The following is a 69,721-nucleotide window of genomic DNA, read 5'->3' on the forward strand; positions in this document are numbered from 1 at the left end:
TGTTTAAAAGATTTTGTTTCAATCTACACCAAAATCTTACAAAAACCTGGAAAAACCCACAAAAACCCACAAAAACCCGCAAAAACCCCAACCCACAAAAACCCCAACCCACAAAAACCCGGGGTGGCGAACCCTGGATCTAAGGTTCGGGTGGGTAGTAGTGCAAGAAATTTTTCTGCCACCATGCAGCTGCAGGCTCAGGTTAAGATTTGTATCAATACTTCCTGGCTTCCGGTACATAGATAAGCACATTTATTATAAGAACATGAATATCGTCGTAATAATTCTCAAAAGTCTTAAGTGCAGCCTTGTCTTAATTCTAAAACCACGTAGATAGGTAAGTGCACTCGCTTCTTAATTCTAAAACCATGTACGTGCAGTCAATGTTTTATCTTAAACCAGATAAGTGCGCAATAAAAATGATTTCCTCGAGCAAAAAGACCCAACTGCAATTGTAAAATTATACAGGGTTTATTATTAATGACAAATCATACTATAAATTGAAACCTGAAAATTTTGGCTAGTTGGGGCTAATATTGGCAAAACATTCGGAGTTAAAGAAAGAAGCAAGTGCACGTCCATACGTGGTTTTAGAATTAAGACAAGACTGAAATTGAAATTATAAAATTATGCAAATTTAGAGATAGGGTTTTCTGCTTCCAATTTTTGCTGGGGGCGACGAATTCAACAATAGGAATTTGAGATAACAAACGACCAGGGTTAGCGAAAATGCATGGGTTTTCAAAATACGAAATACAAAATGAAGATGCGTTATTATAACCTTACATTGTCAATATGTATCTGTAGGTTTTTGTCTTGAATTTTATCAAAATACAAGATGCTGTTAGATAAAATCGAATACAAGATATTATAACCCTAATTAGTAGGGTTACCACGGGTAGAGAAAATGCTGCCCGTTACCCACAGAACAAACAACCTCCCGTACCCACACGATTTGTATCAAAAAATCAAGCCAAAAATTAGGAATCGCATGGCGCTAACTAGTTTATATTCACCATTCCGTGCAATGGCCCCTTTGAAGAAAAATATTTAGAGCCACAAGCCCCTTGTTTTTCGCCTCGTGGAGGGAAAAGGAGAGATAATTAACTCAAAATGTAAACTTTGCCGCCAACATTTTTCGTCACAGGGGGCATTCAACGATATCAGAACCAAGAATTGTGCAGTGGTGTGTGTTACCAGTTGAACTTGGCGCTTGATAACCCACGTGTCTCACATTGTCCAAGCTAATGTCACCTAGCGGCAGTTGGGGCACTATGTTACATTTTTCGTTTCTAGAGGGCGTTTTTCGCTAAAGTGTCAAAACGTTGACGAACACGATAACGACGAAACACACCCTTTAGATCTGCCGAGACTTGATCAAATGAACGGGCACACCCCCTAAACTTGACACTTTACCTGTGACCTGGGCACACCCAGTAGACTTGACATTTGACCTGTGACCTTGGCACACCCACTAGATTTGACCTGTGACCTTGGCACACCCACTAGATTTGACCTGTGACCTTGGCACACCCACTAGATTTGACATTGGACCTATGACCTTGGAACACCCCCCTGGACTTGACATTTGACCTGCGACCTGCGTACAACCAATAAAGTTGACACTTTACAGAGTTGACACTCAGACCTGTGGCTTGGGCACACCCACCATACTTGACCTGTGACCTGGGCACACCCGCTACACTTGACCTATGACTTGGGCACACCCACTACACTTGACATTTGACCTGTGACCTTGGCACACCCACTAGATTTGACATTTAACCTGTGACCTGGGCACATCCACTATACTTGACCTGTGACCTCTGTGCCCCACGGTATAGTTGACACTTGACCTGTGCCTTACTAATTACCTACAAGCGCCACCTATCGGATGTTGGCTGTTTTTCAGCGCTAGAGGGCGGGCTTTTGCTTTAAGTGCCTAAACGTTCTTAAAACGTTAGAACAATGCCATACTTCAGAGTTGTGACCGAACGTTTTCCGTGATTAACCCCTAGAGTCCTGAAGAACGTTTTTCGTGGCCACCCCCTTTAGAGTCGTGACTGAACGTTTTTCGTGGCCACCCCCTTTAGAGTCGTGGCTGAACGTTTTTCGTGGCCACCCCCTTTAGAGTCGTGACTGAACGTTTTCGTGGCCACCCCCTTTAGAGTCGTGAAGACCGTTTTTCGTGGGCACCCACTTTAGAGTCGTGACTGAACGGTTTTCGTCGGCACCCCCTTTAGAGTCGTGAAGAACGTTTTTTGTGGGCACCCCCATTTAGAGTCCTGACTGAACGGTTTTCGTGGCCACCCTCATTTAGAGTCGTGACTGAACGTTTTTCGTGGCCACACCCTTTAGAGTCGTGAAGAACGTTTTCGTGGCCACCCCCTTTAGAGTCGTGAAGACCGTTTTTCGTGGGCACCCCCAAATAGAGTCGTGACTGAATGGTTTTCGTGGCCACCCCCATTTAGAGTCGTGACTAAACGGTTTTCGTGGCCACCCCCTTTAGAGTCGTGAAGAACGTTTTTCGTCGGCACCCCCTTTAGAGTCGTGAAGAACGTTTTTCGTGGGCACCCCCATTTAGAGTCGTGACTGAACGGTTTTCGTGGCCACCCCCATTTAGAGTCGTGACTAAACGTTTTTCGTGGCCACCCCCTTTAGAGTCGTGAAGAACGTTTTTCGTCGGCACCCCCTTTAGAGTCGTGAAGAACGTTTTTCGTGGGCACCCCCATTTAGAGTCGTGACTGAACGTTTTTCGTGGCCACCGCCTTTAAAGTCGTGAAGAACGTTTTTCGTGGGCACCCCCTTTAGAGTCGTGACTGAACGGTTTTCGTGGTCACACCCATAGGGTCTTGACTGACCGAATTTCGTGGTCACACCCATAGAGTCGTTACTGAACGTTTTTCGTGGCCACCCCCTTTAGAGTCGTGAAGAACGTTTTTCGTGGGCACCCCCTTTAGAGTCGTGAAGAACGTTTTTCGTCGGCACCCCCTTTAGAGTCGTGAAGAACGTTTTTCGTGGGCACCCCCATTTAGAGTCGTGACTGAACGGTTTTCGTGGCCACCCCCATTTAGAGTCGTGACTAAACGTTTTTCGTGGCCACCCCCTTTAGAGTCGTGAAGAACGTTTTTCGTCGGCACCCCCTTTAGAGTCGTGAAGAACGTTTTTCGTGGGCACCCCCATTTAGAGTCGTGACTGAACGTTTTTCGTGGCCACCGCCTTTAAAGTCGTGAAGAACGTTTTTCGTGGGCACCCCCTTTAGAGTCGTGACTGAACGGTTTTCGTGGTCACACCCATAGGGTCTTGACTGACCGAATTTCGTGGTCACACCCATAGAGTCGTTACTGAACGTTTTTCGTGGGCACCCCCTTTAGAGTCGTGAAGAACGTTTTTCGTGGCCACCCCCTTTAGAGACTTGACAACGTTTTTCGTGGTCACACCCATAGGGTCGTGACTGAACGTTTTTCGTGGGCACCCCCTTTAGAGTCGTGAAGAACGTTTTTCGTGGCCACCCCCTTTAGAGACTTGACAACGTTTTTCGTGGTCACACCCATAGAGTCGTTACTGAACGTTTTTCGTGGGCACCCCCTTTAGAGTCGTGAAGAACGTTTTTCGTGGCCACCCCCTTTAGAGACTTGACAACGTTTTTCGTGGTCACACCCATAGGGTCGTGACTGAACGTTTTTCGTAATAAAATAATAAAATCGTTGTGGATTTTTCGTGTTTGGGGCATTATTCGTGTAAATATTTTTTTAAACACGTTCGTAACACGTATTACAAAAACGACTTTCAAACGGATTCTTTATCACCAATTTTCTCGTTCATAACACATGTACAACCCGAGAATTACAACAACCCGAAACTCGTGTTTTCGAACACCAGAAATTCACGAGAATTTCTAGTGTTGTTGGTCACAGAAACCTAAATGCTGCTCTCTCCGTTGTAAAGAAAGAGGGACAATTCTTTAGTTCGAGATGAGTAATGGAGAAAGCACGATCAAGACGGATCGTTCACGTGTGCCAGAGGCACACACACAGAGTTCACCATCACCCGAATATTTGATTTTTGAAGCAGATGACATCTCGGATTATTCTGACAATAATTTATCCACGCAGTCAAATCTAAGTGATAGTGATTCTGAACAGTCTAATACGGAAAGTAGTGCAAGTGATTTAAGGGGGTGGGCACTAAAGCATAACATTACATTCTCTGCTTTAGGAGATCTGCTGGAAATTTTGAATCGACATCCTAATTTTGATTTACCGAAAGATCCTAGAACACTTTTATGCACTCCAAGATCGACTACAATTGAAAAGGTGGAGCCTGGCGAATACGTACATTTTGAGTGGATTTCATCCGTCGAAAAGTTAATTCAAGTTCCAACAGCAGACTATATTAAAATTCAAATTAATATTGACGGAATCCCCCTCTATAAAAGCAGCACAAGACAATTCTGGCCCATTTTAGCGAAAATTGTAGAATATAATCAGGTCGTTGTAATTGGAATTTATTCTGGTTTTGGAAAACCTACAAATTTTAATAATTTTTTGAGACAGTTTGTCAACGAATTCAACACCATAGAGCAATCTTCGAATTTAAAACTTAAAATATCTGCAATTGTGTGTGACGTCCCAGCAAGATCATTTATTTTGGGGACAAAGTGTCATAATGGTTATAGTTTTTGTGGAAAGTGTGACATAAAGGGTGAATATTTGGATAATAGAGTTACCTTTCCACCAGGAAATTATAATTTAAGAAATAACGAAAATTTCCGATCAAAATTAGATACAGCACATCATAATCAAGCCTCAATAATAGAATTACTACCCATTGATTTAGTAGAAGATGTGCCAGTCGATTTTATGCATCTTGTGTGCCTGGGAGTGACCAGAAAATTACTATTTTTATGGGTGAAAGGAAAAAAATGTCCAGGTCGTCTGCGTCCTCACCAAGTTGACCAATTATCCACTAATTTGCTAAAAATCAAAACCTCAATACCAAAAGAATTTTCAAGAAAACCACGTCCAATTAGAGATCTCGAACACTGGAAAGCAACTGAATACAGACAGTTTATTTTATATACTGGCCCCACAGTTTTGAAGAAAATCCTTGCTCCTCAATTTTACCAGCATTTTTTGTGTTTCCACGTAGCCATCACGATTCTTGCAAATCCTAACACTTATCTGAGTAAAAATAATTATGCACAAGAGCTACTAATATATTTCGTTAATAACTTTGGTGAATTATATGGGAAAAAGTATAACAGTCATAATCTTCATAATTTACTACATTTATCCCGGGATTGCATTCGACACGGTCCCCTTGACCAATTTAGTGCTTTCCCGTTTGAAAATAAGTTACAACAAATAAAGAGATTGGTGAGATCTCCATCTCTCCCCTTGCAACAAGTTTACCGGCGGTTAGTTGAAAGAGAAAAAATAGACCTGTCCTCTTTCAAGCAGCCAGTTTGTCAAGTATCGTTTTTCCAAGTCGACATTAATTCACCCGAGTGTTTCAAAGTGTGTAAGTTTGCAAATTTCGAATTATCCAACAAATTAGGGAACAATTTTTGCAAACTAAAAGATGGAACTATAATTAAAATTCACCATTTTGTTGGAGGATCACCTTCAGAATTATTTGGACAGAAGTTTAAAAAACGTGAAGATTTTTTTCAATCTCCTTGTCCTTCTTCTTTAATTGGTGTTCAACTTATCTCCGACTTGAGTGCAGTACGAAGATTTAATATTAATTTAATCGAATCAAAATGTGTAGTACTTCCATTTGAGACTGAATTTATATGCTATCCCTTGATTCACAGTGAAATTCAGTGAAATTAAGTGAAATTCACTTTTTACAATGCCGTACTCTATAGTTCATTTTGTTGAAACTGACGAGGTAGAAATTATCCCAATCAATTGGCTGTCAGCAAGTAAAAATAAATGTTGGTGGCCGCCGTACAAATCTTCAGAACGCCAATCGAAGGCCGTCATGAATGGGGACACGCCAAATCAGCAAGTTTGGTTATCGTTTGACGTAAAAGTTTTAGGTGGAGGCAAAATATTTGGTGAGTCTTTTTTATTGCATACATTGATAAAGTTATTTATAAGAAAGAAAAATGCTGTTTATTTGTTTGTTAAGGTTCTTATAATCAAGCAAAAAATAATGTTGGAAAAGCATTGGAAGAAACTGATCCGGAATTTGAGAGCGACTTGGAAGTAACTGGTCGAGGGCAACGACACAAGAAAACTGTTCATCTACCACCGCCCGGCGACTCCGATAGTGAAGAAGAACCGCCCAAAATGAAGCAAAATCGTTCTATTCCCACGAAGACAATACCGCCACCACCACAATATTTTAGTAAGTTAAAATCCCGCATTTTTTATATTCCATTGCACCAAAAAAGTAGTATAATAAATAATACTGTTTATCCAGGTTTAGTGGGAGAGGGCTTGCAATCAGAAAAGGAAGACGGCCACGAATCAAGTTTACCAGGACCGAGTGACCCCCCATCGCCAACTAATTCACAGCAATACCAAGGCACACTCTCTAGCGAGCAAGTTTTATCTAGCTCTCACGAATTGGAAAGCCGTTCGATTCCTCAGGCAGAGGACATTGATACAACTTTCGGCAGAGATAATGGCACGTTACCAAACGCAGGAAATTTAGGTAGGTGTGTGACAATTTATGTAATGTCTCAGTAATAAATAACTTGGGGGACCAAGACGGGTGGTCAAAACGAAAAGTTTCCAGTGGGTTTATTACCAGTGGATGATGAGTCTGACTTGAAGAAACTCGAGGATTTCGCCAAGGCATCAAGAATCACATTGGTAAAATATTTATCAAATAATATTGCGGCGTAATAATGTGGCGTAATATAAGTATTATAATATAAGTAATAATATAAGTATTTATAAGTATTATTCATGTTGCTATTTTTAACTATGCATATATTAATTGTTGCAACTTTGACAGATTACAGAACTGCAGAAAGGCATACGTGCGACCAAGGATGTAAAGATTGCTACACAGCGGATACTAGCCAAGTTGCTGACAGATAAGTATGCATCGTCATACAACTGGATTGGTTCAAGAGGACCGAAGTCACCTTTTTCAAAATCATGGATGAAGCACATTATATATGGTAAATTAGTTGTATGTGAATTAATTAAATATATAATGCGCTCCTTTAAATTAAATTCACCAATGAAATTGCTGTGTTTTCAGAGGCAATTCAAGGACTGGAAAACTTGGGCAACGCTGACGACGACGAGATTTGGGAAGCAATTAAAAATTGGCTCAAAAATTCCAACAAGCGTATTGAATCGGATAGGTAGGACAAAATGCAATATTATTTGTACGTATTTATAAAACTTTCATAATTTTTACTTTATTTAATTAGGAAAAAGTTGGAGAAGTCCAATGCAGCTCTTCCATTAAGAAATACTGGACCAGAATCAGACAATTGATTTTTTTCACAATTTTTTATTGTTATTTGGATTTAAAACTTTATGTAATGTTAATGGTCAGTAATAAATCATAATTCCCGCATCTAATTTGCAAATAAATCTCGTGTTCTGAACGTATAATTTCACTTTTTAATACGTGTTTTTTTGGGGTTATTCTCGTGATTTGGTCGCGAAACTCGTTCCTTCAACACGTGTTTAGAACGAATAAGATACGTTAAAAATCGCGACACTTGCACCCAGTTGAGCACCAAATCTATACCAGTCTCCCACGTCGCTAACACGAAAACTGGGGTCGCCAGATTCGTTAAAAATTGGTGATAATCTCGTGATTGTGCAGCCTGGGAAGTATCCCGTGCGTTTCTGAGACTTGGGATCCATTGGGGAATCTGAACAGTAGAAGGATCCTGAAGGATCCCTTATGATTACAGTATATTTCCAATAAGAAGTGATGCATATATGCATTTCATGTAAAAAATCCAATTGGAAATTTTCATACAGGAAAATGACTGCCAGGTCCCCAATGGAATTCCTAACATTAACGGGATCGGACTGGAACATGCTTGCATTATATAACTCAATATCCCATCTGAATTAATCATTTTGGATTTAGACGAAGATGCATAAAATATGAAATAAATGTATGAAATTTTATTTGATCTTGAAACTATGCATATAAAGCCAGATTCCGAATTTACGATGACCCAGTACGAGTTCTTACTTCTTGCATATGTATGTAGCATGACAATAAAAATGTAAAAAACGACAAATCCCATTCATAAATTCTGTATTTACATAGTTTTTAATCTGTTTCGAACAAATTTACAACATCAATATAATATGTTTTTATATCATTTCGATACACAAAAAACTTTTTTAAAGGTAACAAGAGTTTAGAGCTAATTAGTTCCCGTGTTAAGGAAACACCGTTTGCGCAATAATATATGTAAGGCATTTGTTTCAACTTTTTAACCTTAAATGTAGATAAAATTAGTAATGGAGGTTCGCATAAACAGAGGTGGGCAATATACATGTATATTGGATATACAAGTATATTATATACAGTCGATGGAACAAGTATTGGCAACACCCACACAAGCTAAATAAAATTGGCTATAACTTTGGCATGCATTATCAAATTAGCATGAAAATTTGTACGCATTTAGCAAATCCAATGTAGTGTTCGATTATAATCATGTTTCTGATTTAAATCTAGTAAACATAACACAATTCTGATTTTGACGTCAACGAATCTGATGCAAACCTGCAAAAAGTATTGGCAACATTTGGCCAAATTAATTACTCAAAACAATTTTCTTAACCATCTTCCACATTTCGTTACGGTAAGTTAATTAGGTGACAAAATATGAGGTTAGCTACATTGTAAGTCTACAGTTGTGTTGTCTGGAGCCAAAATGGCGCCACCATATGAGCTGTATTTGGCGCGGCGAGAAATAATCATGTCTCTTTCACAAAAAAGCTTTACTATCGAAAAATCAAAGAGAAAACATACTTTTCCATATTTACTATTGAATAGGTAGCAAAGAAATATAAAATGACAATCTCAGTTTCTACTTTTCCATGATGCGGAAGAAAAAAGTCCTCTACGCCAAAAATCTAAGGATGACTCAAGCAACGAACCACTAGAGAGCGGAAGATTTCAGCTTCCAAATCCATGTTAAATTGGAGTATCAACTGTAGGGTCAACATATCATACAATATGGTGATCAATCAAAAATTATGCCTTGGGGTTTCAGGCTCCAGAAGCCCGACCGACGCGAGAGTACCCAAAGCGAACCACCTCAATAAATCGAAATGGGCTAAATATCACCCTAAATAGAGTTCCGATCAATCAAAAAGGGCCTACTGGTCCGACATAGGCATATTTTACCTATTCGGAGCTCATTAATTGGTTCAAGTCTAGCGGATGCAATAAAAGGCTCAGAAATACTAAAACGTTCTTATGGCAGTTTAACACATAGGAGGATCGATTATAGTTTGGGGTTAAATGACCAGTTCTCGGCGTAGTTACCTGGTCACTATCGATGAAATCATGACCAGGAAGGTGTTGTCGATCATTCCAAACGATAATTTGAAATCATTTAACAAAAACCTGGCCTAGCAAAAAATTTTATATTCCAAAAATGCAGTGACCCCAAACATGTAGCAAAATTAACGATGCAAGTTTTTGGAGACCGAAAAGGTTAAGATTCTTTCGTTGGCTGCACAGTCTCCTGATGTGATTCTGATTGTCCGGGTTAAGAAAACAGAGACCGATGGGAAACCACTAGTCGAAAAACGAGCTTGTCAAAAGCTTAAAAGAACTGTGGGCAGCCATATAAAAAATCGTTATATAGGAACTTGTCGAATAAATTCCACGACCTATTTCTGCTCTTATTGGGTCGAGGGGAGGTGCCACGCAATACTAGAAGCACTTTGTCGCAGTAAAATTGGCGTTTCGTTGCTCTATGATTTTTTAAGTTAGAGGGTGCCAATACTTTTTGTGGGTTAATTTCGCAAATTTTCCATCAAATTATTCAAAAACTGCGTTAATCTAATTTTAATCAGTAAAACATGATTATAATCGAAAACTACATTAGATTTGCTAAATGCGTACAAATTTTCATGCAAATTTGATAATGCATGCCAAAGTTATAGCCAATTTTATTTAGCTTGTGTGGGTGTTGCCAATACTTGTTCCATTGACTGTACTGTATATAATATACTTTTTGTATATTGTATATTGTATATTAAAAACGTAAATTATATGTATATTGTATATTGTATCTTCGACAAAAATCTGCTCTCCAAATATACAATATACAATTTCTTCTTATGCCCGACTAAAGAGCGGATTATTTGGTTTCCCGTTTTTAAGTCGTGCTTTGTTATTGGTAAAATATTGAAACAGATTTTTTTTCCAAAAATGTCAAATTGTGAGGACCCTGACGATCACAGAATTTATCCAGTCATTTTAGATGGGACATTTTTTAAAGTTAAATCTGTTGACAACGATGGAAAAAATGTCTCAGCAAAATGCAATTTATGCAAAGCTGAAACACTTATTAGTGGATCGTTGGCTGCTACTGGAAATTTTTTACTTCACTTGAAGGTAAAATAATCTCATAATTATTCTGAAGTATGTATGTATATGTGCTTAAAAATTCGGTCGTCAATTTTCGTACTAACAAAAATTTTTAAATACCAACTGTTCGATTATTACATCAATATTTCAATAATTTTAGAGAAAACATCAGGATTCAATTGCAGATTATGAAAATCGTAAAAAGACCGAACAACCTTTAATTAAGAAAAAGAAGCAGGAGTTAAAGGAGCCAATAGCAAACACGGCTGCAAGTCAGTCCACTTTACAAAAGAAGTCGTGAAAAAACAAAGCAAGATAAGTAAGTCGGACCAGCTCGTGCTAAACTTCATCGTAAAAGGCATGCATCCTTTATCAACAATTGAGCAACCTGAATTTCAGCAATTAATAAAAGGTGATTTCCGAATAACAACCTTATTTTTTCTAATCGAAGTGTGGATTGTTCAATGTTTTGTAAATCCGCCATGGATTAATATTTATCCTTGCCCAATGAATAATGATATGTTTTGCGTTGCAGGATTGAATCCGGCTGTCAACCTTGTGTCGAGACGCACGTTAGGGAGACAAATCGACGGTCCATTTGACATTGCTAGACTGAATCTCATAGCGAAACTTAAGCTTAAGATTTAGAGTTTGTTGAAGGTGATGAGCAAGAACCAATCGGCAAATCAGTCAGAATCAAGTGGAAAAATGAAGTATGTGTTGCAAAAATAATCGCAATTGGTGAGTATAAAATTTAATTGTGCTCATGAGTATTAGTCGCATATTAGCTATTACTGATTTTTAAAATACTCAATACGTTTTCAGGCAAGAAAAGGGCGATGAGAAAGGAGGAAAGCCGACTAGCTATTGTTGCTGCTAACGAGTCTTTTGCTGAAAAGGAAGCACCACCGGAAACTATCTTGGGATATAAAAGGTCCCATTTAATTTCGCGTTCGCAAGATGATGGGATTTTCGACCCAGACCAGGTAATAATCATGAATGAAAATTTCATTATGAAATGAAATAAATCACTTGATTAGATGCATTGCCATCGACTTCCAAATTTATAGCTCGTTTATATTTACTTCTAGTTTATTCCTGCAAAAATAAACCGAGCGGATACTGCAGTGGCAGTTTCCACTTCTATTGCAAAAACTACAGATTTTGAATTTACATTGGGGCTGGTGCCGGTTGGAGTCGCCGAGTTACCCGACGGAGTCGACCGAATTGAAATTGATGGCGGGATTGAAGAACCTCAGGTGTCGTGAGATTGTTTCACGTGAAATTATTTTTAGTTATTTCATGCAATTTTCCTGTGCCTGGTCTGCAGAGTGTTCCAGCGACAAATGAAAACTTTGAGCTAAACAAGGACAACATAATCGCAAATTTACAAGCCGAATTGTACGAGGAAAAGAAAAACAATCGGAAACTTAGAAGTAAAGTACTATGTACTATGACATTTAGCTATTAATTTAGAGATTATTATTTAACTTATTATTTTAATTTTTAACAAATATTATGTAGGGATGATGAGAAAAATCAGTCCAGCGACAGACACACAATTTGTGGAAGCTGAGAAGATCGAAATCAAACCCGGGATCTTTGTTAAAAAATCGTTTCTGGAATTGGCTAAACTTAGCTGTGTCTCCCGACCAAGTTCTTCTTCCGCAAATTGATCTTTGAAGGTGAGATTTTTACTCTCGAAGAAATTGCCAACTCGTCCTTGACTGGTAAGCCATCTCCAGCTTTTCGGAACAATGTTCGAAGATGTATCGACCCTATCCGATTTAAAGCATTTAAGGGTGAGCTTGATATTCATCATATTATTGATTTAAAAAACATGAAAAAAACATGAACGAAAATGTACTGTTTTTTATAGATTACACAACGGAAATTTTCGGTCTGAAGCCAAATACTGTTGAGTGGTTAACTTTTGAAAAGAAGCTTCACAATATTCCTGGGGATGCCAGAAAGAAGATGAATCGCCTCACAGGTCTGGCTGGAAATTCAACGATCACGTCGCAGGAATTCAGTCGTCCGAAGTCCGATGATTCAGAAACGAGAGTTGAGGAGTATCTCAACTTGGTAGGGGACAATTAAGAACAGTATAAAATTTATTAGTTGGATTCTTGTATAAATAAATACATTGAATTTTTAATAGTTGATATTTTGTTTTTGTTCCGGGATTTATTTTAAAATATCCAATGGGAATTTTGATGGTTTTCATATAGTATATTTTCATACTGGATAGTGTTTCCCGATATCATATATGACGAAATGAAATTTTCATGCTAAATTCCCAATATGAATCAATGGGTTCGTATTTGAGAAAAGTGATGGGGAATCCTTCCCCTTTTCCCAACACTGTTTCCCATTGGGCTCTCCCTAATGGAAACAGTGGGAACGAATTGCACGGGATGGAACCGCTTATAAGCGACCTTGCATTAAGCATGTCACCAATTTCTGTAGGTTTTAGTTAAATAATTCTTTCCTTTTAAAGTTTATTAATAAATATTTGTACATGTAATAGAATGTATGACGCATTTTACATATTTAGGAAGTCCTTACCTTTGGGTGGACAAATTTTACCACGTGCTTTATGCACGGTCGATAAGTATTAAAGTTATTTATACATATTTAATGTATGTATATACTGAATGTTAATACATACTTTCAAGGACGATTTCTTGGTCATTCAGTAAATATTAGTCCATTCTCGCAACCAGATACATATTTACATCTCATGATGAACTGTATGGAAAACTATGTATGTAGTTAACGGCCAACTATCACATACATTATCTGACTGTTATCATCCGTCAAACTGAGGACATTCACACATTTCAACTACTTGGTCAGATATAAGGTACATAAGATTTTATAACGTAATTAATAGCAATTAGAATATTACATACACTTAAAACATCGCTGTTAATTTAACAGTTAAATTTTAACTCCAAATCATAACAAATACAGATATTTGCTGCAACTTATATATGTAACTACATATATATTACTCCTATAATTTCATACATATAAACTGACAAATTTTAGGATGGCAAAAACCGAACGTGTGGATACCGATAGCGGAATAAATTTGTGCCAAAAAGTCATCTCGAGGAGAGAAATAAGATCGCGTAAAATTAAGAAAAAATACAGAACTTTGTTATTTCCTCGTCCTGTGTAAGACTTTATCAATTACTCCGCAACAAAAGTTTATTTTTTTAACTTAAAAAAATCTAATTAGCTAATTAAACGGGTACATATGTATGTAGATCCTTCCATGAGAATATGGACCTTTATGACCCAAAGGTTTCCACATTTGAAGAAACATCGCGCCCAAACGCAAATAACTCCAGTAAGTCACCATTTTTGCGACGAATCGCGAAGAAAGTAAATTTTGCAATGGTCCAGACAAAGAAAAAGTACGGAAATCTTACATAATTATTCAATCAAAATTTTGCACCTGAAATCATGCTGCAGGTTTTTATAGTTAAAAAATAATTCAAAATTTCAGATCTAGCCCTCATCCTGGCCAAACGCAATTAAACGAAGGGAACCTTCAAATTGGAAATGCAGACGCGGATAACGTCCAAATTCCCCGCAAAAAAGAACCCGTTACGTTATCAAGTTGGTTAAACTTAAGGCCTCGCGTGTCCAAGTCGTACGACGAATCGGAATCTCCTAATTCCCCAGAAGAAAGTACGAGCCTCAAAACGCCCCTTAAAAACCATAAACCTTCTTCAAGTTCCCCTCAATTCAACCGGAAGCCCCGTGGTGGTCCCTATACCTGTAACTTCCCTTCCTGTCTTACGTCCTTCAGGCATACTTTGCTCCTTCGGAGGCACCTAATTTCGTCTCACCTCCCAAAAAATAAACCTGCCGGAAAGAAGAAATACTTCTGCACGGTGACGCCCACCTGCGAAAAGTCTTTTGTGAAACTGACCAGTTTAAACACGCACTACAAACACCATTGGGCCGTGAAACCATACTTGTGCCAAGAAGAGGATTGTGGGGCGGGCTACGCGACAGCAAAAGAGTTGAGAATTCACGCAATTAAACATTGCGACGAGAGGCGCTTCCAGTGTAAAACTTGTCACTGTAAATTCAAACGGGTCACTGCATTGAATAAGCACTACAAGGAGAAGACAAGTCTTAAATTGAAGTGTGACCTGTGCCAGGAAAGATTTTGTTTTCCCATGAGGTAAGAAATTTAGTAGAAATATGTAAGAGAAATTATTGCAACGTAAAATAGTTTGTCCCATTTTTTCGGTTCATGCGGGTTTGCTACATTTCTTGCACTGCAAAGCTAAATAGTAAAGTAAGTAGGGTTTGTTAATCCGATAAGTAAGACTGGATTTTCCGGCCATTTCCTATAACATGGAACCGACGGATCTGTTATTGCCGGATCGGATCGGGTCCATGGTGACATGCGCATGCGTACAAACTTGCGAAACACTGAGGCCGATTTTGTTATTTTGAGTCACAAATTTTTCAGTCATGCACATATTTACATATTTGTTTCATACTAACAAACCTGGCGTATGCAAAAAGTTAAAAAATAATACATAAATAGATATGTATATTTACATATGCACATCAATATTTATGCATATAAGTGGAGGATTTTATTTACGCAATTTTTGATTTTTGTTACTTTTCTATATAAAAAAATCCGACCTTGAATTCTACAAATTGATGAAATTTAGATTGGCGAGAGTATACAAATTTGCACTGATCTGAAAATATGTTTCAAATGAAACATATTTGAAACTGAATGAATGAAATGAATGAAACCTTCATTTGTTTGGTTATATAGCTTTGACCAATAATTAGCTAAATTTGTCATTTCTTATTGTAAGATATGGAACCCATATGAAGAAACACGAAATGGACGAGAAGAACAAAGAGCTTTTTCAATGTGACATCTGCTCTGAAAAAATCCCTCGGGTCGATAAGCAAAAACACGTCCGTACCCACCACGCCCAAGATGCACGACCGTTCAAGTGCAAGTTTTGCAGTAAGGATTTCCCAAGCAAGCGTGACCAAGAAATGCACGTGATATTGCACACGAAGGAACTGCCCTACACGTGTGAAACCTGTGGGAAAGGATTCACCCAGAAGAGCAATATGAATACGCATCAAAAGGTGAGTATATGTTCAGATCCTTCAGATCTGATGTGATAGGATGTATGTATGCAGTCCTTCTGAAGTTTAAATTAAGAAGAATGATTTGAAACCACGGTTAACAAGTTCCGCTTTAAACTACTCTATTGTTCTATTTATGTAGTAGTGCTATAAATATAATCTCGATCACTCAATGGATTTAAACCTATGAATGTACATACATACCGCCAAATTCAAACATATATGTCTTAAATAAATAGTTTTAGATCAAGGTTAGGAAAAACTCTGTCAAAGAGTTTTTACCGGGTGTTGCCTGGTAAAACCTTAACTAGATTGCACTCTATTTGCAAGTTAAGAAAACGTCCCAGAGAACCTAATTGTGGTTGAATAGCTGCCCCATTTGGCCAAATTTGTTCCTGCGTTACATATGTATGCACCCATATTTCTGAATACAGCTTATTTTAAACCCCTATTGCCTTACTGATATTTTAAATTTCTGTTCATATCCGAAATTAATTTCGTTTCTATTGAATTTCACACAAAATATATGTAACTAATTTCTAAACATTTTTCGTCATACCCACAGGTCCACAAAGTAGCTGAAGGCATGCTCCAATGTCCCACTTGCTTAATGAAGTTTAAAAATTCCGCCGCCTTGGATCACCACTCCCTCATGTGTGGCAAGGATGACGACTACTTCACAACTGAACTTCCTGTCAAATCAGGAAAAAATCCAAACCCCCAAGCAAAAACTGATGTGATCCATCGGTGTAAAATTTGCCCAAAGGTTTGCAAAGGGAGGAAGGATTACATTCGTGATCACGTTATTCGAGATCATCTCAAGGTCAAAGTTTATCAATGTAAATTATGCGATATGAAATTTTCGCACCGAACCGAATTGCAAATGCATACAAGAACGCACACAGGTGAAAAACCTTTCACGTGCACCATTTGTGGGAAGGGATTCACCCAATCGATCCATTATAAAGGACATTTGACTGTCCATTCGGAAGAGAAAAAGTTTAAGGTTAGTTTTTAGATTAATTTTGCATTACTGTTTCTGATTACACACATATTTGTAAAAATTTTGCAAAGGGTCCCTTTCCCAAACTAAGGTATAACTTTTGCTTTACTGATATTGTATGCTGTACAGTATATTTTATTTAAGCAGGCAAACATATGTATGTAGAATTTTTTAATCCGACTTAAAACCGGCTTATTGCAGTCTCAAATCCGATTTATATAAAATGGTTAAATCCAGTTTTGAAAAAATCAATAACCGGTTTGGCGAAAATTTGTCAAAATCAGAAAATAGAAACCCGATTTTACCAAAGTTTGCCTAAATCAGCAAAATTGAAAAAGGATGCAACCTTTGGAACGCTGATGCAAATGTGACATCAGCATTTCAAAGGTCAAGGGATTCAAAATACATAGATGTAGTTTTCATATGTATCTCGCCTCTCATGTGTGTCCAAACCATATTGTGTGCAGGAGGAGATCACGAAGGGGAAGAGAGGATAGGAATGAGGAGCACAGAATGATGCCTACGTCATCATGATCATGAGGGCGTAGTTTGTGCATATGTAGCGTAAGTAAAGGTAGTGATCAAGTAGGCGTGGCTTATGTGATCACGTATATATAGAGTAAGCAGAGAGAGAAGAGAAGAAAGTGTAGTTTTAGATTCAGGATCAGCAGGTTAGATTTAGTGATCATCAAGATCAAGTTCAAGGTTTAAATCTTCGGAAACTTAATAATAAGTTCCTGTCTAGATAATTAGTTAAAATTAAAATAATAGCATTAGCTCTCCCACGTATTCATAATACGAGCATTTCTGTAAAGTCAATATTTTTCAGTCGGTATTGATGTAAATAAATTTATTCATTATTCTTGTAAAAAAGTGAGTTTCTACTACAAATTTCTTGCACAACGTCACAAAGAAAAGGGGCATCCGCGAAAGTGGATGTGAATCAGGACACGCAATCCCATAATCGAATAGGGAGCGCACATTCCCACGCACACGCAAGAAAAACCGTACCCTTGCACTGAATGCGACATGGAATTTTCACATCTTGGACGGCTAAAACGTCACACGGACCGAGAACACTTGAAACGTTTCCCATTTTCATGTGAGGTTTCTGGATGTGGGAAATCATTCTCGAGCCGACATGAAGTTAAGCTTCATAATATTCATGCTCACTCGGACGCGAGACCATTTCCCTGCGACGTGTGCAATACGGCTTACAAGATAAATGGAAAATTAATGGAGCATCAAAGAAGCAAATCCCACCTGCTCAAGGTGGAAGAAAGCTTGAAGAAAAGCAGTACCTCAAAGATGAAAAATTCCATTAAAGCTTACTTCATGAAGACGACAGCAACACAGAAGTGAAATAAATACATTTAAAAATTCACTAAATTTTCAGGATTTAAGTATGATGATAAATCAATTCATAAAGTTTTAAGGTAACAACGCAAATTTTCATGTTCGCTTCGTGTGTAACATAATTTAAAAAATGCGAACCTAGGATTCATATATGTGCATACAAATAAGTACTGCCCGTTGAGATGTGAAAAGTTCAAGTTCGCCAATAATTTTCATGTCAAAATGATTTTATAACTTTTTATAATGTTGCTAACGATGCGAACTCGTTATAATTCATTGAATCCAGCTTTTTCGTTCTAAACAAAAGCTTCTAGAAGTTCTTAAGTGTCATTCCTAATCTGCTTAAATCACTAATCCAGGCATTCAAATAGATACTTGGTGATATTTTTCATGAAGATTGTGTACATATTCTTCTTTTGTTAAATTTGATTTGATAAACATACATACATAAATAAATAAATTGATCTGTAACATACTATGCGGAAAACAATAGCGTTCTTTTAGTTTAGTTTATTACATCATCTCAACACGTACATATAATCATGCTCAAACTTGTTCCGTACTATCAAAAATATCTATACAATTAAATACTTAAGGCTTCACACCACAAAAGCAATTCTTCGACCCGGGACCTCGAGTAACTTCTGCGGAACAAGCCATTCCTGGCTTCGCTGCGGGTCCCTTGTAGCACAAGCCGTAACAAAAAGAGTCGTCCAAACATTTAGCTGTGGCCTGATTACAAATCAAAGAAAATACGTTATACATTTGCATTCTAGATTAAAATAATTTAACGCATGCACTGTGAGTCACAAACTCTGTGTCCGTCAGAAACAGCCAAGTGGTGTAAAGTAAAAGAAAAAAAGGGTTTGTGGGGTATCACGTTACAAAAAATACTTTGAATGGGAGCAATAAATCTGGTTTAACAGTTCTTTGTCACAGAGGTCACTTAAAAGAATCTGTGTCTGAAGGGGACTACCTTTCATGCGAATCATCATATTTACAGATACATATGTACGACCAGATTTTAGAAATCACTGTATCGAATTCTGCAGTAATCGACAAAAACTCTATGCATATTGAACATATTTTGTATAATTTATTTTTCATAACCCTACAGAAAATTTGTGTCGCTAATATTCTGCAGAACCGTATGTGCATAATTCTGCATAGGTTTCTACAGAAAACGCTCTTCTACAAAATATTGGGCCAAGTTTTCTGCAGGAAAACTGTTACAATTTTTCCTCTTGTAAACTTCTTACCTGGAATTTTCCATCCATACAGTTGCAAACCGTGGGGTATGGGACACCAAACAATGAACCCATCATACATTCGACACCCCCTTGACACACACTGGTTCCACACTCCTTCGTACTGACGCATCGGTCCAGCAACTTGTTTGCCCTGAAGTCGCAGAAGCATCGATTTTCGTCATTGACTATACAGACGTAGGCATTTAAATTGTCATTGACGACCGTATGACGTCTCCCGCACTGGGCCCCGCACGGGTCGGTTTTTTTAGATAGACCGCAGTTCGTGGAAAATTTCTCCTGAAATAGTTGCATGCATTAAATATAAATAGGGCAATAATTAGATGTCAAAAGTGAATTTCAGCCGCAGGTAGATATTCTATTCTATCAAAGTTTTCCCTTACCGCCGTAATCCCATCATAGTTGTTGTCTTTATTTGCACAAACGCAAATTCCGTCTTGTCCACACTCCCCGTAATTTGGCGCATCTCCACAAATGCTTTCCTCGCCACAGTCTTCGGTTCCTGTGCACGGCACAAACATTGCATTTCCAGGGGGTCTAGTATCTCGATTGAACCATGGGTGGAACGGGTATCCGTGGGGATACTAAATAAGGCACAATTTCAATGCTTTTAGTACATACATAAATTTTTATACGTAAATTTTTTTGCAAGAGAATTTTTACAAATTTTCAAATATGCAAAGAAAATAAGACATGGTCTTAATTGACAATTGGGGAGCTTTAACCACTTTTGTGACCCTTGACCCCCACTCTTCCGTATGCGGTTCAACATACATATTAAAAGCCAATTGTAACAAGGTATGCCTATATATGTATACATATGTATGCATGCATGTCACATGTGTGGCTTATGTTTTTCTTAAGGTTCCCATGGATGACGCGTTGGCGCGTAATCTCACTCTGCCCCAATCCAATGTCTTCAAATGCAATTTCTAAAATCGAATCAACTCCATGAGTTTTGAGATAAATGAAACTTTTGATATTTTAATCTAAAGCTAATTTTTGGTACTACAAACAAATCGATTTGAAAAAATTAAAAATTCATTTTCGAGGAAATTTATTGTGAAAAATTGGCAAACGAATTTTTTAATTTTTTTCAAATCGAGTTGTTTGTAGTACCAAAAATTAGCTTCAGATTAAAATATCAAAAGTTGCATGTACCTCAAAACTCATGGAGTTGATTCGATTTTAGAAATTGCATTTGAAGACATTGGATTGGGGCAGAGTGAAATTACGCGCCAACGCGTCATCCATGGGAACCTTAAGACTATGAGGTGCTACGTATCCTCCCCATGGTAAACACAATACAAAATAGGGGGAATAAATGAGATTAAATAAGCAGGGATACTTCTTTTTAAGTGAACCCTCCCCCTGAAATTATTACCTGAAACCATGGGTTTTGTGCTTGTTGGCCCCATCCAGCCAGACCCTGCTGTCCTTGAAGGTACGAGTAGTATAGCTGCAGCAACTGATCGTAATTGTTGACCTGACCCGACGAGGCGCCCCAGGCTCCAAAGTTATTTTGTGGTTTTGGTCTGTATTGATTTTGATATGGTGGGCGTGCCCAGGCCTGATTATTTTGATATGGTGGTGGGCGAGACCATGCTTGCTGATTATTTTGATATGGTGGTGGGCGAGACCATGCTTGCTGATTATTTTGATATGGTGGGAATTGCCAGCCTCCCCACCATTGTCGGGCTGAACGGGAATTTGTTTGGTTCAAGGAGGAAATCCATCCTACCTAGAAATATATTTAAGATATGTATAGTATTTGTGCGTGTCACCTCATTTGCATAAATCTTACAATGACTAAAGTAGACCTAAATATTTACCATGTTTACTGCCTCTTCGAGGCCACCCTTTAGCTGCGAAGTATTATCGACTCTTACGGTAAATTTGTCCCCACCTGTAATACAACAGATTTGGTTTTTCTTGAAATTTCGAAACTTAAAAACATCCTGGATTTACTTTCTTTACGTAATTCTTCATAATCTTGGTCGTCCAATTTTCCTAACTCGCAATTGATAATTTTCAAATAAGCAGATAAACTTATCCCGACCGGAATTAAAATCTGAAATAATCGAAAATTAGCCTCTACTCAACTAGTCACAGGTAAAAATGAAGTCCAAAAATTGTTTCTACATACCAAGAGATAGTTCATTCTGAAACTGTGAAAACACTTCTTCTCACCACAAAAACTATGACACTGACAGAAAAACTATGGATTGATCATTAACGAGAAAAGAAAAAGGAGTTTTATGTATCGCTCTAAATTGTTCTCCTATTTTATTCATATAACATAAATACCCTCACATTCAACGGGTAAAACTGGTTTATGAATTTTATTGTCATTTATGCATGGCTTTATTTATAAGAACGTTTAGTTCATCGTGCTGAAAAAATTAGGTTTATTACTTAGATACCGGTTTAATTCTATAATCAAATTTTGAGGCTGATAGATACGAGATACGATATTCGTACTTATAGATTAGTATGTTTGTAGATAAATAAGTACACGGTTTTGTTTTATGCATATCAAGAATTACTTATCATGTCTTTGACTTGACGCAGGACACGATGACTTCGCCTAAATCGGCAGCATTAACACATTTTTTTGGCACCCCCTGGTAACCTCTGGGTAAATGTGGCGACATTAGAGTTAACATGGAAAGAATTGGACGCTTTAACCTCTAGCCCCTATCTAATACACCTGTTCGCTTTCATTGATTTGAGTGAGTATGATGGTGAGTGATAGTAAATGAAAATGAATTTCCTGTATTTGAATGACAATGATCGAAAAATTCCGCATCTAAATTAATCTAACTAGTAGATTAAGTAACATCAATTTTATCAGATCAATTGTAATCTGGAAATTTTTCTGTAACAGAACAGGTATTCATTTCGAGTTCACAATAGTAGTAACGTTCGCAAAAAATAAAATTCGCAAGTTCGCAAAAAAATTAGGCTTGAAAACTGATGTTATAACTTGCGCATCTAGTATTTAATTCGCAAAATATTTTTCACAAATTTTGCAATGAGAAAAGTTCATAAGTCTCTGTTAGTTACCGAATTTAGGCCTTTTGGGTTTTTGAAACGTCTTATTTGGTCAATTTCAGATGCAAAATTTCGATAACTAATGGAAATTAACGTATTTTCCCATTTCAAAATTCGAGACATTTGTGTATCAAATTTTCAGTAATTTGTCATTTGTCTTTTGTCATTTGTCTGTCATGTGTCGAAGTGTCTTTAAATTCTTGGATGTTTCACAAAATTCGCAATTTAGAAAAAGTTGTGTTGCGATGGGAACATGCGAAGTGGTAATGAATACCCTAAGATAAATGATTTCGTTTCACTCAAAATTTAGCAGCTCATGAACGGATTATTAATATCTTAGAATTATAATTTTGTTTTTAAATTGTGCAGACATATCCCACGTTTTCTTCCTCCTTTGTCTTCTATTCCTGGTGACTATCCTTAATCCATAAGGAATTCATGGATTTCATGGACAAGTATTTAGATTGATAGCTTGGATTAGCTCCTACATATATATGTATAAACATATATTTTGAACCAGATCGAAATAATGTTTTATTGATCTGTTTTTCTCATTTCCTCAGATTAAGGACAAAATAAATGAAAAATTACATGAAATGCATAGGTTAGCCATAATTGGCACCAGCAGTGCTCTTAATGACAAAACATTATTTATGGTATAAAATTACATCCTGACATGCCACTGCATTTCTCATTAATATAAATACATATTTATCTAAATTCCTCTAGGAATAACCAACTTCAAGAAAATTAGAAATAAGCTTACTTGAGCTAGTAATAAGTCGCACAAGCGAACTGTTTTTTGACGATTTACATACATGAAAACACAAATTTAACTGTACATAATTTTTTAACCGATCTGCATACAAGTACAAATTTACTTCAATTTGATTTCTCTAAGAGTTTAACATCTATCCCAAAACTTTGAATATGACGACAATTGTGACTTCATTTGTCATCATATTTCTTCATTTTATATCTCAATATTCAAACTCACTGGAAATTCATGTTCAAAATAGTTTCATGATAGATCATTTTATCGCTCAGATTACCAAGTGCGAAGTCCTCCTTGCACACCACGGTCTACATTCCGAAGACTTCCAACCTATCTCAATTCGCCCCTTGTACCTCAACAATATCCCGCTTCGAATCCCTTTCAATGCTGATTATGAGATGGGGAGATACCAATTAAAACTAAGGCTCACGTTCATTCGGAATTTTGCCTGCTTGTATCTCGTTCAACTAACGATTCCACCAGCACTTTCGGAAATCTTGGACATTTACACTCGCACCCGGGAAGAATTAATATTTCATTTCTGTTCTATTTGCGCCACTCATTTTTTCCGCCAATCGTACAAAGGCGCGCTAAAATCTGAGCCGACGTCCACATCCGTATATCTGATCTGGATCCGAGGCACATTTAGAAATATTAGTGAGACGGACAATCTTCCATCTTTCGCTTCACAGCTGGCTAATTTTAAACGATTCGCCTTAATTCAAATCTCGTTAAGCGGCCGGAAATCTAGAATGGCTTTCTACGTTTGTTACACCTGCAATCATCCAAACGACGGAACTGTACCTATCGTGCAGCAAATCGGCTTGAATAAAATCCTTGACCCCGCCATGTTTGACAATATGGTGCACAACGCTCCAACATCTGCAGTTTGGATGGTCCATGTGCCAAAGTTATATGTGCAATTTTCCGGACGTCTTAAACGTAACTTTTCAGAAATAAATGTAAATCTTTTCTCAATTCTTTTAGAGCGGATGAACAACAGTGAATTTTACATCTGTCAAATTGACGGGCTAGATCCCGCCTGTAGTTACACCGTTCCACGTTTCGATTTCCACCTTGAAATAAAATTAGGCTCGCTGGAATCTGACAATTTCGCTAGCGCGAGTTACGACTGGGTTTCCGCATTCCAGGACAGCTGGTCTTTTCTCAGCTGTTTTTCCCAGCCCAGGATTAGTTTTCATTTATACGTGAAACCACTACAAATCCCAGTTTGGGCGGGATTTTTCATTAGCGCGGTAGTATTAATTGTAGCTTCCAAACTCTATTTTGTCAAATATACCTCTTTTTCTCCAGGACTTTTTATTTTTGCGGTAATATTTAATCAACACCACGTCCCGAGTAGTATTTCAAATCGACACATTTGTCGTTTAATCTACACAATATGGACTTTTGTCTGCATCACGGTAACGGATCATTACCTTGCCGTTGCGATATCTGATTTAACTGCACCCTTGCCGTCCTTCAGTCCAACCAAATTTTCACATTTGACGAAACTCATTGCAAATCCGAACACCGATGGAATCAGCGTTTTCCAGAAAACCTATAATTATTGGAGACATGACGTCGAAGCTATGAAAACTGTACGTAATGACAAATATGCCGTGAGGAATTTTGACGTGGACAACGATTTCAGTATTTATTCTTATCTCGGGTCTACTTCATTGAATCCTGCTTTCCCACAAAGTTATTCGGCGTTCATTTTTATCAGAAATTTTATTGCGAATACTTACTTCTTTTTATATATGAATCCGAAAGCACCTCGGAGAAATTTTAGTGAAAAAGAAATCGCTCTAATTAATCTGCATAACCCTCAACATGAAGCCGTACCAGGGAAATATTATACCGACTCAGCTGGTGGAGTCGAGTCGGCTGTCGAGGATGAACTAACCAGCTGTGCAAGATGCGCCTTGATGGAAAAAGCAGTAAAATGTGGGTAGAAGCGACACATCTAAAAAGGTTTTATCCCTTGAAGAAGGTTACCCTATCGGGGGAAGATGTAGGGCGGGAACATTTCGGATGGAAATTCGAACCTCCGGGATTAAGTAGCCTTCCAGTTACGATGCGATCCTTAATGGCTGCAGGGATACCAAAACTTCTTCAAACTTATCAGACCGAGTTGGACTACAAGGAAAGAAGGAACTTTACAAGGATGAAATTAGAGATGGCAAGAACACCGTATACTTCGCAACTTTCTGGTAGCATTCAAACAATTTTTATACTCTGGTGTGGACTTTTAGGAGTGACAGTTTTGACGTATTTTTCTGAAAGAGTTTGGTCCAGGTGGGTATTAAACATCAATTGTGGGGCAGAAATCGGGCGCAATACAGAATAGGTAATTCGTTAAAGTCTGTATTTAATTTAATTTAACTACAAAACATTTGCAAACATTGTTGGCACCTGAGTTTCCTTAATATTTACGACATACATAGGTATGTACATATTATTATGTAAAATAAAAGTATTATTTGGACATTAATAAGTAAATTTTTTCAACGCTCACATCTTACTGCTCTCTGAAAAAATTATCATTATAATGTTTTTGACAAATAAATATTTGAGATGCATCGAATTGTGAAAAATTCGACTTGTCCGTCTATATTATCCAAATAAATAAGTAAATAAATGCACCGTGCATTTATTGCATAATAAATATATACTTAATAATGATAATGAATCTTGGAGGAAATTTTAATACAGATAATTTGTGTTGTGTTATAAAATTGTGGTCTATCAGTGATGCAAACAAATATGTCGAATTTCGCAGATTAAATATTCATGAAACGTATGTATTGCTTTCATTTATTCAATAATGTTCTTTTTGATGAGAGAATTTCAAAAGTGGGTACATATTTGTATTTATGAATATGTATAAATATCTATTCCTTACCAATTGTCTCATATGCAAACCAAGAAATTTATATATGTATCAGCATGCACATAACGATCCACACTTACTTTAATTGCATCCTTGTTTATGTATGTATGCTACTCGCTGCTTTACGTATGTACATATGTGGTTAATTAACCAAAGAGTCCCACGGATTCATTAAAAGTTCCGGAATTCGACGCATGAAGGCCCGCTCTATGCCTACATGGGGCCCTTGAAGAAAATGGTCCGGCTTTATCCCCCATTCTCCTAGGTTGACAAAGCTACGGATAAAATTATGACAAGCGTCAATAGTTCCTTCACATCCAGAGTTATTGATCGCTTGCAGTTTTGCTAAGTTGCTTATCGCTACTTCCGGTTTGTTGCAACATTCGTTCTGAATCCGACTTCGCTGTTCTTCATGCATAATGGATTTATTTTTGATTAATTTTAAATTTTCGCGTGACAGTGAAGGATTTGTATTTGCTTTCTTTTGAAGTTGTAGTAAATGCTGGTGCATTTTGTCAACCTGATTTTCCGACATGTTAAGAGGGAGACCTTGATGGAGTTCACTAACTTGCGTGACATTAGCTAACTGAGAGAGGAGCTATAAAATTGAAAAAAAATAATAAACCGAAAATTAGATTTGTTTTAATTAACAAATAAACACTTCTTCAGAAGTATGCACTCTAAATACTTGGAGACAAATCATCACCGGCGGAGGTACTATTGTGTTCTATTTTTGGGATGTGATTACGCAAAGGCTTTGTCACCAAACGAAAACAAATTAAAAAATCCTATAGACCTGACGTCGTTATTAAAACATTCGAAGTTCGCTCCAAACATCTTAAATATATTCAGATAATAAAAATATTTGCTCTTTTAATAAAGGCGTCAGATTTTGGGATGATCTTTGGCTCATTTTCGCTGGTAACAAAATTTCGCCTTAATCATTACTAAAAAATAGACCACCTCCGCATGTGACAATTTGTCTCCTAGTTTTTTAGAGTGCGAACACTTGCCTGTGGAAAAATGAGCTTCCCCTTTTCCTCTCCATTTACCACTTTCAAATATTTTTCCAACAATCCGGCATAGTATTCTTGTGCTGCATTAATTCTGGGTCGGTCATCAAACTGCGTACAACCGTCATTGCCGCAGTCTGAGAATAAAGCGATGGGAAGGAGCAGCATGATCGTTGCTTCGTCGGGGGCAAGGCTTCGAATTTTTTCGTAGACCCGGACAATCATTTCAGACACCCCATCAGGACATAAACTAGCACATTCGTCCAGCTACATATGTACATAATGAAATATTTATGTATAATGATGGGAATGATTAATTTCTTAATCTGCGCACTCTTAGAAATCCAGTATTAAAATCATACCATTCGGTATTCACATAGATATTTATGACCATTAAAGTGGTATTGATAAGTTATACGATTTGGTAATCAACAGATTAGTACTGAAGCTTTATAATATCGGTAGAAAATTTTAATAGCTGACATAATTTTAACACCAAGTGGTAGCTGCTTTAATACTGAGAAATCAAACCAGATTTCTGACAGTGTAATTGAATGCAATAAATTATTAATTTGAAACAACTTTACGTACATAAACTTCTGGATATTTATCTGGAAAATTTCCATCCACTGAATTAACCAACTTCTTCACACAGTCGTAAGTAACGGTACCTCGCAGCATGAACAATTGCATGACTGACCCACGCAACAAGTTTGTTTGGTCGTGTAAAGAAAGTTTTTCAAATTCTGGAATCATCCTTGCGAAGTATACGAGTCTGTTCGAAATATGTGGAAAAGGTTTTGTACAACATTAATTAAAAAATAGAAATACATAAAAATAAAAATTTCCAATACCTCCGAATTGCCGTGGAAATTACACCAATTAGTAAAATACGGAGTTTATTAATGCTCAAAACTTGATTTCTCCCCCGAGACGGAAAATTGTACGAAATTGCGTCACACGCGAGTTTATAGTATTTTGATATATTTTCGATTTTTCTGCCATCTTCTTCGCTGAGTTTTTGCTCATTTGAACTTTTAATTGGTTCTTGCTCATTCGAATCTTCGCTTTGTTCAGCATTTAATTTTGCATTCTTTAATTTTTGCAACTTTGCAAAATCGCCCAATACCCAGGCAGGATCCATACCGATTTTTACGCATTTGAAAAAACGACACGTTTTACACTTCTTTCTCGTTACTTTGTCAATTTTACAGGTTCCCTTAAATTTGCAATCATCCTTAAAATGGTTAGTAGACAAATCATCATTGATATTCTTGAGAACAAAGTGGCGAAAGAAAGATTTGCAACAATTACAGGACATCCCCCCAAAATTGTGAGATCTCGCTTTCTCTCCGCAAACATGACAGGGCTGAAAATATTTACAATCTCCATATTAATCCAACTTCATACATAAATATTAACTAAATTCTTATCAATAATTAATGTCTTATAAACAATTAAGTACCTCATTTTCCTCACGAACTGGTCGCCTACCCAGCTTCTTTATCTTTTCAGGGACTTTACCTGCTTGTTTTTTAGAATCCTTCATAGATTTTGCACCTATTTTTCGTTTGCTTTTTCTCACATTTTCTTCCTCCATTGTAAAAATGTATTAATTTGTCCTCATTGTTTGCAAGTAATATACAAAATTGTGATATAGGTTTTGCTAAGATTTTTGCATATGAGTAGAACAAGTTAACTTTAAGAAAAATTCGTATGTATGCTTGAATGGCTAAAAGATGCAAATATTCACATATGTTCGTTTGTCAGGCAGTTAATCGCAATAATACGTACATAGTCTCAACTTAAAAAGTGATAGTAAAGTAGACGACTATATTAGATTGGTTTTAAGGATTTTCAAATTTATTCTTATTTCATTGAAAAGCCAGTTAAATTTCAAAATTGGCCACGAAAGAGAAAGCTCCATAGAAAATACGCACGAAATTAATGTACAAAGTGTATCATTCCCGGGTCAGAAATTTTTTAGTGACCCTGACACTTATAGAGGGCTCAGAACAGACCTTTTCCTCAATTTTAATCAATATTTGGTGGTGAAGTTGTCTGCGGTTCGAAAATTCCAACGTTAAACCTAACGTGCAAATGAAGTAAGAAAAACGGATTTTAATCCAGTTTTTCACGAATTTCGCTGTAAATGCTACTGTGGACGCCTTCACAAAGCTCGGTGGCTTTTCACCCGATATGGACTAGTTGAGGGGGTGCTCCAGTTTCATCAGGACGTTTATCAAATATTTCTTAAAACTATCTCCTCTCCGTAATCAAGGAAATTGGGCTGTTTTTGCTCAATTCCGCCGATTCCCACCAAAACCATGAATGGAGCCTGATAAGATAACATTTTGACCTCTATTTTGTAATCAGCTAACCCTTAGACTATTTGACATAAAATGTGTTATGTTTTTTGTTGAAATATGTTCCTGTCCTAAAGAAATTATCATCGGTAAACGGGTTAGTTTTTTTGGTTTTATCACCGTACCGTTTGGGGAGAGAGGTCGATTTTTTTACCCTAGCTTAGGCCTTGGAAATCTGTAGCATGTGGCGCTATCTAATCTAAAAGACCTTCATCTTAGGGTCACTTTTCAGTGCTAATCTGATCTCTAAAGTTGAAAGGTCATTTGTGTTGCCAAAGTCTCCGGCGTCAAATAGAGATTTTGTGCCATTCTGGTATTTAAAGCTTCGGGCATCACTGTAGTCGTTCTTGGCCTTGGACCACCGAAACCTTTATTCCAAAGATAGACACTGTCTCTAGGATTACTTTAATAGTTTGGGCAACCAGATCGTAGTTGTACTTGGACTGCTACACTACATCAAACATCGTGCATTTTTTTCTCGTGCAAAAAGTGCAAAATTATTGCCGCGCGCGTGTAGCTAAGCTTCTCTTACTTTTGACCTAGTGATGTCAAGCAAAAGCGGTCAACACCAATGATAGGCACTGAATGTATGAACAAATCGCAATTGACCTTTTAATTTTATGTTGACCGGTTCAAAAACTACGTTCTACTATCACTTCTTATGGTAAGACTATGTACATACATATGTAAGTATGTGTCCAGTTAATATTGTGAAGTCTACTACACAATGTATGGTAAAAGATACACATTCCCATTTGCTTTATATGTATGTATAACTGTGGACTGACCTTGATGATTGACAATTAATGGTCATCATTGTACAACAGTAAATTGTTTATTACATATATCGGTAAAACTCTTCATCTAATGCATATGCAAGTGTAGAGTGCATGATGTTACTAAACTTTATTGGTTTTAATTTAATGTTATCTGAATTTAGGGAACAATACTATACCAATGACACTACATATTAAATGTGTATGTACATACACATACATATGCATGTATGCCTGCAGCGAGATAATATATAATCCGAAATGTTGGAATAAATACACACCTTGTAGATACATACCTTCTGAAATTTTATAATGCTGGATAACTAATTTTTTTACGTGTATGTGCGGATTTTAATTAATTCTTGTGCAACTTTATAAATACACAAATAGGGGAAACTTCGTCGATTCAATTGCATAATACATACATACATATGTATACGCATGTGTGTAGCTATATACATATGCACATATAGATATATTCGTTATGAAAGCTCATATTTACAAAATAAAGTTTAATTCTGGTACATATTTATTTAAGTACACACATATGTACATACATAAATACATATACTTTTAACGAGTTTCGAAATTTTAATTAAAAAGTTGTCCCTAATAAAGTAATTACTCTCTCGGAATAAATTTAAGCTTGACATCGGACGAAACCTTGTACCCCACAATATCTTTTTCCATCTTCTCCGGTACTGGCGTTCCTTGGGCTGGTCGAATTACGAAATTTCTCACGATATATGCTAAAGCTACTTTTGTCTCCACAAGGGCAAATCGCATCCCTATAAAATTCGTAGGAAACCAAATTTATGTGTATATAAATGATCCACAAATTTACATATCTTTAAAACGTTTCTCCGTACCGATACAACTTCTTGGTCCGATTCCAAACGGCATGTACGCGTAGGTATTCCTTTTCGCCTTATTCTCTTTGTTGAATCGGGTCGGATCAAATTTGTACGGATTTGGGAAATACTGTTCGTCTTTGTGAAACGCGTCGGTTGGGAGGGCGACGACCGTGCCTTTCGGAATTATTCTGGGTTTTCCTCCATTTCCTGGAAGCATGTAGTCTTTAGTGCATATTCTGTCCAGCCTGGCTACGGCGGGATGACGTCGAAGCACCTCTGGAAAGAAGACCATGTCGTGAAAAACTACGAAATTCCCGTTCTTTCAATTTTCATGTAAAGATGGGACTCATCCGCAAAATTGCAAAAATTAGCACAATTTCAATTATTTCTCGGCTTTGGGAATTTGTATACAAATTCTGGACGACGAATTTTTAGAGTAGGTCGTTCTAAATTTTTTAAACTAATCATACACTCCAGATTTTGACTTATTTTTGAAAGAGATTTCAAGTTAAAGAAGCCTCCAGAAAAATTATATCTCATCTAAATATGTAAGTACTTTAATCTAAAACTTGTTTTGTACGTACATACATACCTGAGAGAAACATGTCGAGATATTCCAGCTCATTGATTCCTTCATAGGAAATACTGTCGTCACAATTTGGCATAGCTTTTTCCACCTCACGGTAAAGCTCTTCTTGGATGTCCGCATGGGTCGCGAGAACGTAACAAGCGACCGATAAATTGTTCGCGATTGTGTCAAAACCTGCCGCAATGAAGGCGAAAGCTTGCGGAATTGCGACGTCGTCACTCCATTTAATATTGCTCTTTTTATCTCCGGATTTATCATTCATAGCATCGACCAAAATCTGGACAAAATCGTTCCCTTTGACGCCACTCTCTTGCCTTGTTTTCAGCGAGGATGAAATCAAGCCCCAGAAAAAGTTGGTCGGTTCAGGATCAAATACTTTCAGATTTAATAACTTTGCCAATTTCGGCAGTTTTTGGCAAATCGCTATTTTAATTTTTGCGCTGACAGAAATAATAAAAATTCGTTCTGCCATCGGTACAATTTTGTCGTTTTCATGGAAAGAGTTGACATTCAGGCCGAACGCGGCGGATGTGATGACTTGCATGGAATATTTTCGCATGGCGTCGACCAGTGGGAGGTCAAAGTGAGGGGGTGCAGTCGCACTGATTTTCTTGGTTTTGATGAAACCAGTCAAATTATTTGCACTCCTAAGATTAAGGAATTTAAATTGTTTGCATTCCAAATACTTCAGTATACTGATATTATAAAATCTATTTTAAAATTTAGATAGTACTTTTCAAAATGTGAAAACATTTGGCGAATCCGTCCCGATGTAAATGTCGGACTGAGGAAGGTTCTCATATTCTTCCAAGGTTGTCCATCCAGCCCAAATAAACCGTTTTTAAACAATTTATCATCTGCAAATGCTCTGCGGTCCGTAAAGTTATCGAAATCCTAAAATTTTGAAAATCAAAAATTATGTATGAAATGAGCCTAAAATTTTGAAAATCTCTTGCGTAATTACAGCTCAGTATTATAGTTTTATCATGTCGATATCAAATTATACCGGTCCCTTAAGATTTTAATACCAAGCGGTATAGCACCTTTAATACCTAGGAATTAATACCTGTCTGACTTTACTAGAGTTCTAACAACGTACTAAATATATTTTAATTTAGGTACTTACTTTAATAAAAATATCTCTCGCAATATCCAAATCCCTCAAAATAATGATCGGACTTCCCAACTCCATGACGACCCCGTACGATTCTTTGCGACGTTCCAACTCCTTGTAGTACTCGAGATCTGAATCACTCACATTTCCTTTTCCAGTAAAAACATCCCAACCTGAAATAGTTTCTTCCAGGATGGGAAATCCCTGCTTTTTCCAGTAGTTTAATTTACGCCCGCTATAAATCTTGGCGAAATGGAGGAGCAGCCAAACAGTGGCGATGAAGAGGGCTACCGAAATTAGCCACATTTTTACTGTAATTGGAATATTCTTGAATATATGTAAAGTTGGTGAGAAACTGATCCATCCGAAATATCGAACAGGGTTTAAATACTACCAGAGTGAGTAAATTTAATAAGCATATTATAAAAAATCATATCATGCAAGGCATATGTACATGATGAGAGTTGGTTTTATGCATGGTGAAGATTAAAGTAATTTATTCGGCCATCCCAACATGCATGTGTACTTACTTATTTGCGTATATATTCCTAATTCACGTGGTGATGATGTGGTTCCAGTTTTTTTGCTATTAAGCACAATCATCTCCATTTTTTTGGTTACATGGGTCATCGGGTAGAACTTGTTCTGTGAATGAATTCCCATAGAAGGTTTCTACTATGATGCATACATGCATATTTTTAGTATGCATGATCATTATCTTGGACGTGATTGGGTAATTGTTGCCCTGAATTTTGCAATTTTATCCCAATTTTCTGTCCTCCCAGGTGAATTAAGTCAATTACTATGAATCATCAGTTTGCCGGATACGTATCCGGATATGTATCCTATTGAGTTGTATGCATCATATTTATGTCTGCATTACTTTTAAATTAAAGCGTTCACATTTTTGTTGTATGAAATATTCAAACAAATATTTATATTAAATCGATTTGTGGGCATTACTTCTGATAATTCATTTAAATATTGGTGCATCTCGGGAACGCTATAGTTCTAATAAGATTTAATTAAACGACAAATATATTGATGCATACCTGCAGAAATTTATGACAGGTAAAATGTATTAACTGAGTATTTCCACTACCTGCATAAGTATGTATGTTTACATTCGTATTTTTGTTCAGGAGTGTGTACATGGGACATGGGAGTATGTGCATGATGGGTATCTACATACATACACATTTATGAACATAAATATTCAGGTACATGCTATATAACTGAAGCTTATGTAGATTTGAAGTGGTTGTTGTATTTTCCTTTTCGTAGAGTTATGTGACAGATTCAAAGATCGGGGACTAAGTAATGTATGTATTACTTATAAGTACAGAAATACATATGTATCGGAAATATTGTGCTATGAAATATCTTTAGAATATTTAAAGAATCGAATTTGTCTCAAATTTACATTGTTCATCGATATGGCAATTGATTTTGTTTGTCGTCCTATCTTGACCAGTGTTTATTGATTCATCATTACTTTGTATCAATGTCACGAGTTACGGGTTTATTCCTTTGATGGGTCATCTGATCTGGGTGGAATCGACACACAGAGTAACAGGTTTAATTAATTTAGCTTGATATTGATCACGAATTTATGTATATGTATATCACTCCAATCTCTTAATTATGATGTAAAGTTAAGACTGGACCTTGCTCAAATTAATTAATTGTCGGCAAAGTTTTGGAGACTGGATAAGCACAAGTCTAAGCAAGGACAAATTATGGACTATGTACATATGTATACGATAACTAATTTTTATGCTACGAGTACTTGGCCAGTTTTATTTATAAGAGGAGTCCAAGGTTAAATTTCAGTTGTATTTTTATTTTTGTTGCACAGATAAATTTATTTGAACATAAATCCAGCATATCTCTTAGTTTCAAGTTGCAAATTCTTAAGGCCTTATATTGAAGTCAGGGTATAATCTACGTTATATTTGTAACAACTATTTATCATAATTAATTTTCTACGAAAAAATGAAACCACTTACTGCTATTGCAAGAAGTAAATTATATCGTTGCAACGTCCATTGAGTTCTTAAATATGTAGATGGTTTTGTATTATTTTTCTCATAACCTAATTACATATATTCAAAATTAACTGTTTCGTAGCATAAAGACCCATCAAGAACATTCTAACCTAAATACATGCTGCCTAACAGTGGCACAAGAACGACACTTCTAATAAACCAAACCGCTACCTCTTGACTCAATAATTCGAGAAGAAAAATTCCAATCATACCACCAGCAGCAATGGCGGCCTGATAAAAAATAACTTTAACATGTGAATCTAATGGAATAGGTCGATACCCTGGTTGACTAAAGGATATGTTGCCCTGCTTTATAACCTTGTCAGTCGCATACTCATTTCTCCTATTGTACCACACCTCATAAAAACCCGCTTCTTGCACCCATCTTTCCACCTGGGCCACTACCCGGACAAATCTGTATCTGAAAACTAGCCACAATTCAATCTCAATGGCCTCCCCAGCCCCTAGAATAAAACACCTAAGCTTTCCTCCTGAAGTAAAAGTACCCTGAATACTTTTGCCATGCAGGATGGACTTCGCAAAAAAGAATCCCTTCTTATCCGCCAAAGCTGCAACATACTCCTCTCCCCAAGGCGTGAAATTCCCCAAAATAAAAAAATGTTTGTCAATCATCAGTGTAAAGTTATTTTTAATGCCGACCTTTGACTCAATACTCTGTGAATTAAATTTAAAAAACAACCTCTCAATATTACTCTGCACGATTAGTTTGTAGCCGCCCCGGATAAGTAAATCTGCCAAATTTTTATTTTCTTGAAGGATCGGGAAAGAAAGAAAGTTGCTCGTAACAACGCTAACGTAGTGGTTGATTAAAATCCCAAAAAGTAGCATAGTTCCCACCATAATTTTTAGATTGGATATTCTTTTACCCGCAAATTGCGCCCCACCGCCCATTAAATAAATCCATGTTTGGATAAACACCATAGGAAAATTCCAGTAATTTTTGTCTCGAAGTAGCAAAAGTGCCACAGTCGAAAATATGAAAATCATTGCTATCCAGACGGATGATTGAAGCGGCTTTACTAGAATAAACCAATTAGGGGGAAAGAAATGAACCAGTCTTACACAATAGACTGGTACATAATTTCCCACTGGGGATATGATCACCCGTGTGCCTGGGTTAATAAAAGACAAAATTCTTTTCTCTGGCAGCATCCTCCCTTTTCCTTCGAGTTCGTTGTAAATTTGAAGATGATTCGCGACACGAGGTTCATCAATAAGCATTTTATTTACTTTTCCCATGAGAATGGAAAAAATTGGACAAACAAACCAGCAATTGAAATAGTTAGTAATGTTTTCCCCAAGACAGCTAGAGGGGCAAGAATGGTCGAGTAGGAACGAAAAAATTGTGCCATTGTTTCTACAATTAGGTAATGTGTAAAAATGAAAGACATTGATCTCGTGTTCAGAGTTTGTTTGAATTTGTTGCAATTTGTTGTCATTACAATTCGCCTGATAGACGGTCCATACTATTCGAAAATATATATTGTGACCTGTGTTCAACGGCGTTCCTGTGACGAAGTTATCCAACAAGGGGTAGGGCATTGTGTCGAAGGCCTGCCAACCTGGGTAGACAAATATGAATTTCAAGGCTTGTCATCTTACATACATATGTAAGTCGGATAAATTCTCCGTATTACTTATGTATATACGCTGTAAGAAATTTTATCGCTGAATTATCGCCAACCGATGACCACTTATCCATGACTCCACCAAATTTTGATCATACGCTCGTTTGTGTAAGTAAGACCTTGGTCATTTATGGAAATATACCGCCACTAGCTCAGTTCTAACACAGTATCACACCACCACGAACACGGAGTAAACCGGGTCCACCAAAGCTAACTTTATCACCCGAATTCTTAGAGCTTACATGCAAAATGACTCAAAACCTTACCGGGTTCATCATCAAGTACGATTGTCCAAGAATCCTCAGGATACAGATTTGCTACTTGTCGGGTCATTTCCCCCAATTCGGCCAGAGATTGTAACTTCGCCAAAATATGAACTGGACATGGTGTGACATACCTTGACCTGGTTAATGCAGGCGAGGCAAAATCGTGATCGCCAACCTCGTCATCATTAATCAAGAAGGGTACCAAACGTTGTACTATCAATTGTGGGAAGTTGGTTCCGTCACATACTATTTCCCAAGGATCAAGGGAAAAATTGGATGGTCTCAAACCCCACCAACTCCTCAAGATGCAGACGTCGTCGAGACGCAAACAAGGGTTAACGATTCTTCTCAGCTCATCTTCCCTCATTATGTTAGCGTTCGGTTTTCGAGTCATAAGGAGAACAATTAGAAGTTGGATGAGCAGATACATCTTAAGGAATTTCTTTAAGTCTAAATATTATGTACAAGAGGTGAGGTAGAAGTTGGCATTATATGGGTTGTAAAAACTATTGTTCTCATTAAATCCTTTAATAGGTTCGAGCCCAATTATTCTGTTTTTTGACGACCCCGTTTGATTTGGCTATGTTGCAAATTACATCTATCACTAAATATTTATGAAGCTTATTTCCTACCAAGTAAAAGAGTTTTATCGATCAGAAAGAATTAAACCTACAGATACATATAATATGATTGATTTGGGTCGTACCTGTGCAAGTGAAAATGCCTTCATTCAACTTCACTCATTTTCACCTCGAGTCAAGTTGCCCTTCACTCCCCTCACTCGCGTGAAGGAAGGCTGAGTGAGGCTTCACTCACTGACAAATCCCATTCTCACTCCTTCATTCCCTTCACTCCCTTCGCTTGCTCATTCCCCTCACTCAGCTGTTTTCTTCACTCTTTCTTTCATTCAATTAAGTGCCTCGTGTCATCATGATTTAAATATTTTGGCGCTATCTAGTGGGGCAATGTGAGACTAGGCTGGGGCAATATGAGACTAGGCTGGGGCAATTTAAGACTTGTCTTGGATAATGTAAGACGAGCCTGAGGCAACGAGAGAATTTCCTGGGGTGACATGAGACTCACTATTTTCATATGGCCACAGTGATTTTAGTATGTAAACTAACTAGCGTATAAGCCCGTCTCCCGCCGGGCGCGAGCTTATTTTATTTTCATGAAAATTGAGTGGAATTTTGGAAAACTCCAGCCAATTAAATACATTAATCAATATCTATTTTGACATCTTTCCATCCTTTTATGTTGAAGTTTAAAATGAGTTTTTAAACGGTTTTGAGGACTTGATTTCTAATAAAAACTATACAGTTTTATTTATACTCGACCAAGCTTTCTACAACGAATGTTGTCTTCATCAGGGTCACAAATATGTATTGCTTTCTGACAGAACACTACTTCAAAAACTTTTGACTAAATTACAATAGTTTCCCTAGGAAATTTTATGGATTTTTTATTAGAGGAAGAATAGTTGGTAACCAAATAGGGTTTATTTTCCTCCCATCCTTGATGTTCATGCTAGATGGATTTTTCTTAATATACAATGCTTCTTTAATTTTTCGATGATAAAATTAATCAATATAATAATTATAATTAATCAATATAACATTAATCAATATAATAAGCTCAAATTCTGTCACCGACGGAAGTCAAAGGAATTTGTAAAGATCGTGAAATTGATGGTTTGAGTTGATAATGGAAGTGGTTGGCATGAAAATTCAAATATTTATGAAATCTCAACAATGCTCAAAGAATGGATCTATGGAAAATTATCATATTGTTATACCCGATTTAAATTGTGTTAACAAAGACACGTTTGACGTGTTCGACATATGTGACATTTGACTTGGTCTACGCAGTCACTGGTGTGTGGCATGTCAAAGCGCGTGTGATATTACATTCGCGCTCAGATTTCAAAATCTGTTCCAGTAGAAGATTTGAGTAATTCATCGGAGGCCTCATTCCCTAATTAAGGGAATGGAAAGGGAACGGATTCCATTCCTTAAATCTACGTAGTCTGTACATGAAGGGAATGGAATGTGTATAACATGGGCAGCCGATGGGAACATCGAATAACCGCGGGAACATTTTCCCTCGTCCCTGTCCCCACCCTTCCGCGGCTACTGTGTTTTTTGTCTGTCGTTAGGAGAGCAGCATGTTCCTTATGTAAAGCTGCAGTGAGAGCTGGAAAGGAGTCTTGACAAAATATAAAATAGCGGGAAGGGGAATCCGTTCCCTTTCCATTCCCTTCATACAAAGACGCCACTACTTAAGCATATCCGACGGGAAGATGGAAGGAACGGAACCGTTCACCATCGTTTGACGACTTCACTGCGGCTCCAGCCTGCACACCCCCAACAGAGTGATAGCCACATCCCAATGCGGCAAAATCACACAGAGGTAGTGGCCATGTAGGTGCGCGACCCCACAAACAGATCACACCCGAAACTGAGGGTGCAGCCACTTTAGATATGCAAACTCCCCAGCTAATGTCCGGCACTCCTGTCATTTCTTCTATCATATAGTCCACACATGATGGGAACGGAATCCATTCCCCTTCCCTTTCCTTTGAGATTTTACTACTTCCCCTGAAGTGTTTCCAAGGGGAATGGAAGAGAATTCCATTCCCTTATGTATCGGCTAAGTAAATATCTTGCAATTTAAACAATCCAATAGTAATATGGTCCACCAGGAGTCTTGAAAAAATATGAAATGACTGATTTCATTTAGGTGATTGGCGTGGGGTCAGGCACCTAAATGAAATCAATAGATCACACCCAATACTGGGGGTGTAACCACTTTCGATAAGCAAACTCCTGAGCTAATATCTTGCATCCCATATTCCTTTCAGCATAACGATAACTGTATAGTCCACATATGAAGGGAACGGAATTCCATTCCCTTTCCCTTCCATTGATCTGAAGATTTCCCTACTTCGCCTGAAGTATATCCAAGGGGAATGGAAGAGGAAGGGAATTCCATTCCCTTATGTGTAGCCTAAGTAATCTATCTTTAAATCCTATATGAATATGGTCTACCCATGAATGGATGGGAATCCGTTATCCTTCCCGTCCTCCGTTCGTAGCGGAATTTAAGTCACTGATTTGGGAACGGGACTGAATGGGCCTAAACGGAACGGAATATTCCTTAAATATCCGGAACAAAAGAACTAATGTCCCTTCGGAAGTGACTTCACCAACATTTCACACCTAGCATTGGGATAATAGGCAAATATAAATGATAATGTCTGGCATACCCCTTCCACCCAGAGCGATAACCATATCCCAGGGGGGCACACCCTCGCTTCCCCCCCAGCAGAGAGATAACCATCTCCCAAGGGGGCACCCCTCCCACTCCCCAGCAGAGCGATAACCATATCCCAGGGGGCACACCCTCCCATTCCCCCCAGCAGAGCGATAACCATATCCCAGGGGGGCACACCCTCCCATTCCCCCAGCAGAGCGATAACCGCACTTAATAATTTTTGTTAACTTCCCTTCGAGATTAGCTAACCAGCAAATCCTGGATAACTGACTTATCGACTTTCCTACCGCTTGCACCAACGCAGCTGATATGCAAATCACTTTCTCCACTTTCACTTCCGTTTCGGAAAATAACTTTCACTTCCGTTGCAGAAAGACATTTCCAGCTTATAATATAGATTATATTCCTTCACTCTTCTTCCCCGAAGATGAAAAAGTGCAGGACATGAAGGGCCTTCATCTCCTTCACCCTTCATTCCACTCATTTCTCGTCTCAGCCTCCCTCACTCACCTTCACTCACTCGATCAAATTTTTCAACTCCTTCACTCAGCTTCACTCTCCTTCACTCCCTCATCGTGAATGAAGCCTCAATTTACCTCAATTGAGTGAAGCTGCACAGGTATGATTTGGGTTAAGCGTGTACCACTTTCATATAAATATGTATTATACATACATTGAAGTCATATGGTAAAATGACACCAAATTTTAAACTTGACCCATGTGCCGATAGACATGGAAATATTTTACAAGATTGATAGAACTGTATAGTAATCACGACAGGCATGAAAATATTCTCCCTCAAATTAGGATTAACTCATAAACTAATTCAAGAATAGTCTTAAAAATAACTATTTTTCATTCCGCACTTTCAAGATCGACTTTTTTTGTCCTTCGCTCGTCTTTCAAACTAAATTTGGACTGATTGCAAGTCTGAAAAAAAATCAAGACCCCAAACATTCGAATTTAGGTACAACTTATTTAAGGCAAATAAATGCATAATTGAATCTTCGCCATAATTTTACCAGTGAGCTCCACGAACACTTATAGAAATCCGCGGCATCTTCACAAGCCGTCGCGTTGTCGTACCTCTTCGCAAATTTGAAAGTTCCTTTACTCGTGACTATTAATACGATTACTATAAATTATTCTATTCATCATTAGCTGTTTTTCATATGTATGAACTTAATAATACCCACAGTTTAACCCGCAATAATATCTTTTTGTCGCAATTTCCCTGTAACTCTTCCATCCGGCGGGGGTAGTCACATCAAATGAATCCTGCGTCACGAAATCAGCCATTCCGTAATCCAACTCGGCATCCGTGCCAGGTTTGATGTATTCAAAGGCGCGATATGTGCAGGTGATGAAGCACTAATGCACATAAAAAAACATTTACATGAGCGCTAAGATTTCTGTCATCGGACGCTGTGCATATGTGACTTCCCCGTGATAATGTTTCTTATCTACTGGTGTTAAAATTAATATCAGTCAGTGACAATTTGCCCCATGCGGGCAAAAGTTATCACCATCCGGTTAAAAACATTATCACCATTTGGTGAACTCACATATGCACACCGCACGATGACGATTAACACTGGGTCTTTATGTAAGTGTCTATTACATAAGTAGAAATTTATTATATACACTATACATACCAGGAATGAGGCCATAATTTTCTCCTTTGCACACAAATCAGCCGCATTTTTTACATAAGGCGACAAAGTTTTAAATCCTTCGTGACATTTTAACCCGTCCTCCATATTGCTGAGATAGCGGAAATGATACTCTTCGACGCTGTCACTAAAAACGGTTGCCAATAAAGGCAATGCTAAACACAGCATGATTACACGATTAATAAAATTGACCATGATAAATATCTAATTGGCAAACTTCGTCGATTAATGTGAATACTCTATGTAGTGGAGTGAAAATGCGAGATATGGAAAAGAATTCCACACAAAATAGCAAGAACAGGATGTCCTTCCTTGGCTAATAGGCTATTGTTCCCGGTTTAATTAGTACTTACTTCACCACCATAAATTTGCAGAATAATGCAAGGAAAATTACAAATCTCTTGCGGTTAATTATAAGTACATACAAAATATTTTTGTGTCCATAGATTACAAGTATTTAAAAAATTCACAGGGTGAAGAAAATCGATCATTAACCTGGTCAAACGCGTTTAAAGTTTAATAAGTAGCCATGTAATTAGATCAGTGTCAAGTACACATTCCACAAAAGTTTAATTAGATTGATAAGTACTTGTTTTCATATATGAAAACACGAATCTGCATATATGTATACATACATATTCGTGTATATCTACATATGTACATATACCGGACATGTTTCACTATTTTGAGTTGTCTTGTAAACTCATGAGCGTGTATGAATTTCTCATTTGTACATACATATTTGCACACTAAAAATAATTTTTTCAAAATAGTTCGCCACCCAATTTTAGCAGAAAATCGCTTCTAGTACACTGTGCCATTTAGAAGATAAATATAATATTTTAGTTACTATTAAAGACATAGTGGAAATAAGTATAAATATACAGGCTGCCACAAGGTTATTTAATATTTAGCTTAAGTGTTATGCTCTGTTGTAGTTGTAAAAGTTAAGACAAACGTGAGATCATTCAACATAGTCAACAAAGTCATTAAAATATATTATTTTGCACAACTGCAATAAGTACCAAAGTAATTAAGTTTTCTTAAATGACAAATTTCTTAAGTGATTCGTTAAACCAAACCTTATCCTTGTGCAATTTTATATTTCGTGGAATGCCTAACCCATAGCTGTTATTATTCTTTAAGTTGTTTACCAACTAGCGTTGGACATATCACTATTTAAGTAAATGTTCTGTTTCGCATCGATCAAGAGTTACGTACCATTACACACACAAATAAATACATAAAATTGCAAACAACCTATCAACTTTCTTCTCTAGTTTAAAGTTTTGCAAGCCAGTTTACTATGTGATGTATCGCAATTCTATATATATAGCCGTGGCTACTTTATTTAATACTTAATTTAATCTGAAATAGAGTCGTCGAAAACTTTATATTGCTTCATTTACTCAAACTTGCATATGTAGACTGCTATATCTGTAAATACTTTATGTTCGTTCTGGGTGAAAGTCCTTGGCAAGGTTTATTTAAAGTTGGGGAACCAATATGTAAGACTGAAATATATTGAGGAAATTCCCGCAGCACTTGATAACACGAGGTAAGTTTTGTAAAATAATTTATCAAACTTTGGCAAATTAAAAAGACGCCCTTGATCTGAGTAAGTTTACAAAAAATTGCAAGCTAATTTTCCTTCCAAATATTTGTAACATTTTTTAAAACGTTGTAAATTTAGAGAATTTACGAGTTTTCAATGTTACCAAGTGTTAATTGCATAATTATTTGTTTGAATAGTTCTGCATCTGTAATCCTAAAATGAATCCGGAAACGTCACGATTTTTTAAAATTCCCTCAACTTACACTAAATTAATAAGCATAGCACTAACCGCTGCCTCCATCACGCATGGATTTTCAATTTCTTGTATTAACCAGAAGACGCGGATTTGTTCAAGAAACAAGTTGCATTTGTTCCTCGCGTGTGCTTCTATTTTATCAGAAATTTTGAGGGTTGCCATTTACCTGGAATGGTTTCATGGCCACGTTTTTTGCCCAAAAGATTCTAATTCTGTCGAGACTTCGATGTGGAAACAAATCATGATGTTTTACTTTGTCGAGGCTGTCACTATTATTACCGTTATTAAAGGGATCCTTTTATGGAGACAAGACGAGATGGAAACATTGACCAAGGCATGTTTCGATTTCGAGTTATTGATCAACGTTATGGCAAGTAAGGCAACATTTACATAAATAAATGTGTTTGAAAACAGCGCTTGTATTTAGGACGAGTTTGCATTGCTATTTTGAAATTTTGCAATTGAAAGTTAAACACTGCAAAAAAGTGTTTTTTTAGAGCTATTTTGACCTGAAGGAAATGCAACTAGAAACTATTTACATACTTCCCGACGCTATAGGTCATATGCCGCGTCGCTAGATGGCGCATATTTCTTGTACTTTCCCACAGTTTTTGGCATCTTGTATGAAGTCCTTTTTCTTAGGTGAAGGGAAAGTAACCATAAAGTGATCATGTTAAAAGATCACCATGGTTACGGCGAAGCCTAGGTATGCATTCAGCTGCAACTTTGAGAAACTCCCACTGAGATTTCTCCCCAACCGTTCGTTGTACGGAAAACATGTTGAAACAAAATAGTTAGAGAATTCGGTTCTACAGTGACATTTTTCTTATTTTTTCCAAATTCTAATTCCTTCAGGTAGAAAGTCCGATGGGTAAAGTTGCAAATCGATTTCTTGGCATCAAGGAAGTATTTCCCACCGGGGGCTTGCCATTTTTACTATTCTCCTGGATAATACGCACATTTTAAGCCTTTATTCAACTTAATCGGATGAAAACTCAAGGGATTAGAGCTTTTTGAAATATTGTCATTAAGCAACCTATTTACGTATATATACAGGTGTTAGGTTACTGGTTGCTAACGTATGCTAATAATGAGGGTATTCATTATTTCTTCGTATCCGTAGTATCATAAAATAGTTTACGAAGAAAAAACAAGGGGTCAGGTTTAGTAAAAATCGTAAGCGTAGTAACGTGATTTTCGATGAGAAAATCTTACGACGCTTACAAAATCTCGTAAGCGTCGTAAGTATTTTACGATACGAAGAATACTAAGGATACGAAGAAATAATGAATACCCTCAATGTCAGGTTTATTTTTTATTAGCATTACTATTTCAACATATGTAACATTCCTTAAAATTCTGAAAAATTAAGCATTGATCAAATTCCATGAAATACAATGTTACTGATCCACCCACTCGGGATTAAATTAGTATGCCACGCATTCACCCATGGGAAAGTTCACAACGTTTAAGAATTGATATTATGATTTTATACATTTAAGTTCACACTTCACTAAAAATAATTAAATAAATAAATTTTAAAAAACAAACTTAGGTGAAGGACGCGCTTAAAATATTAAAACAAGAAGCATTACAAAATGTTACAATATCGTTTAATATTTTGTAACTTTTCTTCACCGTGGGCCCAACTAACAGGGAAAAAAATACTTTCAGGCATTTTGTGTAAACGAAATACGTAATTTTTATATAATAAACTTGCTAGATTTGAATTATTATCTTTCAATAAATAGTGACTTTGCACATGTGGTATAGAGAAAATTTGCCAACGTCTGACTCATTTTAATAACTATCCCTGAAGCAGATAGACTTATCGTTTTAATTGTCGCTCTTTTAGTTGCATTTAGTGTTAATTATCGCTGTGAAAATGAAATAGGTAGTTGGGCCCACGGTGAAGTAAAAGTTACTAAATATTAAACGATATTGTAACATTTTGTAATGCTTCTTGTTTTAATATTTTAAGCGCGTCCTTCACCTAAGTTTGTTTTTTAAAATTTATTTTTAGCTTCTTCCATTCCAGTGCACGAAGTGTATAAAAGCACTACTTGTGGTAGCTCGGAAATGATTTTGTATAAAGCTTAGCGAGATTTATTTTTTTGCGAACGATGCCAACTCGTCGTACTCCTAACTGTAGGTATGATATCCAATTTTTGTAGGGTCTCCAAACTATGTGAGTCTCAAATCTGTCGTGATAGTTTTTATCTTTCTGGGAACATCTCTCGGAATTCCATTCATGGGCCTGGTCCTTTCTCTCTGGATGCCATGCATGCCTCCCCTATTCACGATGGGGATGAGATCTTGCGAATCGTGGGGTGGAAATGGAGGATTATCCTTAACAATTAAAATTATCCTGGGGCTGTTTGAATCGTATAATTTCTCAGCAATTTGTGGCCCACTGATCTATGCCATGCTGGGATTTCTCTACTATCCAACATTACTGTTGGAGGCTTGGCTAAAATTGTTGCAAAGGTACCTATATTCCGCACTTCTGTATTTAATATGGAGATGGCCTATTATATGCCCTCTGATTTTGACCAAATTGGTGTAAATCGATCATAAATGAAATTAGTAAGAAATTTGCAAACGACATGATCTCCACATTCGGAAGGTTAAGCAGAGATATTTGCATCCGAAGAGAAGAAAACTTGCAGTAAATTTGAAAAGCATAAAATTTGACAATTTTATGGCGCGCGTTTTCTCTTTTTAGGATGCAAATATCTCCGCCAAACCAGTGCATTGAAAGATTGCGTCTTTTGCTAATTTCATATTACATAAATTCTGTTACTGATTGACACTAATTTCGTCAAAATCTGAGAGCATACGCTGGGAGGCCTCCCTTGTGAATAGCTAAATTTAACTTCATTTTATAAGTACTGCTCAAATTTTATTGCCATTCCAAGAGAAATTCTGAACCTGCCATCCATCGCAGTTCAATATCGTCTCGCCCAAAGTTTCTCAAACTTGACCAATTTCGTGCTACGGACGCCAATCATGTCCATGATCCTGGGATGGGCGATGATGGCCGAAGTTACGACGCTGTACGTCTTCATGACTGCACAAAACTTACCGTACGCCGTTGTCGTGTACATGGGAGCCATGGCGACGAACATGTTCATCCTGATTCAAGTCGTCTTTCGTGCCTTGTCCGTCCCATACTTGACATCCAGAAAGTTTGCTAGGTGCCAAGGTCAACCGAGGGGGAAGTGGTTGTCGAAATTCTTGAGGTCATGTTCCCCCCTCAAAGTATCTGTGGGAGATGGAAACTTCTTTGATAGACTGACATCGCTGGTAATTTCCAACATGTGTTTGGACATGTTGATTACTCTACTGCTGACAGAGGCTTAAGAAAAATTAAAGAAGAATAGCAAAATTACTCATCTACATATGTAACTCGGTAATACTTATTCTGGATATAATTATTAAATATTATAACTTTAATCATGGATTTAATTTTCATATGCAAAAGTTGTTAATAAAGATGCAAGTAAATCTAAATTTAATTAATTAATTACTCATAAGCTATTTATCCGTACACATTATAGAATTTTGTAATGAGCATAGTCATGACAATATCTTATTTCGCATCGCAACTCATTTATCAAACTTGTGAAACGTGAAGGGATTTCGAATCAAAATACGATTTCGCAAATCTGTACAAATAGAATAATCTTGTGAAATGAAAACATGCACAGTTGCGAATAGTTGCGATATATGATAAATTTACGAAAAAATGCTATGGTGTTCCACCAAAAGTTTTACGAAATCTGGAAAATTTCGCAAAACTTTGAAAGTTATGTATTATGCAGTTCGCATGCGCTCAATGACTGAAGTTTACAAAGCAAAATGGCATACGAGAACTTTGTTTAAACGGTACTGGATTTATTTTAATTACGAATTAAGCTAAACTTTTCACAGGCAAAACTTCTTTGGACGCCAATCTAATTTATTTTTTGCATGATTTATGTAGATACTTATTAATAAAACCAATTTGGGAAAATACATAATGTGTCCGTCTACAATCCAAGTGCAGCAGCGACATCGATTCGTCCATGACCTTAATGATAAAAAGTTTATTAGAACACCAATTCAGAAAATGATAATCTAAATAATATTTTAAAAATTGACTCGTGGTGCATGGTTCTCACCAAAAGCATTATTCGGGAAATCTCCAGCTCCCGGAAGTCCGCAGCCTCTGTCGGCCGTGGTGAGCTGGGGCGTGGCACCGCTAGTCGTAAGGGCGGCGTAAACCTCGTCGTAACCCCAGGTCGGGTTGGCCGAGAGGAGCAGGGCGATAGCTCCGGCCGTGTGCGGGCAAGCCTGGCATTAAAATATCGACATTTTGACCAAATTCGTTATATGGTTTATTTCAAAACATGTCCCTAAGAGATCAGACACATACATCAATCATGTCCCAAAACTCGAGATGTTTCAAAATTTCTCAAAATTAAGACTGTTTCTTTAGTATTTTGTGGAAAACAGGATGTTTGCGGTTCCTTGCTTCTCAAATTTTGGAATTTTCGTTATACCAGATAATACATATATACATATTTTTGTCTTTTTTGTAAAAAAAACTCAGAAATTGGTAAAAAATATTTCATCTTTTACAGATTAAAATTATGATTGGTTATCCGGTGTAATATCGTACTCAATAAAGTTTCATGTTTCATATTGAAGACTTATGGTCACAGTGAGGTTAACGCATAAGTTATGCATTAACCTCAAGAATGCTATGCGGCATAGCGTTCTCAATATTTAGTGGTAATAATATGCTAATCTCACCATTGAAGTTCCTGAATAGGTCACATAATTATCGGCACTCGTCCCACATGAGACGACTCTAGTTCCTGGCGCGGAAACATCCGGTTTCAAGAGCCCCGTGGAACTCGGGCCTCGTGAGGATGGATTCGACGGGGGAATGGCGACTGCATCTTGTTCATCCGTATTTCCCACGGCAATCAGATTCGGCTGATCGCCGGGTGAGCCTGCCGTTCGACAATTTGGACCAGAATTTCCAATTGCAAAAACCGGAATAATTCCCGCCGCGCGCCAAGCAGAAATTTGCGGATTAAAAAAAGTGCTTCCTCCCCTACCGCCCCAAGAATTTGAGACGATATGCGGTTTCGGGTTGGCCGTTAGCACGAATTCGGCGCAAGTCGTCATGGACGCCTCGCCTCCATCTCCTTGATGATTAAGTCCCCGGCAGGCAATCCATTTCGCCCCAGGAGCAACGCCGACGCCATTCGTGGTCCCGAGAACAGTTCCTGCGCAATGGGATCCGTGTCCATCGACGTCTGTGGGGCCTGGAGTGTTGTAGTGCGGGTCGGCCCAGGCACCTGGATATAGAGTTTCGATTGGTAAAAACGAAATTGGCAAAAGAAGTGGGAAAAGGCAATTTTACCACCCGTCCAAAATAGGCGGGTGTGAAATAGGAAAAATTGAGAAAATGAGGAAAATATTGCTTTCGGGAAACAACTTTGAAATAAACCTCTTAAAGCTTAAGACTTTCAAAATTTGATTATTTTGTAATCTTTATCATTCAAATTCTGGGAAAAATAAGTTGGTAATAATTTGTATCTTTTTAAGTATCTAATGTTTTCAATTGACATGAGTTCATATTTGGAGAAATTTGGAAAAACGATCAAAACTGTTCAAAAGTGAGCGTATTATACATAAAAATGTTCAGAAGTTCATGAAAATGACAACTATGAAGTCTAATTCCGGAAATATTGATTACTAAACAATGTGTTTAAAACAAGTTAGCTGTCCCCACGACTAAATAAATACATAGCCCGCCATATTTTCCCATTTTGGCCGGTAAAAACTTCTTTCCACCTGAAAAATAGTTGTGACTGGGGAAAATAAAACCCATATTTACCTGCATATCCCTCCTTAAGTGCGACATGATCAACGTTCACACCAGTGTCAATGATAGCGACGACGATGCCCTCTCCTCGCGTGCGGTTCCAGGCTTCGGGGGCCCTGATTTTGTTAACGCCCCATTGGTTAAGGCCCTGCCTGAGCGGGGCGGCTGGTCCGTGGCTGATCGTAGGAAATGCAGAAAAAGTGTGCTGTTTCCGAAGGGTAAAGTCCCCCGGGGTGGCTTCAAGAAGCGACAACTTTTCAGGGGTGAGACCCTTAACCAGAATTATGTTGGAGGACCAAAATTGTTTCGTTTCAAGGCCGAGGGAGTTAGCGACGGAGACGTAGGGCGCCTGCGCAGCGGATGTGAGTCCTTGAAGTGAAGCGACCAGTGCGGTCACCTTGGCGTCGCCGGAGAGCGAACGGAGCGCTGGGTTGGCCTCGACCTGCGCCATGATTTGGGGTAGCTGGAGAATCGCGGTTGTCTCGCCATTCTGCACGGCGGTGGCGAGGTTGATGTCGACCCGGCCGGCGAAAGCGAGCGCGATGGTGGCAGCGAGAAGGATGAACAGCTTCATGGTCGTGATGGCAGGTGAGGCTATTAATTCAAATTGATGATCAAAGTGCTGAGAGTTTTGGTCCTTTTATATGCGACCAGTCTATTCTATCATAATAAGTGAAGGGAATTTCCAGTTTTGATAAGGTAAAATTTACATAATTCGATAAAGTCCTTCAGCATTTCCAGTGGCGAGATGTGTTATGTTATTGCACAATGGGCAAATTTGTTATTTGCGGAAATCCAGTGTATGTATGTACTTATGTACATATGCACATGTACGTACATACATATGTATTTAGTTTGCAATACATAAATGTATAATATTTAGTTACATAACTTACTTCAAATTGAGATAAGCATGTCACCCCATTTTCTCACTATAAATATATATTGCTCAATCACTAGTCTTTATCTGTAAAATATTGTGTGGGTTAGTATTGATACATATGTGTCGAAATCCTTATTTCTATTGCATATACATATTAAACTTTCTGTGAGCATTGTATTTTCTGCAGAAAGCATTCGCATCGCGAAAATGCGCAGAAATTCATTTTCGACGTAAAGGAGAAAAGTCCACTCTATATCTCCATATTATTCAAATACATACACATGTGGGTGGTAACAGTGTTGCCGATGATTTCCAGATGAGATGGCCGCAAATACAGTATAATTAGTCTCCAAATCGTGGAAAATGGAGATTTTAAGCATGTTTGGACTGCCAGATAAATACTGGAAGCAATGATATAAATTCCCACGAAATGAAAAAATTGAAAATTTTTCAGCCACCTTGTTTTCAACTCATTTGTGGCTCTTGTACAATTTGGTCTCATATTAAAATTAAAATTTTAGTTCTATTTGAAACTTGCACAATTTCATCCAAAATTTAGCTGGGAGTCCAAAAATGCTTAAAAATTCAATTTTGCACACGTATTTAGGTGACTAGTTATACCGAATTGGAAGGCAACTCATCTTCAACTCATTTAGAACTCATCGGCAACACGAGTGGTGGTAACTACATATCATACATACCAACTTTTAGTATTAAATGGAAAGTCCTTATGTAGTACATGCATAGACCAGGACATTTATTGAAAACTTTCTTTCAAACCTGGCTTACAAATTCATTCGAAGCAGTGGCCAAATATTGGTCGAAAACTATTGAAGGAATTATTTTCAGTGATATTTGACCAAATTAAGACAACTTTAATTAGCTAAAGTTATTAAGCACAATGTCGTGAGGAGATTCAGAATGCCAATTCGTGTCAATGCTCAATTTGCGAATGTATGTAAGTGTACTCTGAATGAGTGCACTTTAAACAGCAAAATACCGTATGAAAACTTTATGCAAAAGGTTCAGTACGGGCGACGAGATTTAGTGTAGTTACGAACATTAAAAAATTGAGTTTGGTTTGGATAGATGCCGATAGGATTTATTTTTTTGATGATTCACATACTTATAAAACGAATTTGGAAAGAGATGTGTGTATAATCGGACTGTCTACAGTCCAAGTGCGGCAGCAACATCGATTCGCCCGTAACCTAAATGATAAAAATTTAATTAGAAAACAAATTTTACGAATGGTAATCTAATATTTTAAAAATTGACTCATTCTCACCAAAAGCGTTGTTCGGGAAGTCGTCAGCCGTCGGAAGTCCGCAGCCTCTATCGGCCGTGGTGAGCTGGGGCGTGGCTGGGGTCGTCGTAAGGGCGGCGTAAACCTCGTCGTAACCCCAGGTCGGGTTGGCCGAGAGGAGCAGGGCGATAGCTCCGGCCACGTGGGGGCAAGCCTGGCATTAAAATATGAACCACGTTAACCTCATTTTGACCAAATTCGGTATATGACGTATTTCTAAATATTTCCCTACTTAGGAGACCAGATACGTCAATCACGTACCAAAAACTCGAGATTTTTCAAAATTTCTCAAAATTATCTAAGAGGGTTCCTTTAGTATTTTGTGGAAAAGATCATGTTTATGGTACTCTGTCAAATTTTGGAATTGTCGTTATACTAGACAGTATAACGACAATTCAAAAGTCCATTTTTGTCTTTTTCCTAACAAAACTTCGAAATTGGTAAAAAATATTTCATCCTTTACAGATTAAAATTGTAATTGGTTGCTATTTATCAGGTGTGGTTATGTATGAAATCCATATCGTACTCAAGGAAGTTTTATCTTGAAGAATTATGGTCACAGCGAGGTTAACACATACTATTCTCAATAAATAAGTGGTAATAATATGTATCTATGTAAATCTCACCATCGAAGTTCCTGAACTGGTCACATAATTATCGGCACCCAACCCACATGAGACGACTCTAGTTCCTGGCGCCGAAACTTCCGGCTTCAAGAGCCCCGTGGAACTCGGGCCTCGCGAGGATGGATTCGCCGGAGGAATGGCGACCGCATCTTGGTCGTCCGTATTTCCCACGGAAATCAGATTCGGCTGATCCCCAGGTGAGCCTGCCGTTCGACAATTTGGACCAGAATTTCCAATTGCAAAAACGGGAATAATTCCCGCCGCGCGCCAAGCAGAAACTTGCGTATTGAACCAAGGTCTTCCTCCCCCACTGCCCCAAGAATTCGAAACAATATGCGGTCTCGGGTTGGCCGTTAGCATGAATTGGGCACAAGTAGTGAGAGCTGCCTCAGTCCCTCCGAAAGTATTAAGGCCTCGGCAGGCAATCCATTTCGCGGCTGGGGCGACACCAACGCCATTCGCGGTCCCGAGAACAGTCCCAGCGCAATGGGACCCGTGTCCCTGGACGTCCGTTGGCCCCGGGGTGTTGAGGTAAGGGTCTGCCCAGGCACCTGGGGATAGGGTTTCAATTTGTAAAACCAAGTTCAAAAGGGCAACGGGAAAAAGCAATTTTAACAGCCGCCAAAAATATGTAGGTGGGATCGTGGAAAAATACTGGTTTGGGGCAGTCCGAAGCAACTTCTTTAAACCTAAGATTTTCCTAATTCGTAATCATGTGGGAACATAGCGACAGCAATCAAAATTGATAAAAACTGTCCGCATTACTATCTAAATGTTCAGAAGTTCAGGGAGCATATGAAGTGTAGTTCCGAACATATTTATTATTAAAAAAGGTGGCTCACCGCATAACTAAATAAGGATCTACATTATCCCGCCATATTTTCCCATTTTTCCCACTTTTTCCCATCCCAAATAGTTTTGACCAGGAAAAACGAAACCCTATTTACCTGCATATCCCGCCGTGAGCGCGACATGATCAACGTTCACACCAGTGTCTATGATAGCGACAATGATGCCCTCTCCTCGCGTGATGTTCCAGGCTTCGGGGGCCCTTATTTTGTTAACGCCCCATTGGTTAAGGCCCTGCCTGAGCGGGGCGGCCGGTCCGTGGTTGATCGTTGGGAATAGGGACACAGTGTTTTGTTTCCGAAGGGTAAAGTCACCCGGGGTGACTTCAAGAAGGGCCAGCTTTTCAGGGGTGAGACCCTCGACCAAAATTATGTTGGAAGACCAAAATTGTTTCGTTTCAAGGCCGAGGGAGCTTGCGACGGCGACGTAGGGCGCTTGCGCAGCAGAGGTGAGTCCTTCAAGGGAGGCGACAAGCGCGGTCACCTTGGCGTCGCCGGAGAGCGAACGGAGCGCTGGGTTGGCCTCGACTTGCGCCATGATTTGGGGCAGCTCGAGAATCGCGGTTGTCTCGCCATTCTGCACGGCGGTGGCGAGGTTGATGTCGACCCGACCGGCGAAAGCGAGCGCGATGGTGGCAGCGAGAAGGATGAACAGCTTCATGGTCGTGTTGGGAGGTGGACTAATAATTCAGGAAAGTGATGATCCAATTGTTCAGAGTTGTGGTCCTTTTATATGCGACCAGTCTATCTGTTTTAAGTATGAGCAAAAGGAATTTTCCGTTCTGATAAAGTAAAATTTACATAATTCGGGAAAGCCCTTCAGCATTTTCCGGAGTTCCCGTAAGTCAGTGGGTGAAGGTGGTTAGATAAGCGGATTGCAGTCTTTTGGGGCGATTTCTCATGGTTCAATATTTATACAACATGCAGAAGAGGTAGAAGCTTGCTAATTCATTTGATATGTTTAGAATTTCCCAAGATTTGGGAGGACGTACATGTATGGGTATATTAATACACTGATAATTTACAGGACAAGGCTAATCCATTGGGGAAATATGCTTGGTTATCGCACAATGGGCAAATTTGTTATTTACGGAAATCCAATGTAGATATGCGTAGTTTGGTATAAACTATAATGGTTATAAAACCTATTACAAAGATAAGTACTTCACCCGTTTTCCAGCTATATTCAGCTGAATTACTCATATTTATGTTTATTGGATTATGTGGGTTGATACATATGTATAATTGAAATCCAGATATTTTCATGCATGAATTAACTTGACTTTGTGCATTTTATTGTTTTACGGAAAGCATTTGCATGACGAGGGTTGTCATAGCTTCATTGGCGACGTAAGGGAAAAAAATCCGAGCATGGTAAAGTAAGCGACAAGACCTCGTAGAATACAAACATACACGTTGACACGAATTTATTCAATAGAGAATGCATAAATTATTCATTCAGTATGCAGTAAATCCTTGTACAATGAGTGGTCAATTTTTTCAAAAGTTTTAAATTGATGCACATTAAGCAAATATTTATTCATTTCATACTCATGACGAATGACTGAATTATTTGATTCATTGTTGATTTTTTAATCTATCAGTATGCTTAATACATGGAGTACCTATATCGAGAACTACATCAAGCAAATTTGAGATAAAATGAGTAAAGAAAATTAACAATGAACAAATATTTATTTTAAAATTTTTAATAAAGGACTGGATGATTAATTTTTTCCAATTTTTAATTGAACGAATTTTGAATGAGAAAATATTTTTGAACAGGTATGGGTACAATGTTTTTAGTCAACTTAGCACTTAACCTTATCCTCAAAATTGCACCTTAGCCAATACTTATCAAACAAAAGGTTGTTAGGACATTGATTCACCGTTGTTACACCTTCGTCACAAGTTATGAATTTCGAACAATCTCCAACCTTGGGATATATCCCTCTAATCTTTTCAACACAATTAGCACTACAATCCACCAATTCTTGCTCTTTGCAAATCAAATCGATCGGGTCAAACATTTCACCGCTTGCGCAATTAACCTCAAATATCTCTTCCGACAGGCAGACCACGTACTGACTGCAGTTATTCGGATGTGGATAAATTCTGCCATCTTCTCCAGAACAATTCACCTGAAAGGGGACTTCCTTCCGGGGTAGGTCGATGTGCCAAATTTCGTTCTTAAATCCGGTTAATAACGGTGTGTTTACCAACCCTCCGAAAAGATAGATGCGATTTAGTTTGTTTACGTAAACCCCACCCATCCCGGTGTAATAGTAGGTAGCATTACCTGACAAAAAAATAAATAAATTTTTGTCTTATTAGGGGTATTTAGAATATTTTAAGCATATGTAGGTACATATATCGGGGAAACCATTAATTTGACGAATTCTGCATTTAGTTTACCATGATCATTTCAATTGCGGATATTCATTGCGAGTTGGGAAGGTCGAAAAACATTTTGGAAAATTTTAGAAAATTCATTTCCGAACTTGGGCATCTCCAAGAATAGTATTTAGTTTGCAATTTTCATAATTGTGTCCGCATGAACATGCGCATGTTCATGCGATCTGGTAATGAATACTCCCAATATTTCTGCATTCATTTTTGACGTCGTTAAAAAGTGTACAAAATCCCAAAGTATTAGTAAGTTTTAATAAGTCGTTTCAGATTAGTGAGCACCCAATTTCGTAAATTTTAATCTATATTTCTGTGGCGACGAAATACCAGTAAAGATTTAAGCACCCCCTACGTATATTCTTACCAGGATACATTTTAACTTCGATAAAATGAATATCCGACAGCCTTTCCAGATCATATTTTATTATAAAATTTCCAGGGTACTGCTGCCCTCCAATTATGTACATGGTGGAGTCCTCGTCCCAAATTAATCTCGGAGTTTCTGGCAGATATGGAAATGTTTTTTCCACAATCGCAGTTCCATCCGATAGATTGTCTCGCAACATTGCTGTCCGAGTTGGGTTATGATTTGAAGTGCACAATAGCCACAAGTCATCCTTATACCTATGTACACAGAAATACAATATTCAAAGTTGCATCTTATTTTAATGACTATTTTTTTAATCATTCAACAAACAGTATTTTGTTTTAATGATTTTTTTTGGTTTGCTAAGATTGTAATTTTTATCTTTATTGGTTCTAATAAAAATGCATACGACAGTTGTACTAAAATGTAAAAAACGGAAGCACTAATATAATTTAAAGAAAACAAGTTAAAACAAGCTCATTAGGGAACATTCACATATTACTTCATCAAAAAGATGTGTAGGTGGTTTTTGGGATCGCCTATCTTACTCGTCTTAAACTTAACCTGAGTATGATATGGAAGGTGTGGGCGGTGTCAAAATTGGTATTTTTATGACGTAATATATGTACGTATTTCTCTTAGCGTATGTATTTCATTAATGATATCTATCGAACACTCGTACACTCTAAATAAAAATGTGCACAAGTTACTTAAGACTGAATAAAATAGAGGATGACGAAACAATTTTGTAAAATTTGCCCCAATTTGATCACCTATTTTACTCAACCTTAAGTCAATTTTTCACATTTTTATTTAGAGTGTCCAAATAAATATTTCCTTTACCTAATCCCATCCACGCGTGTACAGTTATGCCCCAACTCTCCAACAATTGTGGATTCATAACTCTCCAAATCAAACTTAACGATTGACGAGTGATCCAGAAATGTATTCCCGAATAAAAGCACCGCGCTGTTATTGACCTTGACTGCATTATTCATTTCTAACGGTAATTCCCCAATATTCGTTACTTGTGTCGTATTGGGATTAAATTTATACACAATCCGGCTCCTTGCTGATCGGGTGGCTCCATTAAAATGGTAAATATCCCTATAGCATCCGTTATCGTGGTGCCCCCGTATAACCCTGTGGGAAGTCTTGCCGCCAAAGTTAAACTTTCTGCGGAAATGTTATACTTATAAATTTGATCGTAGTAATTGAAACACCCGCCGCATGGGTAGTCGTAGAAATACCCGCCAAATAAGTAAATCGAATCTGTCCCGTCGAAAGATGCTGCAGGACCGCGGCGTCTATTTGGAAATCGAGCCGGCGATAATTCGGCGACCAGGCCATCGTTTGAATTCCCCAGACACATTGGGACAAGGTCGATAAATGTGAGAATGAAGGCGACAAAAAAATAATTCAGGGACATTTTTGCCGCGAAAATTTAATACTTTAAATTGATCAGTAATTACTATTAATTGTACTAATTTATCAATGGCCAACCACGCACTGATGATCTTCATTCACAAGTAAGCATTATTTAAGTACGAGCGTATCCGCTGCTTAAAAGCGTTAAGGCGCCGTCCATAAATTACGTAACGCTTGCTAGCATGGGCAAGATAGGATTTTTTCCCTATCCTGCTCATGTCAGCCAGCGTTACGTAATTTATGGACGGCGCCTAATTGAAATTTAATCTGAAACATCGATAAGAACAAATTTGTAAAGCATGTTCATCATTACGACATGCGAAACACCTCAGATGTTTTGTCAGGTATAAATATGATTCATAGATAAATCAGGTTGAATCAAAATTAACTTCAGTCTTGATTTGTTGTGTGCAAACTTATTTGTTGATTTGCCATACGAAACGTATGAACCGATTAATGAAACATTATTATTCCATTAAAATGCTAATGTACATCATTATCATCTGTGTACTTATTTACGGTGTGGTAACAGTATTTCCCAATTATGTCACTCATTACTTGAACAAACTTATCAATCGATTGAGAAGCAACTTTTAAATTGAATAACGATGACAAAGCTTAAGAGAGAAACAACAGGATATGTACATACTTATGTAGAGGATAAATGCCAGTTTTGTCGAGAATTTGTAGTATATTTACATAACTCACAGCTTTTATGCATTACATATATACGATCCAATCGAAAAGGCACTTTATTAAGAACAATTATCTAATTACCTATGTCAAGTTATATGTGAGTGGTTAATTGATTTCTTCATTGGACAAAATCATCCAAAATATTTGTTAAAATAGACATACATACATACATACATACATACATACATACATACATATACAATGAGATCTTGTTTTTTCATGATCGAACTATTTTGATTTCAACTTTAAATATATCCTCGAGATACATAAACGAAAATTGAGATTGACCAAGGTATGAAAAAGGTATTTAATGTAATACTTCCATTTAATTTTTTTGTAAAAAATATATAACAAGAGAATAAATGCTACATTCCATTAAATAATAATTAATGCAAAACATGTCTTCGGGCTACATATACATGTTTTGGTGGTTCATAAAAATTTGTATAAAATTTAAATTACAAAACATTTTCACCTTTTCAGGAACAATGTATTTATTTTATAAATACAATAGTCGTGCACATTTTCATGCTTGTGAGGATATAAGGTGCAGCTTCAACAAGTGTGCAGCTTCATCGTTGCCCATATCAGTGTCTAAAATGTTTCTTTACAAATCAAAGTGATTAAAGTTGAGATGGTTTGAAGAATTAATATAATAAGGCATTCAGTAAGTAGTTGTATAAGTAGTTATATTCACTATAACAAAACAAAAAAATACACAATTGCATTTTTCTGGAAATACGGAGAAGTAAGAGTCAGAAATATTAATAAAATAATATACATTAGAATTAAATACTTGCTTGGTTTTTGAAGATATATAATTTATTAGTCCGAATTTTGAAAATTCACTTGTAAAGAAGCATTTCGACAAATCAAAAATAATGAGAAAATATAAAAATTAAAAATAGTAATAAGCGTTAATACATATATATTGACATTTATTTCTGCAGAATTGCAGGCAAATTATTCTCAATTCAATTTATTTTTATTATTCTTCATCACCATGTTCATGCTACTGGCACTACTACTACTTATGACATCATGTGGTGATGTGGTGATGATGTGGTGACTAAATTGAAAGCACCGAGCTTGACTGCTGCTGTAATTCGCATTCATGGAGGTGTAATAGTATCACTTAATTAGCTGCATGACCAACAGAAGGATTACCTCGATAGCTGGAGCTTCTATCCCTATATGCATACTAAAATTGCTAAAGACCTACATCTACCTCGTAATTAAATATTAGTAGAAGGGATTCACCTGAACAAAATCGAAAAAATCTTGCGTTTCTATCCAGAGAACTAAAACCTGGGAATTTTACTTTAATTGTGATTTTAATTTCATAGGATCATTTACATATTTAAATGCTGGATTTCTTATATATGAAGACATGTGTGTTTTTATAGGCTTTAAAAATGTTTCGGACACGTTGTAAAATATATGTTATCAAAATATTTTAAGGAAACAAGTAATGTATAATGTAATTGGAGTCGTTGCGTAGGTATTTGAAAGATTTAAGTGAATGGACAATTGATTTAATGAATCCTCATATTAATTATAAATATATACCCTACTTTCGTATATCAGTTGCACCCCAATTCTACCATCAAGTAGGGCAAAATTACAATTCATACATAATTGCATTTTGTACATGTTCTGCTAATCCTTCGTGTAATAGCTTAGGAGGAAACGGATTCCCAGCATGTCCTACCTGTTGTTGATTCGCAGTTGAATTATCTATCAGGAGCAGCTACTAGGACTTGAAACTGTGAAATTAAATAATACCTAAAAGTTTAAGAGCACAAGAGCATAATAGTATATAATTGTATATAAGAGTTGAATTTATTTACCTTTATTTTACGCAAAACATTAATCTCGTAAACTAATTTATGTATTTCCCATCACGTAGAAAACTAAAATCTTGAACCGACCTGAATTTCTCCAAATTTTCGCGAAAGTTGTCACTTGCACTTGTCTGCTTTTTTCTCGTTCTCCGCCGGGATAAGAAGGACAGGTAGCAGGTGTCGGTCTTGTTCAACGACAGTTGACCAATCTGCACACTGAACTCGAGAGGTTTCCACCAAGTGGGGGAGTCGTTTTTTTCCAGCTGAGGATCTAAAATCAAAAGAAATAATACAAAATACAACATCCCATTTTTGTAGATGGGAAACCTCGCTCGTTGTGAATATTACAGAGCGTTTTCTACTGTTGAATGTTTAAACTTCATCACAATTAATATTTAAGAAAAATAAATGGCAAGTTACTTTAGTAACCCGTTCTCCTAAGATAACTAAATTGTGGTCACTTCCAATCAGTGGCAGGGAGTTGACCATTGTAGGTTGGCCATTTTGTGTGTGGCAAATATTTGAAAAGTAAAAAAGAAACTTAATTAACACGCTGTTTGGGAAAGTAACTTGGACGGTGCTAAGCATTTTTGACGAATATTTCATGAAATTTATAAAGGTTTTTAATGAACACAGCGATCGTTTAGTCCAGAAAATGGTATGTAAGTACATGTGTACATGTGTTAAGACATGTGCATACAGAATTGGCAAGGACCGGATTTTTTTACCGATGTCAATAAACTGGACATGGGAAACCACTCACAACGAACTGGATAGGATGAAAAGTTTTATAAGATATGTCAAATATTTTATTTTGTGGAAACTTTGCTGAAGACAAAGCGTGCGAATTACAGGACAGTTATGAACTACGTACTTTACATTTATGTATGTATGTATATATATAATTGTTCACTCAATGTGCGCTTAATTATTAGAAATATGAAAATCATAACCATTTCTATTAAAGTCTATCGTAACTATTTTTACTAAGAATACAATTAATTAATAGAAATTTCATGAAGTACAAAATCTAGAAATCTAGGGAGCCTGTTGAATCGAATATGGTCCAGATATCAAAACCACCTCCAAAGCATTGATCGTTTCGAACAGCTATATGCACACTCTTCCATACGGGGTATTACCACACGCAAACCCCTCACAGCATTCATGACGTCTCTCACATTCTTCATACTTTTTCTTGCAAAAGCTTCGTCCCTATAAATGCAGATAACACCATAATTTAAGATTATGCATGTACCATTCACTCTTAAAAATAATGCTACCCTTTTAATAAGTTAACAAACTCCTCAATTCTATGTATACGAAATAACTTATACTAAATAAATCCAGATTAACGTTAACTTAATAAAGAGTAACGTTTACTCTAGATTTATTTAGTATAGTTTACGCATTAAATTTTTAAAACGGTGACCTTATTTTTAAAATTGTACTCTATTAATACACAATTTAATAGAAAAATCCGTTATTTACGCCTGTCCAGAGGTAGTCACCATAACTGCCAAGGAATTCCCGATGTAAGGTGTGGAGGCCGTCGACAACGTGTATCACGAGCATGATCAGGATGACCAGGCTTACTTGGGATGATGTCATCTCGTCCTATTTTTTGATCTAATTATAATATTATGCATAATTTCAAAAAAGAATGTATCAAAAAAAGAATCAATATTTTGTGTTACGTAAATATTTGTGTTGAAGACGGGGCTCAGTTCATGTGTGAGGAATGAACTCGATAGAGGAGGGAATTTAAATTATGAACAATGCATACGCAGGTATGAATTGACCTTTGCGTTGAAGGTTTGTTTACATTTTATTACAATTTGTTCGCATCACATTATGTAATACATTAATTTCTACTGTAACCCTTGTTATTTTCCCAAAGTTCGTAATGTTAGCCTGATTAAATTGAAAATTTGCGAATGTTTACCTAAATAAATGCATGATCAAGATATTCATTTATTTAGTGCAAAACAAATTTTTAACTATTTACTCAAGTTTGAGACAACCTAATATATAAATATGTATAGTATGTATGTAGGTGGCATCTATATTTCGTCTGCTTGTTAGTAAGGGACGAACCCCTTTAAAAGTTCGATAAGGCAGTCCGTCTGCCTGTCTGTTCATCCGTACGATAACTCACAATATAATCCCAAATATTGTATCTACTAATTTCAAAAAATTCCCCGAAAATCATTTGAAGTTTTCTAGAAACATACATTTCAAAATATGTCGTTTGTTCTGTCAGTGACTTGTGCCGTTAAGTGTGGACATGCGTACACATAAATATGTATTTACATACATATATACATACATACTTACCTACATATATTCATATATATTACAAACACAATTTTAATAAAATAATATTTCTTTCTGGACAACTATTCAATTACGAATTTATCTACTATGTGAATTATAAGTATATCAAATACTCATCAGTCATATCTATATGTACCTCATACTTACACACATCATCAAACACGAAGTTAAACACGAAGTCACTCTCATGAAAATCATCAAGTGGCTACCCATCTCTGGTCACGCTTTCACTCCGAATCTGCGATCAATGCAGCATGTATGTATCATACCCATTTCCGAATACCCGTTTTCCCGAGTCATAGATGTGCAAAAAAGAAGAAACGGAGAAGCATGTGATAACATTGTAAGCTTTACATGGACTCATCATCTGCTTTTCATCCTTTCCCAATATAAATATTATTGGTTTAAACAAATTCGCAACATTCCTGACTAAAATAGAATTCCTGTCTTCCCCTTCATTATGTAATTACACTAATTACATACTAAATATAATTTACTAAATCTCTTCGAGTTGTGTCAATACCTCGGTGTTACATTACGATAACACACATACATATGTATATAGATAACTTCAAACACACATACATAAAACATACATACATACATAAAACGCTCATTTTAAAGTATCATGACTTAAAAATTGTTGCAAAAATTTCGCAATGTTTTCCTGCCTACCAGCACGAGAGACAGCTCCGGACCTTCATATCGAGTGCGCCGACCCAGTCAAAATTTATAAACCTGGCGAAACAATTACTTGTGCAGTTGTGCTGACAAATAGAAACAAATTTATCGACTTCAAAAGTAAGGTTTGAATTATTTTTTTTAAAGACGAAGTATTTGCATTCTTTTGTAATCTATTTTTATATAACACTTAAGCAAAACACATTTGTAAATACTCATTAAGAATTTGCATTGATAGCAGAAAATCAAAGTTCGCAAAAAAGGCTTAAAAATTCATTTCTAAACTTTAGCATTTCCAAAGATTAAAATTCTCCGCAATTTTTAACGATACGAACTCGTAATAATGAATGCATTCATTAAGCCATGACACATGCAAATTGGTACATATTTATTTAATAGAAAAAAATTGGAAATTATTACTATTTCAGACATTAAAATTCGAATGCATGGAAAAGCAAAAACCTGTTGGAGTCAAGGTCGTCATTCGAATTCTGAAACAGAATCTTATCTCGAAGAGGAAGTATTTCTCCTCGGAAACGGTACGCAATATTTTTTCTATGCGAAGCATTTGCTTGTCTACACTCTTAGAAATCCAGTATTTACATAATACCAAGCGGTGTTCATACACATAGGACTCCTAAATTATCAAAACATTATTGCACCATAATCCCCATTATTACCGTGCCGGTAGAGTCCGATGCATATGTCGGTACCCCGGCCTGTAATAATTTAATACCAGTTTTCTAAGAGTGTATGTATGTATCCATCCAAATATAAATAATAAAGAGTTAAATTATTTTCTCTCCATTTAAGACATTCACACAATCACGCAACCCTCCGGAATATTTCGATACCCTTTCTCATACACATTACCCCTCGGAATTCCATCTTCCTGTTACGAGCAAGACCTTGGCAGTATTTCATACCAGGTGAAAGCCATCATGACGAGATCACTTTGCGCAAGCAATCCCGAAGCCAAAAAATATTTTCTGGTTGACGGTTCCCTTACGAATCTTCCCTACGAGATGAGCTTTCCTGTCCAATTGGAAAAAGTAAAGCGTGTCACCAACTTCTTGCGGTGTGGCATAGACGAGATATTTTTCCTCCTGGAAATAAATCGGAGCGGAATTGTTCCCGGGGATTCCATAAATTTCCAACTGACCATAGAAAATAATTCGAGATTGGAATTACGTCAAAATCTTAAACTGATTCAAATCATGAAATTTTACGCGAACGGATTGTCGAAACGGGAAGATACGGAAATTTTAGAGATGAAGGGACACAGAATTCCACGAGGAGAAAGTCAAGCGTGGAATGGTTCACTGCAGATTCCAAGAAATGCGCTGTTAACGGGATTCGAGAGAAGTAACCTTATCAATGTCCGCCATATGTTGAAGGTATCGTGAGACTTGTTACTTTATGGAGAAGTTATAAATATACATGCCTTAAGTATGTACCTAATTAAATTTACTTAATGCAGGCCGAAATCAAGGCACCATTCCTGTGCGGAAACGTCAGCTCGACGCTTGAGATACCCTTGACCATTGGAAGTTCTAGTGGAAAATATGTGCGCGGTTCAGCCTATGAATAATTTTTTTATGTGGCTATGTACCGAGCTGGCCTGATGTTGGGTGAAAATATCAAAATATCCGGGCCAAAATCTCGCCCCCCCCCCCAATACCCAACCCTCCAAATATCCATGAATCCATTGATGTTCTAGATATGTACGCATTAAAATATTACACTCCAATATCCAAATATTCGTATCCAACAGATATGTAGTTGTGCCCTCCAAAATCCAAATATCCATATTTATAACAAAATCTCGCCCCCAATATCTGTCGAGCTCTTTATATTTATCTAGCCGTGAAGCTGAAGGGAAGACTGGGAAAAATTAACCATCTGCCTACAAAGGTTACGAACATTGACGTCTTGCATGCAGATATTCTGCGATCAAATATGGAAGTCAACCTACAATTAGGTTGGCTAAAATTGCCAGAAAATTACAAATATATTTACACATGTATGTACAACTATTTATGTATATAGATACATAACGAACTTTACAAATTGCCTACCTGCATGTGCAAAAAATATAAATATTATTTAAATATTGCGTCACTTTGACAACTTTTCTCCATTTGCCATTTTGTATTTACTTTGTATCTTGCAAATACATAAAATAAAATATATTCTTTGTGAAATAAAGTTAATTTTAACAAAATATGCATTTATTTTTTTCAGAAAACTGTTCAATTGTTTACAAGCTTCTTAGGCGAATTGCATATTTAATACAAAAAATTCGAAGTCCGCGATATTTGTATATATGTGTACATAGTAGGATGTAACTATAGTTACAAAATACCGGAGCAAATATCGGATAGTATGGCCACTTTCATGGGAAGAAAGCATCTATTTAATGCTTACCCATCTCTGGTCACGCTTTTACTCCGAATCTGCGATCGATACAACGTCACATCCGTTTCCGGATACCCGTGTCCCGGAATTCGGATGAGCAAAAAAGGAGAAACGGAGAAGCATGTGATAACAATATTACTCACTTTGCTTTAACTTTACAACGTACCATCTGCTTTTCAGCCTAAATACCCCACATGTTAGTGTTTCACAGGAATTCGCAACGTCTCTCACCCAATAACACATTTAAATCTTGCCTTAAATTAAATTACATAATTCCTGACAAAACATAATTTTATAGACTCTTTCTGGTTTATGTACATTAAATCCATCTTCATTATATGCATACATACATACAACTTTAAATAAAATTTTCATTTTAAAGAATCGTAACCTGAAAATTATTTTTTAAAATTTCACAATGTTTTCCTGCCTGCCAATATCAGAAACAACCCCCGATCTTAGCATCGAGTGGGACGACCCAATAAAAATCTATAAGCCTGGTGAAACAATTAATTGCACAGTTGTGATGACAAACAAAAACAAGTTTATCGAGTTCAAAAGTAAGGTTTGGATTATTTTTAAAAATTCAATACTTATTCATGTGTTTGCATTTTTAGTGTGTAATAAATTTTATTGCGATAAATATTTTGGGGGTATTCCCTACGAGTTTACATCTTTAGTAAAGTTAGCAAAAAACAAGGAGGGTATTCATTATTTTTTCGTATCCTTAGTATGCTTTTTATCGTGAAATAAGTTTACGACACGGTTACGTGATTTTGTAAGCGCTGTAAGATTTTGTCATCGAAAATGGCGTTACAAAGGTTACGAGTTTTACGAAGTTTGACTCCCTGTTTTCCCTTCGTACATTATTTTGCGACACTGTGGACACAAAGAAATAGTGAGTACCCTCAACGTTCACAAGTTCATTTGTTATGTGAACTGGTAATGAATATCCTAATTTAATAATGTTACAAATTGATATGTATTACATATCAATGCATACATTATTACATTATTATTAATATATTATTACGTATATATCATATTATGTATCATACGTATATAAAAATGTACACATCTTACCGGCAAAATTTGGAAATCTTTTCAGATCTTAAGGTCCGAATTTATGGAAAAGGCAAAACCAGTTGGCATCAAGGTCGGGTCATGTATTCCGAAAAAGAAACTTATTTCCTACAGGAAATATTTCTCGTCGGCAACGGTACGTAATTTTATACAAATTATTCCATGAAAAAATTTGTCAACACTCTTAGAAATCCAGTATTAAAATAATATCAAGCGGCATTCATATATTTAACTCTATCAAGGTAATAACGTGTAGCTCCGCATTAAGGGTTTACTCTTTCAGTAAAAAAAATTACGGATCGGTATAATTGTAATGCCACGCGGTAGCAACTTTAACCCCGAGAAATCAATTCCTGCTTGACTATACTAGATTTCTAAGAGTGTGACAAGTATTAAAAAATATGAAACTAATTTTCGCACGATTTCAGACACCGACACAATCAGTCAACCCTTCGGAATATTTCGGTATCATTTCTCATACACGTTACCCGTCGGAATTCCAACTTCCTGCTATCACGAATATGGCAGCATTTCATACCACGTGAAAGCCATCATGACGAGATCAATTTGCACGTGTAATCCCAAAATCAAAAAGCCTTTTCTAGTCAATGGTTCCACTACGTATCTTCCCAACGAAGTGAGCATTCCTGCACACGTGCAAAAAATAAAACATTTCCCCAGCTTCTTGAGATGTGGCATGGACAAGATATTTTTCCTCCTGGAAACAAATTTTAGCGGAATGGTTCCCGGAGATTTCATAAATTTCCAACTTACCGTCGAAAACAATTCCGTGTTCGAATTACACCAAAATGTCACGTTGGTACAAATCATGAAATTTAAAGCGAATGGGTCCTCAAGACGGGAACATTCAGAAGTTATGAAGATGAAGGGGGATATAATCCCACAACGAGAAAAGCAAGTGTGGACCGGTTCGCTGCAAATTCCGAGAAAGGTCTTGTTAACGGGACTGGATGGAAGTAAGCTTATCAATGTCCGTCATGTGTTAAAGGTATGAAAAAAGTTTATAGATGCATACTTTTTGGGGGAAGTTGTTTCTAATGGAGGAAAGGGGCTGCCCATAAATTACGTAAAGCAAGAAGGGGGGAGGAGTGGCATAAGGCTCCAATAATATCGTGTCTATGTTACACATGTTATAAGGAAAGGGGGTTTAGAAAATCGCGATTTTTGCGTTACGTAATTTATGGACGGCCACCAATTCACAAGTGCCTTGGTGGCATCGTAAAATCCCTAATTTTTTTTAAACTTCAACACTTTTACGAAATTATACAAATATTTGTCACGAAAATTTTCTTGCTAATTTTTGTAAACTTGTTAGCAATCACAGTAACTTTAATCACAACCAAACTTGTAAGATCATGGGGGTGTTTGTTTTTTAAAGTTTGTAAAATTATTTTACGAAACGTTTACTAGATTTTACAAAGTCACCAAAGACCCCGTTATTTACAGTTTTAGTGATTATTTCCTGATTAATAATACTTATTTATTTATTGCAGGCCCAAATCAAAGCACCATTCCTGTGTGCATATTTCAGCTCGAGTCTTGAGTTACCATTGACTATTGGGAGTCCTAATGGCAAACAGGCGAAATAATTCAGCCTATTCATAATTTGTTATGTCTGTAGCTGTGAACCTGACATGAAAACTGGAAAAAATTAATTCTTTGCCTACAAATGTTTTAAAGTTGCCAGAATGTTAACGTTTTACATATGTATAAACCTGTTGAAATTCTGTAAAATCAAATGAAGCTCTTTTAAAATTTGATTAAAAGATAAGATTAAGAGAATATTATAAGCTAGCATAGGTAGCTACGTGTGTACAACTATTTGTGCATGTATGTAACTATAGCTTTAGTATAACGGCTTGGCTGTGTGTGCAAAATATTCAAATATTACAGATATTTTTAAAATACTGGATTTGTGCCGGAAATATTATAGCTTGAAAAACGAAGTACAATGTGACGTACAATCTGTAACGTATGTAGATATGTATGTAATATTCAATAAATGTTGGCCTTGCTTCATATATACAAATGTGTACAAAGAAACATAAGAAGTTAATTGGATTTACGAGGTGGCAAGATTCTCCCCATACAGTATTATATATACGTGGACTGCACTCATAAATACTACGCAGATTTATGGTTGTTGCAAAAATCAATAACTCCTCTCGCTTTCTCCCATCATGATCTGATTACATTCTGGGCTGGACTAGATAATCTTCTCAACTTACATGAACGCCTTGACCCTTAGTCACGTATCAAGCAGATAATGCAAATGACAAAAGTTTTTGTTTCTAAAAAAATCTCTACATAAACTTCGTAAATTTAAGTAGACTTTAAATTTAATTAACGTGAATACGTATATACCTCCCAACAGGTTATGTACTGTTGTCATCCCCATAAAATTTTTAGTCCATTCCACAATTTAATACTTAAATTCAATCCGATTCGTCTCCACTTCTGGCAAACCGATCAACATGTTAATCGTATTATCCAATATACTTTGCAGAAAATAGGTTTTGATCGATTTATCCAGCATGAAAAATGTGAATCCATTAAATCCAGCAATGAACCGGATTGGACGTAAAGCTCGAAATTGTCTTCGTAATATTTTCCACGTGTCGAACTATGACCATTTCCGAGCAACTGAGCCGCCCACTTTGCCAATGCTTTCATCGAATTTTCATGCATGCTTGCCACCACGGGTAAAAGTAGGTGTGAAATCCCGAGGCAGGTAAATGCGAAAAATGGAAACATGAAGTATAATCCGAACGGGACAGTGTTGTATAATCGTAGAGTTGCAAAGATGGATGCAGCCGACAACCAGGTTCCGCATTCGTACAGTTCAAATGTAAGGGTCGCCTCAACTCCGTGAAATGAAACTTCGATGACTTTCATTCGAACGTATTGGGCATAAATATTTTGGATGTGTTCGAGTTGGTATTTGTACACGTCCAAGTTTGCCGCCATTCCAAATATTGTCACAAATATGGGAACGAACGGAAGTGGCAAGAGCATACGTAACGATGCCGAAAGTGTCAAGTTCCCCCGTATTAGTCCTCCATATTGGTTGAGATGATGGTTTACCCATATCTAAGAGATTAAAAAAAATATTGTTTAAGTGTCGCAATTAACCTAAACAGAAGCGGGAATGTTTACATTATTTCAGCGGGTAGTTTTCGTGGTTAATAAGTTGAGTAAGTTGGGTCTGTTCTGCCATAAATTTTGGTCTCGCGTACCTTACTCGATCTATGCTTTAAACTACTTTAGATTTATGAACTCACCAATTTCAGGGAACCTTTCCTCGTAGAAACGTAATAACCAGTTAATTCGGCAAACCGCTACTTCGCCCCTTCTTAAAATGTAGATTACGGTCCCAATAACCACGGTTCCTGACGTGTTCATCATTAGCGAGA

The 69,721-nt window shown here is 37.1% G+C and overlaps 9 protein-coding genes and 2 long non-coding RNA genes across 11 annotated transcripts; 5 read left to right on the plus strand and 6 right to left on the minus strand.

Annotated features, from left to right (window-relative positions):
* The first annotated feature begins 5,624 nt into the window (after positions 1–5,624).
* Positions 5,625–7,553, plus strand: LOC118434136. Its single transcript, XR_004833791.1, has 5 exons — positions 5,625–6,357; positions 6,433–6,827; positions 6,973–7,141; positions 7,225–7,330; positions 7,400–7,553. It is a non-coding gene; the product is annotated as an uncharacterized LOC118434136 (long non-coding RNA).
* A 3,545-nt stretch (positions 7,554–11,098) lies between these two features.
* Positions 11,099–11,908, plus strand: LOC118438243. The gene is made up of 3 exons (XR_004836711.1): positions 11,099–11,289; positions 11,374–11,534; positions 11,640–11,908. It is a non-coding gene; the product is annotated as an uncharacterized LOC118438243 (long non-coding RNA).
* Positions 11,909–13,266: 1,358 nt separating this feature from the next.
* On the plus strand, positions 13,267–17,327 carry LOC110842074 (zinc finger protein 813). Its single transcript, XM_035846478.1, has 7 exons — positions 13,267–13,414; positions 13,603–13,731; positions 13,824–13,973; positions 14,066–14,752; positions 15,411–15,696; positions 16,262–16,702; positions 17,167–17,327. Exons 2-7 carry the CDS (start codon positions 13,604–13,606, stop codon positions 17,194–17,196), a joined length of 1,722 nt encoding a protein of 573 aa, XP_035702371.1. The 5' UTR covers positions 13,267–13,414; position 13,603; the 3' UTR covers positions 17,197–17,327.
* A 1,215-nt stretch (positions 17,328–18,542) lies between these two features.
* On the minus strand, positions 18,543–22,184 carry LOC110842077. The gene is made up of 7 exons (XM_022087790.2): positions 21,470–22,184; positions 21,292–21,394; positions 21,156–21,229; positions 20,708–21,064; positions 19,707–19,907; positions 19,315–19,602; positions 18,543–18,787 (listed from the first exon to the last, which is right to left on the minus strand). The coding sequence occupies exons 1-7, from the start codon at positions 21,482–21,484 to the stop codon at positions 18,647–18,649; spliced, it is 1,179 nt and encodes a 392-aa protein (XP_021943482.1). The 5' UTR covers positions 21,485–22,184; the 3' UTR covers positions 18,543–18,646.
* A 3,772-nt stretch (positions 22,185–25,956) lies between these two features.
* Positions 25,957–29,477, minus strand: LOC110863013 (thyroid hormone receptor beta-A). Its single transcript, XM_022112221.2, has 5 exons — positions 28,527–29,477; positions 27,916–28,430; positions 27,653–27,836; positions 27,062–27,328; positions 25,957–26,646 (listed from the first exon to the last, which is right to left on the minus strand). The coding sequence occupies exons 1-5, from the start codon at positions 28,659–28,661 to the stop codon at positions 26,191–26,193; spliced, it is 1,557 nt and encodes a 518-aa protein (XP_021967913.1). The 5' UTR covers positions 28,662–29,477; the 3' UTR covers positions 25,957–26,190.
* A 769-nt stretch (positions 29,478–30,246) lies between these two features.
* Positions 30,247–33,136, minus strand: LOC110854417 (cytochrome P450 3A24). Its single transcript, XM_022102859.2, has 5 exons — positions 32,773–33,136; positions 32,380–32,540; positions 31,650–32,293; positions 31,073–31,333; positions 30,247–30,991 (listed from the first exon to the last, which is right to left on the minus strand). Exons 1-5 carry the CDS (start codon positions 33,064–33,066, stop codon positions 30,825–30,827), a joined length of 1,527 nt encoding a protein of 508 aa, XP_021958551.1. The 5' UTR covers positions 33,067–33,136; the 3' UTR covers positions 30,247–30,824.
* A 14,220-nt stretch (positions 33,137–47,356) lies between these two features.
* On the minus strand, positions 47,357–49,960 carry LOC110860723 (bacillopeptidase F). Its single transcript, XM_022109824.2, has 4 exons — positions 49,374–49,960; positions 48,278–48,831; positions 47,644–47,815; positions 47,357–47,552 (listed from the first exon to the last, which is right to left on the minus strand). The coding sequence occupies exons 1-4, from the start codon at positions 49,933–49,935 to the stop codon at positions 47,512–47,514; spliced, it is 1,329 nt and encodes a 442-aa protein (XP_021965516.1). The 5' UTR covers positions 49,936–49,960; the 3' UTR covers positions 47,357–47,511.
* A 1,358-nt stretch (positions 49,961–51,318) lies between these two features.
* LOC110841972 (bacillopeptidase F) lies at positions 51,319–53,699 on the minus strand. The gene is made up of 4 exons (XM_022087677.1): positions 53,124–53,699; positions 52,177–52,727; positions 51,533–51,704; positions 51,319–51,455 (listed from the first exon to the last, which is right to left on the minus strand). The coding sequence occupies exons 1-4, from the start codon at positions 53,683–53,685 to the stop codon at positions 51,415–51,417; spliced, it is 1,326 nt and encodes a 441-aa protein (XP_021943369.1). The 5' UTR covers positions 53,686–53,699; the 3' UTR covers positions 51,319–51,414.
* Positions 53,700–54,835: 1,136 nt separating this feature from the next.
* On the minus strand, positions 54,836–57,199 carry LOC118434036. Its single transcript, XM_035846705.1, has 4 exons — positions 57,051–57,199; positions 56,644–56,976; positions 55,798–56,057; positions 54,836–55,323 (listed from the first exon to the last, which is right to left on the minus strand). The coding sequence occupies exons 1-4, from the start codon at positions 57,170–57,172 to the stop codon at positions 54,836–54,838; spliced, it is 1,203 nt and encodes a 400-aa protein (XP_035702598.1). The 5' UTR covers positions 57,173–57,199.
* Positions 57,200–62,424: 5,225 nt separating this feature from the next.
* Positions 62,425–64,996, plus strand: LOC118434110 (arrestin domain-containing protein 3-like). Its single transcript, XM_035846905.1, has 4 exons — positions 62,425–62,906; positions 63,215–63,325; positions 63,600–64,183; positions 64,267–64,996. Exons 1-4 carry the CDS (start codon positions 62,765–62,767, stop codon positions 64,375–64,377), a joined length of 948 nt encoding a protein of 315 aa, XP_035702798.1. The 5' UTR covers positions 62,425–62,764; the 3' UTR covers positions 64,378–64,996.
* A 254-nt stretch (positions 64,997–65,250) lies between these two features.
* LOC110842252 (arrestin domain-containing protein 2) lies at positions 65,251–68,335 on the plus strand. The gene is made up of 4 exons (XM_022087965.2): positions 65,251–65,764; positions 66,313–66,423; positions 66,716–67,296; positions 67,802–68,335. The coding sequence occupies exons 1-4, from the start codon at positions 65,623–65,625 to the stop codon at positions 67,895–67,897; spliced, it is 930 nt and encodes a 309-aa protein (XP_021943657.2). The 5' UTR covers positions 65,251–65,622; the 3' UTR covers positions 67,898–68,335.
* The last annotated feature ends 1,386 nt before the right edge of the window (positions 68,336–69,721 follow it).

The sequence above is a fragment of the Folsomia candida genome, unplaced genomic scaffold (genome assembly GCF_002217175.1).
Source record: "Folsomia candida strain VU population unplaced genomic scaffold, ASM221717v1 Fcan01_Sc001, whole genome shotgun sequence".
NCBI classification, from domain to species: Eukaryota; Metazoa; Arthropoda; class Collembola; order Entomobryomorpha; family Isotomidae; genus Folsomia; species Folsomia candida.

Bases quoted from the DNA above. Each gene is read 5' to 3' on its own strand.
- LOC110860723 (XM_022109824.2), bottom strand. From the start codon at position 49,935: ATGAAGCTGTTCATCCTTCTCGCTGCCACCATCGCGCTCGCTTTCGCC. The intron at 48,832-49,373 runs GTAAATATGGGT...CTCTATATCCAG, and splicing joins ACTTAAGGAGGGATATGCAG to GTGCCTGGGCCGACCCGCAC. The intron at 47,553-47,643 runs GTGAGAACCATG...TTTATCATTAAG, and splicing joins TTTCCCGAATAATGCTTTTG to GTCATGGACGAATCGATGTC.
- LOC110842077 (XM_022087790.2), bottom strand. The intron at 21,065-21,155 runs GTAAATATTTAG...ATATATTTCTAG, and splicing joins TCGAAGAGGCAGTAAACATG to GTAGGATGGATTTCCTCCTT. The intron at 19,908-20,707 runs GTAATAATTTCA...TGCCTTATTTAG, and splicing joins CACAAAACCCATGGTTTCAG to TATCCCCACGGATACCCGTT.
- LOC118434036 (XM_035846705.1), bottom strand. From the start codon at position 57,172: ATGTGTCTGGGGAATTCAAACGATGGCCTGGTCGCCGAATTATCGCCG. The intron at 56,977-57,050 runs GTATTTCTACGA...ACATTTCCGCAG, and splicing joins TCGATTTACTTATTTGGCGG to AAAGTTTAACTTTGGCGGCA. The intron at 56,058-56,643 runs GTAAAGGAAATA...CTGTGTACATAG, and splicing joins ACACGCGTGGATGGGATTAG to GTATAAGGATGACTTGTGGC.
- LOC118434110 (XM_035846905.1), top strand. From the start codon at position 62,765: ATGTTTTCCTGCCTACCAGCACGAGAGACAGCTCCGGACCTTCATATC. The intron at 62,907-63,214 runs GTAAGGTTTGAA...TTACTATTTCAG, and splicing joins CAAATTTATCGACTTCAAAA to ACATTAAAATTCGAATGCAT. The intron at 63,326-63,599 runs GTACGCAATATT...TCTCCATTTAAG, and splicing joins AGTATTTCTCCTCGGAAACG to ACATTCACACAATCACGCAA.
- LOC110854417 (XM_022102859.2), bottom strand. From the start codon at position 33,066: ATGTGGCTAATTTCGGTAGCCCTCTTCATCGCCACTGTTTGGCTGCTC. The intron at 32,294-32,379 runs GTACTATCTAAA...CCTTAATCTTAG, and splicing joins ATGTTTTCACATTTTGAAAA to GAGTGCAAATAATTTGACTG. The intron at 31,334-31,649 runs GTATGTATGTAC...TCTTCTTTCCAG, and splicing joins TCTCGACATGTTTCTCTCAG to AGGTGCTTCGACGTCATCCC.
- LOC110842074 (XM_035846478.1), top strand. From the start codon at position 13,604: ATGGCAAAAACCGAACGTGTGGATACCGATAGCGGAATAAATTTGTGC. The intron at 13,732-13,823 runs GTAAGACTTTAT...ATATGTATGTAG, and splicing joins TTGTTATTTCCTCGTCCTGT to ATCCTTCCATGAGAATATGG. The intron at 13,974-14,065 runs GTACGGAAATCT...TCAAAATTTCAG, and splicing joins ATGGTCCAGACAAAGAAAAA to ATCTAGCCCTCATCCTGGCC.
- LOC110842252 (XM_022087965.2), top strand. From the start codon at position 65,623: ATGTTTTCCTGCCTGCCAATATCAGAAACAACCCCCGATCTTAGCATC. The intron at 66,424-66,715 runs GTACGTAATTTT...GCACGATTTCAG, and splicing joins AATATTTCTCGTCGGCAACG to ACACCGACACAATCAGTCAA. The intron at 67,297-67,801 runs GTATGAAAAAAG...TATTTATTGCAG, and splicing joins ATGTCCGTCATGTGTTAAAG to GCCCAAATCAAAGCACCATT.
- LOC110863013 (XM_022112221.2), bottom strand. From the start codon at position 28,661: ATGGAGGAAGAAAATGTGAGAAAAAGCAAACGAAAAATAGGTGCAAAA. The intron at 27,329-27,652 runs GTACGTAAAGTT...GTACATATGTAG, and splicing joins ATAAATATCCAGAAGTTTAT to CTGGACGAATGTGCTAGTTT. The intron at 26,647-27,061 runs GCAAGTGTTCGC...TCAATTTTATAG, and splicing joins GGAAGCTCATTTTTCCACAG to CTCCTCTCTCAGTTAGCTAA.
- LOC110841972 (XM_022087677.1), bottom strand. From the start codon at position 53,685: ATGAAGCTGTTCATCCTTCTCGCTGCCACCATCGCGCTCGCTTTCGCC. The intron at 51,705-52,176 runs GTGAGATTTACA...TTTTAATGCCAG, and splicing joins CCAGTTCAGGAACTTCGATG to GCTTGCCCCCACGTGGCCGG. The intron at 51,456-51,532 runs GTGAGAATGAGT...TTTATCATTTAG, and splicing joins CTTCCCGAACAACGCTTTTG to GTTACGGGCGAATCGATGTT.